At 38.0% G+C, this 72089-nt stretch overlaps 2 protein-coding genes across 2 annotated transcripts; one reads left to right on the plus strand and one right to left on the minus strand.

The window, feature by feature from the left end:
* Positions 1-13235: 13235 nt before the first annotated feature.
* Positions 13236-31535, minus strand: RPAP3 (RNA polymerase II associated protein 3). Its single transcript, XM_062491958.1, has 17 exons — positions 31499-31535; positions 29462-29620; positions 28767-28907; positions 28231-28353; positions 26930-27057; positions 26256-26377; positions 25849-25919; positions 24734-24865; positions 23651-23778; positions 21935-22056; positions 20423-20493; positions 20144-20260; positions 18324-18532; positions 16999-17194; positions 16285-16382; positions 14794-14894; positions 13236-13725 (listed from the first exon to the last, which is right to left on the minus strand). Exons 2-17 carry the CDS (start codon positions 29615-29617, stop codon positions 13634-13636), a joined length of 2007 nt encoding a protein of 668 aa, XP_062347942.1. The 5' UTR covers positions 29618-29620; positions 31499-31535; the 3' UTR covers positions 13236-13633.
* Positions 31536-31563: 28 nt separating this feature from the next.
* Positions 31564-37718, plus strand: ATP23 (ATP23 metallopeptidase and ATP synthase assembly factor homolog). The gene is made up of 6 exons (XM_062491959.1): positions 31564-31867; positions 33086-33131; positions 33239-33320; positions 33616-33753; positions 36078-36161; positions 37166-37718. Exons 1-6 carry the CDS (start codon positions 31684-31686, stop codon positions 37367-37369), a joined length of 738 nt encoding a protein of 245 aa, XP_062347943.1. The 5' UTR covers positions 31564-31683; the 3' UTR covers positions 37370-37718.
* Positions 37719-72089: the final 34371 nt, after the last annotated feature.

Consider the following 72089-nt stretch of genomic DNA (forward strand, 5'->3'; position numbering starts at 1 on the left):
ATCTTCCCCCATTAATTTCCTCTGTTCCTTTTTGTCTTTAGTGTAAATCTCTTACTGTAGTTGAGCGTCGTAGTCTTGTGGTCTGATATAAAAGGGACTGGCAACATAGATTTTTGCTATAATTTTTGAATGAAAGAGACTGTTATTCTCTGCTGTTGCTCTAAATTCAGGGAGGTTTAAGTACACTTATGATAGTAAAGACATCTGCTCACTGCTATATTTGAGCTATATTGAGGCTCTCCCACGCATTGAACATGGCTTTGATGCTGAGGTATTTTTTCTCTCTGATAATTTATGTCTATACATTAATTCCTACTGTGCCTCTAAACACATTGGACAGCCCTCTTTGTCTCCAGCATGTTTGTTTTTCATCAACCCTCTTCCTTCACTTTTGTCAGAGACAGATGGGGGCATCTACCCTGGGAATGTACACTTTGTGTCACAATGCAAGTAGAGGCTTCAGAGATTTCACTAAGAAAATTATTTAACAGGTTTTCCAGCAGAGGACCACCACACCTAGTAATTTGGGATTTGACCATCCAGACTGGAGGTCTGCCTGGAACGTACTGCATGTTCCTTTCCCCCTGAACATGGGTTTTATTTCCATAAGAGGAAGGAGTGAGATGATAGGGAAAGATTGTGATACACACCCAAGTCAAAAGGCCAATATGCACACCAAGACTGACTGCTACAAGTACAGCTAATAATAAGGCAAGGGAATGTTCTGCAGATAACACTGTTCAGTTTTCCTCAGTTTTAGAATGGAACTTTACACAAGATATGCGGCCCACCTGCTGGATATCGCTCCTGTAGCAATCAATCGAGTATTTTTGCAGTTATAAACTAGTTATGAAACATGTTCCCTCAGCTGAAGTGAAGTCAAATTTTGTATCTTTGAATTCTACCACATTCTTCCACATTTTTTCAAAGCAGAATATTATCCAATGATCTGATCAGGTCATTCAAAGTCAAATTTTCAGAGGCATTTAGGACCCACTGCTCAGGATATTCTAGGGCACTGGCTTGTGCTGTAAGGATGATAAAGATATTTGAACCAGGATTTTTCCCTCTGATGTTCATCCTCTGTGATCTTAGGGAGTGTGTAGGGGTACCAAGTTTTCTCTGGAGGTATGGTTAAACTGAAGGATTAAGCCCTGTTGGTAGGGGAGATGTACCCCAAACTAGATTCAGTGTCTCCTAAGGGTTGTGCAGCTTTATCCTCTCTGGGCTTTGGTGGTCAGCATGTACCCACTGTGAGGAACTTAAACTGACTGTGAAAATTCAGTAGTGAAATTAATGTACTGAAGACATTTTACCTCATAGGTTGGAAGAGAAGATCTGCTACAGTAATTTGGGTCCCAAATCCTCTTTGTGTTGTGAACCTCCAAAAAGCTCTCTTCCCATCATTATTTTACATGGAGAAGCCAACAAGACTGAAGATTGTTCATATTTCTTCTATTGCTGAGAATACAGATATATCATACCCTTCAAATCTCCAACATGCTGCTGGACTTGCTGAATGTAAATTGCAATCATTTCAATAATTAAACCACGGAATTATTAAACAACTTGAGAAACTCCAGCTGGAATATTGTAATTTTAATGCCTCAGGATAAAAAGCCCTCTTAAATAAGAATGTGAAATAGCAAGAGTTATGCTCATTTATGCAAGATGTACAAGTCAAGAGTGTAAAACAATTTGAAAAGGAAAAAGCTGGACTTTATTTTTACATTAATTTGCATTCAAATTCTGGGCTTTGGGACACACTGTGCTGTGCTCAGCTTGTTTTATTTGCTTTATTGCTATTTTCATTATTTTTTACTGCTAATGTTTTTTTTCTTTTTTTTTCCAATATTAGTTTTTATTTGAAAATTTTATTTATTCTATTTATTTTTATATATCTTTATATATTTATAAATCTTCTTAAAGAAGATTTAGAAAAAAGTTACAGACTACCAATGCAATTATGAGGTTGGCAGTGAGGTTGCTCTGACTGGACATTTCTCTCTGTGCATTTATTTTCTACACCAGGTTTAATGTTGGGTTTTCCAGCAGAGTGTAACATCCAAATAGAAAGTCACAGTGTACTTGGTGTGATCACACATGCTTAATCTCATCTTCCTCTTTTAATTTCCCTTTTCTGTAAAACTATTCAGTGCTTTGCTATTCTTCCATTAATGTTCACACATAAAAGAGCATTATGAGAAAAAATAATTTTTTCTCTAACCTTGTTTTCCTTTGTGTCATGAACAAGACTGTAGTGTGAAGTCCAAAGAAGCACCAAAGAATCATGAAAGATTCATATTTGTCATGTTTTCACATGGTGTCTTTAACTGAGGAAAAGTGATGCCAATGCCAGAAGGAAAATATGTGTTTTGCATATGCTATTGGAAACTCTCAGCTGGTGAGGGTAATGGGTGTCACAGCTCTATGTGAAACCCTGAAAGCAGAATTTTCATTCAGTGTTTCACAAAGTTGTCTTTGCACAGGAAGAATTGCTATGACTTCAGCAAGTGGTGGGTTGCAGAAAAGGTTGGACACTGGTCTGACAGCCAAAGAGAGGGTCCTGATTCTTTTTCATCCTCCACCATCCCTCACCTTCTGTTCTCTCTGCTTTGTGGCACAAGAGATGTTCTCCATACAGAAGAGCAAGCACAGCCTGAGAAATGTTTATGGCTTTCTTCCAGGCTCTGTTCCATGGACAATGTGCAAGAAGTGCAGAAATTTAGGAAAGGCATTTTTCAGCACCATTCAGCTTCATTCTTGCAGCTTTCCATCAGCCTTTGCCTATTTTATATAACATTAATTCTTGTGGTATGTCTGGTCTAAATTAAGTGCTTAATAGCCTAAGCCAGTTGAAGAAAATTCCTTCATGCAATAGAACTGAATTTACTTCATTTGCCTTGAATGAAAGGCAGGGACTTTTGCAAATCAAACACCCATTGTTTTTGTCTCTGCTACACAATGACTCACAACAACAATTTTATTTGGTATTATATAAAAGATTTTAATTTCTCCAAATGGAGGTCCATTTCTATTCTTTCTTTCCCATTACTTTTATGTTAACACTGTAAAGTGTTCAACATGGGATCTTTCACTGAAAAAAATGCATCAAAAATAAGGAAATAGTGTGAATTAGATTATTTTTTTTCGCAGTGCTCTCTTTTGCCTATTACGTTGCAGAACATAAAAGCACTGAAGAGCTATTTTGTTTCTGTATGGGCCTGAAAAAGAAAGGCTGAAGAGATGTAGATGCATTTCATTTTCTGTTATTATAGAGGCATTAAATCAACCCATTTCTCCCATTTTGCCTTTTCCCACAAAGGACTGATCCTTCCTCTCCATTTACAGTGCCTTCCTGTGAAGCTGCATGACCCTCCCATGCACCTCCAATTACACTAGCTCCACATCTTCCTGCTGAGCTGGCTCTTCCCTGAAACATTTTCCCTTTACTCTGTCCTCAGATGTTTTTCTTTTTTCTTAAATGTGGTGAATTTTCAGGGGAGTTTGGAGGACCATGTCACAAGCCAGAGCAGGCACAGTTTCAGGAGCCCCCCAGGAAGCCCCTCTCCTCCTGGCACAATCTCCCTTGTGTTTCTCCTAGCAAAGTACTCACCGTGTCTGAGCACTGCTGCTCTCGCTTCTTCCAGGCTTGATTTTAATTGCACAGCTCCAGCAACTCTCCAAAGGGCTACTCAGTGGAGTTGCTCTCATCCTGACTGACAGGAGGAGATGTGCTGCGTTTGGCTCAGCTGGAAGTGTTTTTTTCCATGTCTTCTAAGGCACTTTCACAAGGCTCATGGCTTGTTCATTAGGAGAGCGTTATGGCTCATAGGCACAGTTAATTAGTATTTATGAATAAAAGAAAAGTCGGAAGTAAAATTAGAGCAGTTAGAACAACAAAAACAAAATTTAAAAAACCCCAATGAAGGTACATTGGAGCAAGGCACTCAAAAATTAATAAAAATATATTGATGTCATAGGTTTGACAGTGATTTTTCATTCCCAGTCCAACATAAAGCAAATACACATTGGCATGTAGTCCAGCTGAACCAGCACACACATATAAGTGTGTGCATGTCTATCTGTCAGACTGTGATTCTTTGCTGCCAAACAGCCAGGAAACAAAGGAGCATTTCAATAGGGAGAACAGGGTGACTGTGCATGGCTGTCACTGATGCTATCAAGAAACTTACAAAACCCAGCTGAGGAAGGACCACTAATTTCATTTTACTTTTCTCCCTGTGGCTGCAACTCAGCTAGATGTTTTTGAACAACTGTATTATGAAAAGCTTAAAAGCATGAACTGTGCTGCAGACAGGCTGCCCTCTTAATGGTTAAATGCAGGTACCAAAAATATTCCTGGGAAACAAGCTAGAGTTTCAAACATCTATGTTTGGATGATAAATACATTCTGAGCAAGGCTGCTAGAAGGCAAGAAATTTGGTGAAGCATGTAATTAAATGTAATTAAATGATGTATACCATCATATGAAAAATACACCAAAAAATGGACCGAATAAAGCTAAGTATCACTTTGGGCATTACTGCCAATTTGAGCCTGTTGAGTGCTTGACTTTGCCATTATACTTTTATTCTTTTAAGAAGAAGCATTGTTTCCCTGACTGTGTTTAAACATGATCAGTAGGCTCTGTACAGCAAATGTATCCTATTTATCGATAAATCAACACACTTTACATTGAGAAAATGAATCAGTGACCAGAAGAAACCTGCATCAGCTAGTGTGGCATCTTGAGGATTCTGGGATAAATCAGGGCAGAAAGAACAAGGAGTTGTGGCAAACTTAGCTCTTTCTTTCAGAGCAGAAAGCTGTGGCTCTCTGCTGACTTTTTTATTGCCTTTGAATAGTGCCAATGAGTCATTTCAAGGAAGAAAATGTTCCCTTGAGCCAACGGTTGGCCACTCCTGTGTCTTTCTATCTGTTTATCCTGGCATTCACACCATCCCTACATGCCCAACCCTCTTGTCCTGCTCTTTAATATCAATAGCTATGTCCCAAGATATGTTATCCCTGGAAGACCATTTCCAGTTTGTGCCCTAGCTGTCTGGTATCAGTTTGCCCTGATACTGTGTTTTAGGCAATTCTGTGATGTTTCAAAATTTACTGTCACAATATGTCTTGCTCATAGGCTGTTGAGTAAGGAGGGGACTCAAGATTCTCATTTTTATCATTAGATAGAAGAGGAAAAAGAAACCATGATCCTATATGACAAGTCAGATGATCCAGGACTAGGTGATAGGACACAAACGCCAGAATGGGACTGAAATAACTGAAGAGCCAAAGGTTTTCTTTGCTGCCAGAAATAACTCAGTGAAGATAAAGGCCTTGTGGTCTCTTTCCCTCACAGCATTTCCTTTCTCCCAAGCTGGGTCAGATTCAGAGCTTGTCAAATAAACAAATCCAATATAGTTCACAGCTTTCCCTTCACAAAACTGACTTTATAAATAGTCCATGGATTTTCTTGAATCATTAATTCCAGCTGTATAATTAGGAAGGAAAATGAGTATTTAATATAAATTTCATCAAATACAATCTTCAACGAGTAGTCCTCAGCTGTAACACAAGCCCAAAAGTTGCTCTAAGGTTTTTCCTTCTAATTCTCAGTTTCCATCTGGCTCCTGCCAAAATCCTCCCCCACTGAGAAGTTCAGTGTACCTCCCTTTGCCCTGAATGTCCTGTAGACCCAGAGCTGCCTTTCCCATCAGACGAAAACATTTTTACCTTCTCCTGCCAGTGAGGAGAATCTCATCTCTACAGCTGGGCAACAGTCTCATAATTATCTCTGAAAGCCTCAGATGTTCCACCTGAGCTGGTCAGAGCATTATGCTAATAACACCAGGATCTTGGGCTCAATCCTCATGGGCCATCTGCTTAAGAGCTGACTTCATGATCCTTCTGTGTCTCTTCCAACTCAGACTATTCTGTGATTCTATGATAATTTCACAGGTGACAATCTGCTTCTAATGCAGCAGTGATAACACACAAGTACAAGTATGGTGACAAAAAAAATCCAGATCTTGAACTCACAGGAACTGAGCTCCTGGTAGGAACTTGCCTAAGACACGAGGCAATGCACAAAAGTGGGACAATTCTCAATTGCCTCTCATGAGGCAATTCCCTAAAATCATGGAGTATAATGATGGGTGGCTTGGTCTCATCACCCACTACATTGCCCAGTTTCCCTTCTCTTCCCTAGGACTGATTAGTCACGGTGGGCCTGTGGCCTGTAACAAAACTGTAAAACTACTGGATGTAGCACTGCTCCAGTAGGCTCTATAAAGCAGCTGTTTGGTTTTTTTCTGAGTTTTAGAGGCACATGGACATTTAATTGTCACGTGTCTTTGGCAATGTCGCAACAGATACCCATCAGTTTGGAAATAGCTTGTTAAGTTTTGAAATTTGTCAGTGTGTATTACTGTACATAGGGGAATCTTGTACACAAGGATATTGAATACTCTGAGGTGCCTGAACATACTCTTTGGTCTATTATTCTGATTTAATTCCAGCAATTCAAAACATTCTCCTTGTTCTGACAAACACATATTGTATTCAGTCAGGAACTGGTAATGACAGAGAGCACAGGCAGGCTGAAGGATGGCAAATTATCAGCACAGGGAATTAGCAGGGGAAAGTAATGAAGATTAAAACAAACTGTTTTATGCACCAGGCAACTGGGAATGATAAACAAACTTCCTTTATCAACCTCTTTAAACTTGAGATCTGAAAATGAAGAGCCATATATTGTAACCTCAGGTAGCTGAACAGGAACAAACAAGCCCCCTCATCAGCCTCTGAGCACAGCAGCTGAGCCCCATGGTATTTTGCCTTGGCATTACTGCAGTTGGAGGAAGGACCCTTATCAAAGGAGTGGAGACTGGGGCTCTCTGGTTGTGTGGTACCATGGCTTCCCATCTCTACCAGCACAAACCAGGTAGGAATACAGTCAAAGTCTGGCTGTTTCATGTGCAGCATGTGGGCATTCTTACTGAGCCAAATTTCATTGTGTTTGAAGCAGCAGAGCTGTCCTGATAAAGTCCAGTAATGGGAGGACTGACTGCAGGAATCTGTCCTCAGTACAGCTGGCTTCACATAAAGCCAGTATGTGACAGGCACAAGCATGAAAGGACAAAGACTAGGACAAATCATAATTCTGAGAGGAAAGCTAGAGGAAGTTACTAAAAAAGGGTTAGTGGAGCTTGCTTTCCTGTTCATAGCTTCTGCTAATCCTATGTTAAAAACATTAACCAATTATTAGATTCTACTGAAGTAGAGAGAAATGTTGAGACTGAAATTCTGAAAGCTTGAAAAAATACGCTGATCTTGAGCCTTGTAAAAGGGAAATTCACTTCTCCTTCAGCTGCCAGTCACTGAGATCTTGGATTACGTGGGGCAGTCTACATCTGCACCCCAGATGATGTGATGTGTCAGATGATGCACCTGCCTCCATGAGAGTTCAGAGAGATGTCCATCATCTTGTCCCTCTCAGCTCAGGGGGTGCGCTGGATGTTTTCACCCATCTTTTGAAAAAAAAACAAACATGTGCACTTTCACTTAAATACAGCATTTAGTATGATGTAACCCAGTAATAACATGGCTAATTTTTACAACGACCAGAACCCAATCAAAAAACCAAAGAAATCAAAACACTAAGGACAGAATTGAACTCAAGCTCACATGCTACATGGTGTTACACACAGGCTCTGGTGTACAGCTGAAGCTAATTACTTTTTATTTCAAACATCTGAGCTTTGGGTTATTTTAGGAAGAGTTAGTAGCTTTTTCACTTTCCAATGAAGGCTCTGGAGTACATTTTTCTCAAGTCAGCAAGGTGTTACTGATGCTTCCAAAAGTGACAGTAATTCATTATAAACCACTCTCTGTTTCAACACTGTATAGATCATCCTCTGGTAGAAGGCCCCAGAAAAGTGTCTGGGGGCACTTCAAGAGTCTTTGATGGTTTATGACACCTTATAGGACATGACAGCTGCCTCTCACATCTATGTAGTTGAGCCAGGTATGCCCAGTCAGAAAGGATGTGTACCTTCAGGGGATTTTTACACCTGAGCCAGTTGTGTAAAGGATATTGGCAGGACAGAAAGCACCACCCCTTTCACAGGATCTATTTCTCATCAGTCTTCTCACTTAGCTGGCTCAAAATCCAGCATCTTGCTGAACAAATGTTGGTTTGTCCTGGTCATTCTCTGCAATATGGATGGCACCCTCTCAGTCTGTTATAGGTCAGAGGTTTTCCCATCACACACAAAACACTCTCCTCCTCTGCTTAGGTTGGGGGTGCAAAGCACCCTTGTAATTGGCCAACTGAGCCAGTAACATTTCAGTCTCTCACAGGCATTTTTGTGTTTTGTCTCCTCACTTAGACTGATCTGATGCTCAGCTCATTGTGGAAGACCTGCCTAAGTAAGGGGCCACAAAACAGGACTTAAATAGTTTATACTGAGCATTAATCTATCTTATGAGGTATCATGACAAGGAAGACTTTTGTATATTCAGTTGTTGGTTAATGTAACACTATTCATGCTTCATGGTACATTTCTTGCTTTAAAAACCAGGTAGACTCACTTGGGACAAGGAACCAAGTTATCTTTTATGCTGTCATCTTAAACTTCATTAATGCAACAACTGCCAGAAGAGAGTGGAAGATCTGAAGTTTGAAGAAAACATCGCTTTCTGCTATTAGTAAGAAAGCAAAAGACTTTGAAGTATTCAACCACAACTGAACTCAGCAGTCACTTGAATAGAAAGCAAAAGAAAAAAGGAATTTGCTTGGGTTTCATGCAGTATTTGCTTCAGTTTATGAAGTTAGACTTTAGAGGGGAAAATTTCTACAAAAGAGCCTGAAGAAGCAAGGTTATTAGAAGGAGCTTACAGAAACAAAGCTTTGAGCAGAAATATTTAAAAACCAGGAGGTGCCTTCAAACAACACTTTCAGAAGCTGAGCTACTTGCAGCTAACAGGAGAGGGAAGGCAGTGAAGAATACAATGTTTTGAACAGAAAGGGCACAGTGAAAATAAAGACATTCAGAGAGGGAATCAGTACATAATGACAGATGTAACAAGAAAGATCTGACACAAATGGTTTATGTGAAACGATACAAAGTGTAAAACCCATAAAACTTTACTATTTCAATCAGTATGAACTGCATGCTTAACAGAAGACACAACAGTGAACAATACACTTCCACATTTTATCCCAAAAGCTGTACCTTCTCTAAGCCTAACCAGCAAAGAAAATAAAGTCAGATCAATCACTAATGCAATTCTAGGTCAGTTGGCAGACTTGCATGAAGACTAGATTCCAGCTTAGAACATGTTCCTTAGAGGTCAGGCTAGTTTTCTCATCTCTTAAGGATAATCACTAACAAAGGATTTTGCAGGGGAATAGTGTCCTCTGAATAACACAACCTTTAGAAATATACCTTAAGGAAGTTAAAAAAACATAATGCAAAAAGAGTAGATAGAATGCAACTTAAAACACTAATTCTCTCTAAGACATGAGAAAGGGTGGCTTGACAGCTGCTCCAAAAGAAAAGCTACAGGGTGAATCTTACCTGGGGAGAAAAGTAAGAGTCAATAAATGTGCAGTCCTGTACTATTATTAAGGTCCTTTTTGCAATTCCTGGAAAAGTACCAATTTGCTGAAAACAAACAAAACCTAGTGGCAGAGGAGACTGGCACAGGCTCCTCACCTCACAGCTGCTCCTACATGGGACAGAGGTGAAGGAGAGAAAAGAGGATGTATATTTAAATGCTCCATACTCTTGGATTCTAATACTGACAGGAGAGCAATCCCAGGCTGCCTAGACACCACAGCACCTAAGCACAACTTTAAAAGCTTAATTTCCTTCATCTTCTCTCTACTTCCTCTGTTGTAACATCACTTATTAAGGTGTCGTGGGAGGAAAATCAAAGGACACACCAGAGTTACTAGTTACCAAATAATATCAAGATAATAATCTCAAGTTATGGCGATGGAAAGAAAGGATAGCAAGTGTGAAAAGGGACCAACCTGAACAAAAAGAGCTCTTCAATGATATCAATAAAGTAATGGGAATGAAGACAGATTGTTTAATACTTATTAAGTAGCAGCAACAAGAAAACACAGAACCACAAGAGGAAAACAAATATTGGACAGGAGTAAGAAGAGACTGCACTGTTAAGTGCACCAGCATTAAAACAAAAAAAACCGCCCTGAGCAATGGAAATGTTAGTCATGCAAGAAGGAAGAAAACAACTGACAGCTGATGACACTGGTAATGAACTGTTCAGTACCTGTTTTCATTTCAGTATTCCCTAGTGATGGCACCTACAAGCAAATGTATTCATATGACTGACAAAGAAAGATCTCTGCCTAAAGAAGAATGAGCTAGAACCTAAATTTCCTGAAGCTAATGTTTACAGGTACTCTGGATCCCAAAGACTTACACTCTAAATATAAAAATCTGGTATGTTAACCTTACACTAATATTAAAGTTATTAAAATTATATGCAAATTTATATAAATAAAATTATTTTAGAAGTAGCTTCAAAAACAGCAGCAGTTGGCAAGCTGAAATGCCTATTTTTAAATAAAATGACAAGGAAGAAAAGGAGCAAGAACTTCTTGAGCAGTGTCACAACCATTAAATTTCAATCCTAAAACGTCTTTTGGAACAAGTACTCAAACTATATTCAATTTTGCTTTCCACAGTAACTGACACAAGTATTGCCAAGTACAAGTTATGCTAAAACCTTTTCTTTTCGATAGCAGTGTAATGAAAAAGCAGTAAATCAAGTGTCTTTATCTTGATGTGTAATTATAACCAGACATCCTTATAAGCAAGACAAGCACAGCTCAGATTAAACAATTACTTAGTGAATGCAGAACTACCCAGAGTTGCTGGAAAGAGGAAAAAAAAAAAAAACACAAAAAAAAAAAACAACCCAAAAAGGCACAGTCTACTGTCAAAAGGGAAAGCTGTAAGGATGTTCTGCAAAAGTCCTAAGATAAATTCCCTCAATATTCTAACAACTTTGGATATGGAATCAATAGGCAATATGGAATTTGACTGTCTCAGAGATTTACTGGAGGATAATCAAATTTAAAATATCTTGATTAATTAAAAAGCTATCTAGAAAAACACAATTAAATACTGGTAAGTAAAAAAATAATTCAAAACTCAACCTGAATCCATCATTGCAGCAAACATAATCTCATATTTTTGACACTTTGAATACTGTAACATAGCAAAGAGCTATGAAGTATTTCACAGTTTAACTGCTTCACACTATTTATGTAACCCTTTTTTTCTCCAACACACTAGGGTTATAACTACTGCAGAATGTGTTACATTAAAAAAACAAACAAACAAAAACAAAACAAAAACAAAAGAAAAAATCCACTTCTCTCCCCAAAAAGGATTTTTTACTTGCTTCACACGTATTGATCTTCTCCATAATTTATTAAACCCTAAAATTCAGAAATTTGGCAATCTTTTAGCAATTTAAAAGGGAAAAACACTGCCATCTCCTGGAGCAAGTGGAGCTGGGAGTTGTCTCAATAGCTGCATTCTGCTCTCCATTTTGCACTGTTTTCTATGCACTGAAAAGTAACTTTAGTAACTTCAGATGTTGCATGTAAATATAAAAGCAAAAGCCTACAGTAGCATACCACCTACAAGATTAATCTTGGTGGCCGAAGTTCAGTAGCAAGTTAAATCAGGTCTACTCATCCACCTCACCAAGTTCCACATGCTTGAAAAACTTCATCAGCCCTCCTCAACCTGAACAAATCCTGAACAGAAATCTGTGTAAAAGTAGCAGCTGGGAAAAAACCCAACCAAAACAGCACTGTTTTCATTATAAGAGCACAGCACAGTGGAGTTGTAGGTGACTGTTGGGGTACAGTTTCAAATCTCTCTGCCATGATCTTGCTTTTACTTTTGAAGGTCCCTATTCCAATCACCTGTTTTCATACAACAGCTTTCAAAAACCAGCCTTTGAGAATGTACCAAATGGCAACCCCTGCAACAGTCCATAGGAAGGTACACTGTATCTAAAAAATCTGTACCTAAAAAATTTCAGGTAACTACTCCATGCCCTATCATTTATTAGTTACAGCAGTCTCCCCAATACTTTATCTGAAGTGCTTTACAATAAGGGGAATAAACAGCCTGTTACCAGTAACTTGGGACACACCTAGTAGTAACAATTCTTACTGTAGGTAGCCTGCAAGCAGTGCTACATAAAGGCTCTTCCATTCCCCCAGTAGCACTGTCTGCTGTGGTGCTCAGGTCCAGAGCTAATTTGAAGCTACTTTAGAGGTCCAGTGCTGATGCCATTCTTGTCAATTGCTACCAGGCCTAAGGATGAAGCTCACTTAATGTTTTTTAAATCTGGATTAAGTCTGAACTAGGACATAACATAGCTGCAAATGTTTTAGAATTAGTTTTCCAATACTGACTACATAGAAGACAACATTTACACCTTTTCCGACTAATCCACGTTGGGAGTTTGAAGTCTTTTAGAATGCTAATAGCTATTTAATCATTCCTCTGAAAAACAGCACAACTACCAAACCAAAACTTTAAGAGAAGTATCAGTAGAGCAAAAGGGGTGAATCAGGATGAAAGCAACAGGCAGGATATTAGCATGTACAGGATGGAAGAGCCAGCAGATAAGCTTACACCGTAACTTGGATACTAGTTATTCTTGACAAGTGCTGTTATTTCCTCCTGGTCATGTGAGCAGTACAAGTAATTTACTATGCCTCATGCTCACTCCTATCTAAGAATTTCAGTTAATTTCATGCTTTTGCCTTCTACTGTTGAGGTATTTTGCTTAGCCTCCCGAGTCATCTTAAGGAGTTTACCCAGTTAGGAACAACTGATCCACAAGGATTAAGTTTCACCAAATTGTTTTAAAAGTACTCTTGAAAGAAGACAAAGTGTTTTTCTTTAAACTTTTTAGTTTAATTCTACAGTATTTATCTTCCTTCTATTCTGCAATTACAGTTGAGGTTCACAGGAACAGCTTCAGAGATTCTCAGCTACTAATGCTACAACTCCACTTTTAGATAAACTCAAAAACTCTGAAATTTTCTTGCCATAATACTTCAGGTTCACTTTGCACAGTACAAGTCTGATGTGGAGGATCTTTACAGAAGAGTGATTTAGGCACCTTAATAAAGAAAAAAAAACTTTAAAACTGTATTATCTTCAATTCAACATTCAGTTTATTTTCTAAAATAAAAACCACATGCATAGTTATAATATACAGCATTTGATTCTTACCAAAGATATGTTTATAAATATTTTTTTCCTTTTAATAAAGACCTCTATCTACAGTCCAGATCCCAAATGCCAATCTCCCCAGTTGTTTTTCAGGCAAAACAGATTCCACTGAAGAAGATGTAGACCCATATTGTTTCAGGTACTGGAAAACAAGTGTACTGCAGAACTAAATAATGATCTCTTCAGGCATGTGCCATTTGGCTAACCCAAGTATAAGAATTTCATTATTTATAAAAAGCAACAAAATTGCAGTTCTTATAGCCTTCTTGGATAATTTCCACGTGAAAAAGGTGCAAAACCAGACATTTACAGCAGCTTTCTTGCTAAGAGAAAATGCCATATTTCTTCTCCAATTCTTCAACAGAAGCATCTTTTAATCCCATGTGGTTCACATGATTGAATAATACCTGTGTAACTGAAAAGTAAATCCCAACATGAACTGTTATTTTTGTGATTCACACTTTCAAGGTAAATTAGCAAATTCTTTCCTTCAAAAGGGTAAGGGGTATATGGATTATACAGTTGAAATACTAATACATTTTTAAACTACTGGGAGGATAAACAAAAGTAGCAAAGCAAAACTTCCACTTCATTTCAATGCTCAGGAGCTGCCTAACAGCTTCTTAAACAATTGTATAATCCAGGCAACTGACAGCTTTTAGTTTCTTTACTATCTTGACAGTATGCCACAACATGCAGAAGATAAACGTTAATGCCAATGGCAGATAAAGGTTACATCAGGTGAAGGCACGAATGCCATTCGTAAGAGGCATTACACTTTGGAAAGTCAAGTTATTTTATTTTAAGGAGATTCACATTTCAGAATTTTAAGTATAATGGTTTTTAATGAAACTCAGCTGCAGATAGCAAATTTAGATTTACATAGTCCCAGAGAAATGCTTTGCTTGTGTCTCACTATTACATAGTCTGTCTGGTATGCTAAATAAAATTTGAGACAAAACCCACTTTAATAAATGATGAATTCAAGCCAACATCAACACAAATTGCAAACCAATGTGAGTGATGCCTCCAGAACAGGACAGACTACCAGGCTGAGTGCTTTAAAGATGTTTGCATTCTTTTGCCAATCAGAAAAATCAGAGTTGTAAATTGCAGAAACTGTATAATCTGGATACCCTGGATCTCAGATGTAGGATTTTATAAAAATTCATAAATTTGTAACATTAGCAGTTACAAACTGACAAGCTGGCAAAGTTTATTTTATCAGAATAAAATATAGTGGTATTACTGACTAAAATAAGAGGATTTAGCTGTAGTTTTCTAGTCTAAGCAGTAAGTAAGGAGTCAAAGGATTAAGAAAAATTATATGGCATTCATATTAACTTCTAAAACAATAAAAAGCTAGACAAGTAAAGTGATTATTACATGGAATAAACAAGAGTAGCACTGAGATTTACATATTTTTTGCAAGATTCTACAGTATCACAAACTGAGTTTACAAAGATACTACCAAATCACTTACTTTTTTTTTCTGAACCTGACATAAACATTACTGCCATATCAAATCTTTTTAATTCAGAGAGCTTCCGGAGGATTTCAAGGATGAGTGATGGCTCCTCTTTCCTGAAGAAGATTATTACAAATATAAAAGTAACCACTGTTGATTAGAAATATTCAGTTGCTGCAAGCAATATTGAAGAATTCAGGAACAAGAAATTAAAGGACCAATAGAATACCCTATCTTTGTCTTTCCTGTTCCTTTGTCCATTCACAAAGCAAAAAGTCAGCATCCAGAAACCTTTATGTAGGTATTATTGTTCTACTGAGCAAGAGTGAAGAAATACAAAACCTAGACTGATGCAAAACTGACTGCTGGACATGTACAAAATACCTACAACATGATTCAATACTTACATCTGTCTGTAACATTATTTTTGTATGTACCAGGTAGTGTGAAAGGAAGCAGGACCTGTGGCCACAGGAAGCTCAATGAAAAGCTGAACCAATTGCAGCTGCCTTCATTTTCATCCATACAGAAAATTCCTAGACTGTGTTCGTTTTACATTTTTCTGGTCAACAGTAAACAAGCACTGCCTTTGTTGCAAATACTAACAAATAGCATTTTTCCTTCATAACTTCACATTTCTTTTGGAGGGAGACATGACTCTTACCTTACAGCAAACAATTTCAACTTCCTAGCCTCTTTATATTACATCACCAAATGCAGGACTGTATCTCTAAGACATCATCTTTCAACCATGTGATGGATATTTTAGTTTTTAAGGAAACCAAGGGAAAGGCAAATATTGATTTATGCTTGCTTATCTCCACAAAACAACACTGAAAAACATCAAGTGCGTGCTTGTCAGACAGTGTAATTCAGAAAAACAGTACACTGCCTCTGACAGACGAAATGAACTTGAGGACTCAAATGATAGCATGGATAGAAATTTCAAAACTGACTTGTCAGGCCCTGTCTTATCAGAATCTCAGTCTCCAATACAAATTTGCTACAGGCAACTGTAAAATGCTAGCAGATAATTAAGTCTGAATGCATCACAATAATCACGGCATAAAACTGAAACCCTCTGGATTTCTCAGCTTTAGAAAGCTAAAATAGAGGACAATGTGCAATTCTATGTACTCTCAGAATACACACACAGTAATATGAACAAAAGTTATTTCATACACACTAATGCCAGTTTCTGGCGCTCTTTAGCAAAGCACAATTCAACAACATTCAGTAGAAGTATTTTTTCCACTTATTTTCTATCTGATTTTTCATGATGACTTTCACTTCTTAAGAAGCAACTATTGAGTAATTCCAATGATTTCCTTATGCTCATGTAATGATGTGTGCTGGAAACAATTTTGTAAGCGCAAGGTTGGGACTAGAGAGAACATAAAAACCCCTCAAACACAAAACAAAAACACAACCTCCCCCTACCAAAAACCCCCCAAACCTTCCAGAACAGCAATAAGCAATGTAAAACAAAGGAGGAGGTAAACTTACTCAATGTAGAAGTCATGTAAAATTTTCAGGATCTGGTTAAACAAGTCTGGATCTAAGGATTTCTGAAACAGCTTTGCATAAAGTGAGGGCTCTATTTGCTATGGAAAAATTTAAAAAGTTAATTTTAGGCAAAAAAATACAACTGAGTCACGAGAATTACAAATCTGTTTTTAGAAGGTCATGGACAATGCAGAAGTGGATGAAAGCAAAAAAACCCCACATAATTTGATATCAAACAACAATTTCTGTTTGCTTGTTTGCAGTTTTTTTGGTAACGGTAATTTCTAACTTCTCTTAAAAAAATTAAAGTGATTTTTTTTTCCAAATATATGTAAGTAAAAGTACACATTAAGTAGATTGCTGTGTTTCAAGCATTTTCCCAGTTTAAAAATGTTGCTATATCTAATTACCCCAGAAGCACTTATTTGAAAAATTAGAATTTAACAGAGTTACTAATGTATTTAAGTCTTTAAAGAAGGGCCAATATTTGAAAAAAAATGCAGAGACCGTACTTAAAGCAAATAAAAAGGCGCAAATAAGAAAAACTCAAATGCACATCAGAATACTTACTGTTATGTGGAGACAATTAAGAAAGGGGACTATTGCACACTTGAGACACTCTAAACATGGCTATTCCTTCTACCCAAGGATGCTGTTTCTTCAACTGATGATGAAGAAACCACCCAAATACTGTTGACACTCTATGTTTCATACCTTCAGGTATAAGTACATGTTTTCCGGGCAGTCTTTCAACTTCCTGAAGTCAGATTCAAGCTGGAAAGAATTTGCAGGAATGGGAGGAACTGGAGAAGTAGACATGAACGACCTTCTGATTTCTTTTTCTCTCTGTTTGCTTGCAGGAAAAGATGGATGCATTGTTGATGAAATTCCTTTCACATTTACAGGCAGCCTGCAAAGGTATTTTGAAACACATAATCAAATCAACTTTTAAGGAAATTCTATAGTGACCCAATTAGAGATCCTTCTATTCATTAAAAGCTAAAATACTAAAAACTATTTTAAAGATAATGTATTTTAGTTTAAGCAGATATTTTAAAATTCCTTCAAATTATACAAGCATTATATTCAATTCACCTTTTCTAAAAAACCACATCTGCAAATACTTGAGTTTACTCAGCCTCTCTCTACTTTGTTTCTGGAAATAACTGCATTTTATAGTGGGCTTCTCCCATATATACCTGCCAAAGAAAAATAAATCACATCTTTTGCAATTTCATAATGGAAAACAGTATCAATGTCAAACGGATAAACTAGTTTCAACACTGACAACAGTAGATCTCTTTTCTGTCCTATAATTTAAGTGCATTGATTTTTTAGAAATTAAGAAATGGCTAAGAATATACTTTTTTTCTTCAACATTTCACAGTAAATCCATCTAACTGAGCTAGTGGGGGTCAGCTAACTGGGGCCAGCCAGTGTTTCTTACAGAAATTTTGATAAGGATTCTTTGTATTAAAAAAACGAGGCAGTATCAATGCAGTGGACAAGTTCTAAGAGTGAACAAGGAAAAAGCTTCTCTACTTCAGCCTAGTTTCAGCAACACAGACTTGAGTTTGCCTAACTAGTGAAGCATGACTTAGAAACTGAGCACATCTGAAGCTACCACCTGCCTCAGAAGAGGAAAGGGTGGTGACACTCACTGCTCCTCTTCTCTCACACACCAAAGAATGCTTGAACTCTGTTTAAAATCTCTTCTAAAAAACTACAAATAAAAGTTGTAAAAACAACTTGGAAAATGGAGTGCCCAAGCTAGAAAGAGTACAGCATGCAGGAAAATATGAATTCTTTATATTTGTAATGTAAGACTGAGTTTTCCATCTGACACTAAAATGATGCTATTTGTCTCAAGCACTGCGTGGTCAAAGAGGCAGATGTCCAAGAACTGCAGTTTCTTTCAACATTTCCTTTTTAATTCAGATTCTCCAAAGTATCTTCAATACCTCACCACATGCAGATACCTGGAAATGAAGATTACATTTCAACCACATTTAACTTTTTTAAAGAATTCTTAAACTTACTGTAATAGTGACGTATCACTGATTTCTTCTATTTTCAAGTGCTTTGCTTTTGGAATATCAACTGTAGTCAACAGATCATCTTGATCTAGAGTTTCTGTTGCTTCAACACTCACTGAATTCCTCCAGTTATTGACTAAAGTAGTGCTGGGCAAGTCACCATCTGATGTATCATCATCAACTTCTTCAATATCTATTCTTCGCAATGGCTTCTAAACAGAGCACAGACCTCATGTCACATGTGGACTCAGCGTAAGCGTTTAAATGTACTCCAGACACAGTTGTAACTTAAATTAACCATATGATAACCAGTTACCGCTGTAGTGGTACACAGGGAAGACACTTCACACTTTCCTGGCAAAACCATGAAACCACAAAATTCTACATGAAGCTTGGTATGATGATTTTATTGCTTTCACCTCATAAACCAGTATATCCTTACCCTAGAGGATCTCCATATGCAGTCTGTTTTCTTAGTAAGAACTAAAAATGTATAGTTTTTCCCCACTAAGGTTGAATAGGCAAAATCTATCATATACCTTGTCCCATTATGTGGCCAAGTTTCATAATTTAGCAAAACAAAAGAATACCCAACAACACAGACCCTAGTCCACAACTTAAAATTCTGATATAATAAGTATCTGTAACTCAGACCTGCTAATGGATCAAATTACATACATCCTAATTAGGTAATTAATTCCACCACATGCTAAAATGCTTCTAAATTATCTCTGCATGATCTCCATTATTCTTGACCATCACCTAGTGGCCACCATCACAGGTCTTAGAAAAAAAGCTCTCATACTTCTTCAGAGCTTCATTTCCTGAACATGAACATAGTATATATTGCTCTAAAAATACAGAGGCAAACACACACGATGAAACATTTGTGCTTTTAGTACTGCCATTTCCTAGAAGTCTAAATTGTTGAGTATGTTTAATCTATACTTATTTTACCTTAGCAGAATAACAAGAAGAATACAACCAACTGTTGTATTTTAAAGTCATTTTCACTGACTTTAGCAGTCAAACTGAACACTTAATAATTTTAACTGTCTGTAATATTTCAGCTACTTCACAATAAATTAATTTAGGTTTAAGGATCAAAATAATCACACATTTTCTACAGAGTACAAGCACTCTTTGTATCTACACAACTCACTGCTGAATATATAAAGATTAAATGTACTAAAAGAGGAAGCTTAATACAGAAAGAAACGAGGTATTATATTTTTTTCATCTATAACTCACTCATCTGACTATAATCACTGATAATTCATAGTCCAATACATCGCCTATTGAAAACCAATATCCAGCTGTCCTACAGTTTACAGGGATGAAAGTGCATGCTCAAAGCTCTCTCGAAAGCAGCCCTATGTGACAGCAGCATATGACACAAGTAGGCAACATGTCTTATAAACACTATGGTTGCATTAAAAACAGTAAACAGCAGCAGAAATGAAGGAAAGTTTACCAAGAGCTTCTAAACTCTCCTCCATTTACTCTGAACTGCAGTGTTACCTATGGGCACAAGAAAGGCTTTTGGGGCTGCCTTCCTATTCCACATTGTAAATGTATGCATACACCATGTTTGCTGAAGGTGGTACTAAAGGCTGAACACTTACACCACCACTACTGTGAACTTTAGCATCGGCATGTGTGTATATGTTCTTGAAAAATATCAAGAGAGTAAATTTATATATTTTTGGTTTCCACAGGGAAGGCTATATATCAGGGGTTAGTCTACAATTATAGAAAGCAGATTTTCACTCCAAGCACTACTTTTCCCATCATTACAGAAAGCAATTCACATAACAACTTACTGTTGATTTAATCAGCAATGGATTATCAATCACTTTCACTATATTTTTAATTTCTGCTTCTTTTATCAATACTGCAGGATATTCTTGGTGACTCTGCTGGTCTTTCTCAGCTAATTCCTGAAAAAAATAGCAAGATGTCCAAAAGATCAGGTGTTTCATGAATGAATACAAGGTGAGTTAAAAATAATGCAATAATGAATAAAAATATTCCAGTACTACAGCCTTACAAAAAGCTCCCAAACAAACAAAGCCCCATTATACCCAAATACACATACATACATTCCTTATTTTTGTGAGTTCATTTATTGCTTGTTTATTTCCAGGTTCCAGCTTCAGAACAGCTTCGAAATCTGATGGAAAAACAACACGGGAACTGTAGATATTTCAAGTTACAATGTACATGTGGCATATTTTTAAACCTTCTATTTTCCATTCATGGCTCTAAAAAATAATTAAAGGCAGGTAAGTGACAGAATGGGAAAGTTGGAAGGGACCACCAGTGGGTCATCTGCTCAAGCAGGTCATCCTGGAGTGCAATGCACAGGACGGTATCCAGTCAGTTCTTGAATATCTCCAGTGAGGGAGACTCCACAATTTCTCTGGGCAATCTGTTCCACTGCTTGATGACCTGCACAGTAACAAAGTATTCAGGTGGAACTTCTAGTGCATCAGTTTCTGCCCTCTGCCTCTTGTCCTATTGCTGGACACCACCAAGCAGAGCCTGGCTCCATCCTTTCGTCCCCTTCCCTTCAGACACTGACAGACATTGGTGAGGTCACCCCTCCATCATCTCTTCTCAAGACTGAACAGGCACAGCTCTCTCAGCCTTTCCTCCTAAGACAGATGCTCCATTCCCCTGATCATCCTTGTTGCCCTCTGTGGGACCCACTCCAGGAGCTCCATGTCTCTCTGGTGCTGGGGAGTCCAGAACTGGACACAGTGCTCCAGATGTGGCCTCAGCAGGGCTGAGTGGAGGGGCAGGATCACCTCCCTGGACCTGCTGGCAATGCTCTTCCCAATGCAGCCCAGGATTCCATTGGCTTTCCTGGCCACAGGGGCACTGCTGGCTCATGGAGAGCTTGTTGTCCACCAGGTCCTTCTCCCAGCAGGTCTGCCCTGAGCCTGTGCTGGTGCAGGTGTTATTCCTCCCCAGGTGCAGGACCCTGCACTTGTCCTTTTGATTTCTGACAGTACCTCTCTGCCCATCTCTCTAATCTGTCAAGGTCCTTCTGAAAGCCTCACAGCCCTCTGGGGCATCAGCTGCTCCTCCAAGCTTTGTGCCATCACTTAACTTCCAGAGGAGGTACATGGCCCTTCATCAAGTCACCGATTAACAAGTTAAACCATAACAGGCCCAGTATTGAACCTTGAGGGACACCACTGGTGACAGGCCTCCAACTAGACCTTGTGTCACTGATTAAGATCCTCTGGGATCTGCCGTTCAGACAGTTCTCCATCTACCTCACTGTCCCCTTATAAGTCATCCTAATGCCTATATCATAACCTACTTTCTAAACAAACTTCTCAAACTATTTCTTACTACTCATCATAAACAGCAACAGCTGTAATTGCACACAAAACTGTCCTTCCATTATGTGGGCACCAACACAAGAGTTTTTATTCATATAATACATATGCATATTCATATATGCATATTCAGTGAAATCCAACAGAAACCACTTAATTCTTAACTTTTGCACTGATAATGTCAGTAAGTCAGAACAAAAAAAGATCAGGATGTCCTTGTACTGATCTCTTACCTACCATATTTAGGCTAATACAAAATCATACCTTGAATAGCTTCCTTAAGCTTTCCAAGAGCAACTCTGGCAGCTCCTCTTCTGGCAAAAGCTTTAGAATAGGAAGCATCCAAGAGCAGAGCTTGAGTGCAGTCATCTTCTGCCTCTTTGTACCTCAGCAAAAGTGTAGTACAAAATTAATAACCGGTTTCAAGAGGCAGTTTTAACTGAAAAGATAGAGCTACCCAAACCAATTAAAATATAAAGGTAGATCTTCATTACCTACATACATAAACATATCACTGAGCTAAAATGCGAATTAAAAAACTCCAACAGAATATGGTTTCTCAGCACCTTGAAATTTAAGATATATCTTTTGGTATCTCATAACAAAGTGTTGACTCTTTTTAGCATTACAAAAATTCACATTCTCAGTAAAGAAAAAAAAACACTTCAAGCTTGTCAGAGCAGAGTCCACTTGAAAACTTTAACAACAGCCTTAAAATCAAAGTTAGCACCATGGCGTTGTACTTCTGAAAACCAGAAATACCATTACAAACAAAGAAAACATACCAGAGAGGAGAAGCAAGTATGCATGAGAATAATTTTTTCTACATTTGGAATTGTGACTTGTCCTTAACTATTTCAGAATGAGAATTCAGAATATCCTTGCATTAATGTAATTTGCTTCATTTTAAGATTAGATTTCCTCATCCCATCTGTGTTATTACATTAGATCACAATTCCACTATATGCTTATTAAAGTACTTTCATTCCTCTTCTCAATGTTCAAACTACCATTAAATTTATGCAAATTAATTTTTATTTGCTGTTCTCATCAGTACTAGCAGCTTGTAGGAATAGCAATGGGCTTCTGCTGCATTTTTTTTTTTGGTCCTCTTTCAAATGTAAAGACCCATGACCCAAGCTTTATCATAGGGAATCAATTTTCTTGCTTGGTTATTCAATTAAAAGTATCACTTCCTCTGAATCTCACAGAAAATTATTTTCATTCTGATGTCTTTTAAATTATAAGTGTTGTGTCAGAAATACTATCCATGCAACCCATCTTATCCTAATTTGAGATCCATCTACTGTCTCTACAGATATTCAGCCATGTCACGTTAAAACAGATGTCACCAGCTTACAAGTTTTAAATTACCATAACATCACAAGAGTCAAAAGAAGTTCACAGGTAAAAACTGGCCATATGGAACTTATCTAATTTACTGGAAAGCAGGAATTTCCCTAGAGTTTCTGGGTTATTTGGATAAAACTTAATTTAAAATTAACAAGCAATGCATACATGCTTTCATGAGTGAAGTTAAAAAAACATTTTAAAAGGTAACAATTTCCAGAAAAAGCTTTTATTCATTCATTCCCTCCAAAGTCAGAAGTTATAATCCAATTCTTTTTACAGTGCAACATTTTGTACCTGACTGGGTTTCATAGTCAAAGCTTTGGGCAGTTCAATTCAGAAATATGAGTAACTGAAATTTGCACACATAAAATAATGAAAATCCAACTTCAGAGACCAGCCCTTTATAATGGCACTATTTTATTCCCTCAGAACTTGTTTCCTACTAATTGTGTTTCAAGATCACACATAAGGATTTGTTTCCTCTCGTTTACTGCTTTCAATGTGATTTATTCTACACTGAATTCTAGCAAAAATGAGAAAGAGTGACAATAACTCGAGTGAAAATCTGCTGGATCATTATTCCTCCTGATCTACAACAAACAGCACAGCATATGCAGTTCCACTTACTTCTCAATCTTTAGGTAGGCCATGGCTCTGTTAGCTGGCAGTAGTGCATTGGTGCCATCTGCTGCGATACCACGGGTGTAACATTCTATTGCAGCCTCATACTTTCCTTCTTTGAAATAACCATTACCCTGGAACATTAAGGTTAGGAAAAAAAAAAAACAGCACTGAGAAAATCTAGAGCAATGAACTATTACCTTTTGCCTCTCAGTACTAATTTGAAGCTGCACATCTCTACTCCTACTCCACTGACTGACAAAAAAAAATCAGAAAGGCCACAGTTCAGACTTGACAATGATCCATGTTGTCTGGAACAAGCCTGCAGTGAGTCAGCTGTGCTGCCAATGAAATACTGAATTAGACTGAAATTTCTCTTCTGAGACCTATTCAAACTCTTGTTCCTTAGTGCATACTTTCATTCTTATCTGACCAATTACTTATAACCAGTATAGCAAACCCAAATAATAACAAGTCAGAAGTTACATAGCTAGGTATGTAAACAGAAAAATACTGGTTTAGTTGGTAATGTTAATTATTTATTGAAAGACTGGTGAGAGGGAAAAATCAATAGGCCAACTGTGAGTCAAGAGTTTGCATCCAGATATACATTTTTATTGTCATTGTTCCCTACAGCCCCCCCCAAGGTCCTTTTTATAACTACTATTCATCATGTAACCATAATTATCTTGTAATCAGAGAAATAGTCCACAATTCCCCTTGGAAAAGCAAGCAACAGGATGCTCATAATAATGGAGAAAAGGGATCTTTGTAAGGTGCAGTTTAAATTCTACTTGTCTTACTACATATTTTAAATTTTTCATGTCCAATTTGGGCTATAAAAGCTACCTTTTATAATTATTCCTCCAGACAAATCCATACAGAACTCACTGTCCCATTCACCTTCCTAGAGTCCAACATGAGAAACATTTAAAGTAACATCAAGGACATTCCATGTATGAAGTCTAAGGCAGTATCAGTTTGAATTAACACATTTGCATAACTAACAGCAGTATAGCTAACTGTATAGCACAATACAACCCTTTTCTTTGCTAGGTTTCTCCTGTTCCACCAGAACCTGTGACTTACGAGATCTTTTTCTGCAATTGCCTTCTGCTTCAGCTGCTGGTCTTCAATGTGCTGCTTCTCTTCATCTGTTAATCCTGTTCTGACTGCATCTGCAAACTCTTCTTGTTCTGAATTTTCTTTTGACAACAAAGCCTGCAAAAACAATTTTTTTCCCTTCAGTAAGCATTTCCCCACTCAGTAATTTTCAGAACTCAAATTAGAATAGTTTTCAAACTTTAAGAAAATTTGCCAAACTTTTTAACAGAAGTGCCTGTGTTGTAAATTAAATACAAATCGAAGAGACAATTTTAAAACAATTTGAAATTGTTTCTTGAAAATGTATTTCTATGAGGGACTGCAAGTCAGAATAATGCTTGGCAAATAAAAAGTATGTAGCTTCTCAAGCACAGTGTGAAATGACTCATGAAAATTCTGCATATAGTCCAATTCATGTATCATTTATTTCTTCAATTACTGGAGACTGTGCATCTTCATTCTGAAAACAAATTTTTCTAGCACTGTCAAAAATACAGGTGTTGAAGTGCAAGTAAATTCATACAGAAGCGACAGGTAAGCTTATATTTATGAAGATCATCATAACTAACATTCTCCTACCTACCACGAAAGGAATCTAACTAGCACTAAAGTATTTTGTTGTTCTTGCAACAACTTTGTGGTTTGGTTGATCACAGCAATCAGTGGGACTACAAGCAGGCTAGCAATACAGTTTTATGGCCAAGAGAACAGAGTTTCTCTCATGTGCTGTGCTTCCTTATACCAAAGTACTAAGCTGAAAAAAGCATTAACACAGGAGGTAGAAAATGGGGGAAAATTTAAAAAATAAACACACCAACCAAGCCACCAAAACCCAACCAAGCAATGAAAACCAACAACAACAAAATATCCAAAAAACGCCAGATGGTGCACTCATGCAGCCTCAGTCTGTGATCCACTATTACAGTAGTACTTGCACATATGTGAGTTTCTCCAAAAGAAAGTCCATTAAAGATTTTAACTTCAGTGAACTTTAGATGCCAGAAGAAGCACGTGAAAATTTGTTGAATTAGTTCTTGTTATAAAAATTGACAGATATAAACTGAATAGGGTGTATTAATTTATGCTATTAATCTTATTACCTGATCAATTTTCTTCAGTTCATTTTTTGCTTCGAAGTTGTTTGCATCCAGCGCCAAAACTTTTTCATAGTCTATCAGAAGACCAGAAAAATATGTTTCAGGTAGGAAGTACAGACTAGTAAGCAGAGCATTCTTTTGAGATAAACCTTTTTTGTAGTTATCCAAGAAGCCTGAGATATTTCAAGGAACATATCATTCTAAAACAGTTAAAGCTGCATTATTCCAGAACTACTAACATCTACTACTATAATTTGGACTTGCTATTTGAATTTTACCTTACCAGAAGAATATGCAACATGGCATTTCATTTCTTTGTTTACAGGAAATGAAAATTAAATTCCTACATCAAAAAAGCAGAACACACAAGTTTGTTTTTAGTTTAAGGAAATAATTTTAAAAAGACTCACCTTCTTTAGCACCTTTAAGATTTTTCAGAGCAAAGCGAGCAGCTCCTCTTCTCGCATAAGCCTTTATGTAATTTTTATCTAAAGCAAGTGCTAAATTGCAGTCAGATTCTGCAACAGAAAACCTATTAAAAAAAACCAAATCAGTGGTTTGGACACATCTAGGTAACAAACCCCAAAACTTTAGTAATTTATCTTTCTCTGAGCCTCTCCAGGTTCTTAACAACATGGCAATCTTACATGCTTCAGAAGAGGCACCAACCAAGTATTTACATACTTCTTGATTCCAAATACATTAAAACGAGAAAGGAAAACAGCAGTCAAGAATCCTTACTGCTGCAGAAATAACCAGCTCCCCTGTATCTGTTCTTCACCCAGAACTATTCAAAGCCTTAGAAATAAATTGCCTTACAGATTCAGTGACCTCTAACCTTCTCTTCCTCTTTTTTCTTCAAGTCTTACACTGTAACATAGAAGATGGTGAACTGCTAGTGTGCAAGCCAAGGAAAACTGATCAGACTACCAGACTGCTTCTCTGGAAGACAGGTTGCAACAATGGCCTTACACAGACTGCATCACAGCATGATGAATAAATCAAGAATTAAAACTAGACCAAAAAGTCTGAAGGTAGCATTTAAAGTATGAAAATATTATAGATTTAACAATGCAAGTCTTACTTTTTCATTCTATAAAAAGCTGATGCTCTGTTTGTGGGCAACACTGGATTGTATGGATCAAAATGCATCCCTCTAGTATAGCATTTTATAGCTTCATCAAAGTTTCCTTGTTTAAAATAGTTATTACCCTGTGAACAGAAAAAAAAGCATTTTCAGCAGATTACTGTAAACTGGCAGACACATTGCTAATTGAAAACCCTAAAAATCAAAGTATATTAGAAATGTTTAAATATTTTTGTTCAACATTTCTCATGAAGTGCTGCTTTACTATGAAATATATTTTCTAACTAATACATTCTAAGTGCACCATACTAAATAATTTTCATGATAAACTCTACAAAATGGGTCTATAAACTACTCATTTTCAGTATCTCTAGTCGTTTCCTGAAACCTGTAGCAAGCACATACATATCTACTTAAGATTGCTGAACAGGTTTCTTTTAAGCTTTTAGTAACTAGATTTGGCATCTTTGCTTTCCGAGTCAACATTCTCATTTCTGCCTCCTCTGGGACACAACTTTTATCTCATGCACCCTGAACAACCTCACTGTAGCCAAGATAGTAATAGCCAAAGATACCCCAACTTCTCAGTGTAGACTGCAAATTACATGTCAAGGAATTCCCACAGCAGCAGGAATACAATACAAATATCACGCACACAGACAATTTAAAACAAACAACCCACCCCACAAAATCCCAGACCAATGTTAGAACTACTGAAGTCACTACTGACTGACAGATGGGTTAGGCGATTGCCTCCAAACAAAGTTTATCACACAGAAGCTGCTACACAATTTAGCCTCTTTCTCATGGCAACGGAGATGTCTTTCTATATCCTACCTTATAAGGTGAAATTGAACCAGTACGACCTTGCCATAATTAAAGCAAAGAAGCTCACTCATCATGATGTACTGGCCTCATAAAGATAGTATTTTTAAGTTCTTGTGGAGTTAGTTTGGAGCTTTCAGATGCTGTGTTCAGGTGAAAAATCAGTTTGCTCTATATAACAATTCTATACAGCCATTCAACTTCTCAAAGCAAAACATCACCGATACACTTGTCACCACAAGCATGTATTATTTAGAATCTGCCAGGCTACTGCTACTAATGAGAAGGAATAGAACTGCAGTGAGAAGTTTCTGTTTTGGAATAACAGGCAGGGAAACAGACAAAGATTTCTAAATAGACAATTCTTTTACCAGATGTGTGGTCTCAATGGATTATCTTTTAAAAGAAAATTGCAAATACTCCTATACCTAAATAGCTACTTTACCAATAATAAACATCTGTAATTCTATAACCTTTTCCTTCTCTGCAAGAGCCTTTTCAGCATCTACATGAATTCCATCTTCTTCAGAGTCTGATTCTGGAGATACAGAATCATGAGTACTATCTTCTTTATCAAGTTCTTCAAGTATTTTATCCTGGAATTAGAAAAAAATCCCACTGTTGTCTTCATTACAATTTAACAGTGCAAATAATACAAGGAAGATTTTATTAATGTGCTCTCCAATACTGACAGTTATGATTTGTCTTATATTCTACTATAAGTATGACCTTTTAATAGACTTATTGTTAAAACAGGCTTTTACCCCCCTTAAAGTCAATCTGCTGGATGAAAGCAAAGTCAACAGAAAACCAAGTATTTATCAATATTCCAAATATTAAACAAATAGCCATTTTGGGAGAAAGCTACCCTATGTTCATACCGTACTCAGCACACTAAGATACTGACTAGTGGACTGCATTCTCAGCACTCTAACAAAATCTTATTTAACACTTATTTAGCATCAACTGGGGACAAGATTCAGACAACAAAGCAAATCTTAAGACTCACCACATCAAGTTTTCCCCATGCTTCATAATCGTAAGACTTGATCTTGTTTTTCTTGTTTTCCTCAGAGGTTATCTTTGAAGGGACTTTATTCTTGCTTTTCTTCTTTTTCTTAAAAGCCTTGTTTCGAATTGGTGGCAAATTCTAAATAGAATTAAGTCACTTATTATAAAACGTGTGAACATCACTTGCACTGAAGAATCTACAGCACCTGTATCTAAACAGTGTATCTATCTAGTGGCTAGTTTTATTTTAGAAATCTATCCAGCAAGCTCTACAAAACCACTAAGAGCAACAAGCAAAAATCTTTCAACAGGTAACAGTAAATATTACATGCATGATACAAAACTGAGTTTTAGAAGACAACTCTCTTCAGGGTATCACTGAAGAATCACTTCAATATACTAAATGTCAGCAACACTGATGCTGCAAACAGAAACATTCTCACAGATCTACGCATAAGAAATTTACTGGCCTCATCACCTTCAGAGGCTACTGCCCCACAGCTGTCCTGGAGATGCAGTTTACAGAGGAATGTTTGGTTTACTTTAGATGAAGAATGAGTCATTGGTTAGTTCATGTCTTCTATTCAGATGTTTTAAGTCAACAATTTTAATTTTGCTAACACAAAACATAACTATTATGAACACAATCACAGTATGAACGGCTGAGTTGACACTGGTCTTGGGTTTACTTACCTCTTCTGGGACCCCACTCTGTTTCCTAAGTTCAGAATCCACTTCTTTAATATCTTTTTCCCAGCTCTCCAATTCTCTCATAAAATCCTGCAGCTCTTCAGCATTTTGTTTCATTTGCAGCTGCAGCTCTATTGCTTTACTTGGTGCGCTCATCATAATCTGTCAAAATTCAAGGGAAAAAACCTTCTAAAAACAAGTTGGAAGTACGTAGTGAAGGAACCTAGCTACTTCAAAATTAAGAAGTCTGACTTACTTGCCAGACTTTCCCAATAGCACAGTAGGAACATTAAATACTAAGAGACTAAGAAGAAACACAGTTTAAATGTCTTTGAAAAAAATGAAGAGAAGCCATATTATTCTGATAAAACAAAGTATATGATAAAAAAACAGCAATTCAAGTTTTCCTAGCTAAATATAAGGTAAAGCACCCAATGAGTCAACAGTAATCCTGAAACTGCAAGCAAGTGCCTAAAACACTGTTTAATAATTATTAACACTTGATTGTCTTCATAAATTTTGTTGTCTTAAGCAAAAGAAGTTTTACTATCACAAAAATATCAAGTTACAATTAAAAAGTAACCTTAAAAAAAAATCTTGGTTACAATCCGGACAAAAAGGAATCCCATGTTTGTACAGTTTGTAGCACAAAAATCTGAAAGAATGAAGGAAACATGCTTTGAAAACAATCATGATTAAGCAACTTGGGATGAGCTAAATACAAACAAAGAGAATTATGAATGGTTGCTAACTATAACCTCTTGATGGGAAAGCTTCAGGATCTGTTACAAGCCTCATGGAAGTAAACTATTCGTAGAGATACTACACAAAGTTTTTGAGGAAGAAAAAGGTCTAGGCTATTTAACATACTTTACTTAACATTATTTTTCACATCTGTGCAATAACCTAGCAGCACAACAATATAAAAATTTACGAGCCAAACAAAGCTAATGACTTCTACGGTATAATGTGGTATCCATAATTACAGACAAGAGTCTCAAAGAGAGAGAAAAACACACTGCATGATTACCACTGAACTAATGCTACCAAAGCAAAAACGTTTTTACATGCTCAGGAGTAAGCAGCTAAGTAGATACCCTGCTACAAGTAGTTGTGTTTCTCCCTAATTCATACACAGGTGGCAACATGATTATCCTGAGTCACATATTACATCTTTTTAAAACAAAACTGAAAGAAATTTTCAGTGAATCCAAAAACACATAGCTTTCATCACATTTTCAATTAAGGAGCTTACTATGTTTTTTTCCACCTTCAACTGTTAACCCATACCGAACTACTATTGCAATATTCAGTCTGTTAATTTCGTGCAACTTGGGCACGGACACATCAAATGCTCCATATAGGCCAGCATTTCCACGTAGCTAGAACAATATACTTTAAAAGGCACAAAACCCCACAACTTTGTAATCTGCTGAACTTTTCTTTTACCTACCTCTGACTAAAACAGTATTCTCACGCATGCGAAAATCTAACACGAAATCTGGCTGTTCGTTCTCTGCCGCTCTCAAGCATCCTGCTCAATTGTATAAAATCAAACTGCTCCGTAACCCACTAGCTGTATACAACTTAGCAACGACCTTAATTCACGCACTGATTGCAGCCTCTGCGGCACAGTTCTTACACCCTCCAGGGCACTTTTATTCGACTCTCAACGCCGAGTCCTTTCAACACCCGAAGGCTGCTGGTTCCAGCGATTCCCCTGGAGCGGCCGCACCACGCCGGCACCTGGCCGGCAGCACAGGAGCAGGTCCCGAGGCAGAGCAGCCCCTCTGAGCCTCAACACCCTCCCTCTGCACCGCCCGCAAGCTGCAAGGGAGGCCCTGACTCCACCAGGGTGTGCTCCCCTCGCCTCGCCTCATCTCACCACCCCGCAGGGCCAAGCCACCCGTGGACCACAGAGCTGGGGATGCGGCTCGGCTCGGCTCGGCTCGGCTCCATTCCATTCCATTCCATTCCATCCCATCTCATTCCATTCCATCCCATCCCATCCCATCCCGGCCCGGCCCGGCCCGGCCTCACCTGCGCCGTGCCGCGCCTCCTCCCGCCGCCGCCTGCGCTGCCCAGCCCGCTCCCAGGGTGCAGCGCGGCCCCAGGAGGCAGGAGGTGACAGCGCCTGCGCGGATGGCGTCCCCCCCACGTGCCGGGAGCGTAGCCGGTGATTGGCGCGGCCGCGGCCCTGGCCCCGCGGGACGGCCCGGCCGGACATGGGCGAAGGGGAGGCGGATTCGGTACCGGCGGCAGAGAAGAAAGGGGTGGAGGAGGAGGAGGATGATTTCGGCTACCGGCTCTTCCCGGACCGGAATAAGAAGCCGCAGAGCTTCCTGGTCCGCAGCCTCTTCACCTTCCACAATAAATGCCAGCTGATGCTGAGGTTGACCCTGGAAACGAGTAAGCGCTTCCCCCGCGGAGCCCGGGCCGTGACCTTGTGCGGGTCCCGGGGAGAGCCCTGCCCTCCTGCCGCAGCACCCCTGGACTGGGCCCGAGCAGGTGGCGGGTGCTGCTTTAGGAACGCGCTGATTTTGGTTAAGACAAAATACGATTTCGAAAGTGCTGAGAGAGTTTTTTGGTTTGTTTGTTTTTGTTTGTTTTTTTTGTTTGTTTTGTTTTGTTTTTTCTTATACGAAGGTTCTCCTTTACTTCTTTTTGTTTTATCCTGAGAAATTAAGATAATTTTTCAATTTCTGTGCATTCGTGCCCTTTTCGCAGTTTGGTGTGGACTGTGAGTGTTAACAACAAATGATGGTCACTATAGACTGCTTTATTTATGTTTATTAGTAATAAAATGATGTCAGGATTGACTGGATTTCTGAACAGCTTTTACTCTGTATCCCGGGCTACATCTAAAGGACTGTGGCCGACAGGTGAAGGGAGGTCATTCTCCCCCTCTATTCCTCTCTCCTGGCACCCCACCTGTAGCACTGCATCCAGCTCTAGTGCCCCAGCATAAGAAAAACACAGAGTTGTGGGAGTGAGCCTGGAGCTGGGCCATCAAGTTGGTAAAGGGGCTGGAGCACCTCCCCTACAGAGACAGGCTGAGAAAGTTGGGGCTGCTCAGCCTGGAGAAGAGAAGGCTGCATGGAAACCTCAGAGCCACGTTCCCGTGTCTGAGGGGCCTACATGGAAGCCAGGGACTCCTCATCAGGAACTGCAGCGATGGGACAAGGCGTAATGGGGTCAAGCTGCAGAAGGGGGAATTTAGGCTAGATATACAGAAGAAATTTTTTACTGTGAGGGTGGTGAGGCACTGGGACAATTTCCCAAAGAAGTTGTGGTTGCACCATCCCTGGGAGTGTTCCAAGGCCCAGTTAGGTGGGGCTCTGAGGAACCTGGTTGAGTGGAAGGTGTCCCTACCCAAGGCTGGGGGATTGGGACTGGATCATCTCTAAGGTCCCTTCCAGCTCAAACCATTCTGTGATTCTGTATCACGCAGTCTGATTTGTTACAGGTACCAGTTGCATTGCAATTGGATTAAATACTGCAAAGTATAAATTTGTATGTAGAGAGCTTTTCTTGTTTGTTTTTTTCCTTAACTGTCTTTATATTTTGTTTGAAGATGATTTTCAAAACTTTTGTCTGGAGAAATTGATTGCAGCTGTGTTTTTCTAGATCCATATGCTCGACTTCTCCTTGAGGCTCTGAAGCAATCTGGTTGGTATGTAAACTGATTTGTTTTGTGCTATGTAGAAACATCACTGTGGTAAGTAGCGACTGAAATTTTTCAAATTCTTTCCTGTGACTTTGTTTGTTTGGGCCTTTCAGCACTGTCTTCAATGACCGGCACTTCTCTTGTGAGAACTGTGATGGCTGTGTCGGTGGAGGTTTTGATGCTGCCACATCTCAGGTAGGTGCTGGACCTAGTCCCCTTTCAAAAGACTGGAGGTGCTTTTTTTTTTTAGTATTTTGTTGCTACGATTAAATCTACCAATACTGATACCTGAGTTAATAATGAAAACAAGATAAATGAAAGGTGTTCCATGGCATTGGAATTAGTACACTTCAGTACGATAAGGCTGTTAATGCTGAAAAACACCAATTCAAAGACTCTAAATGCTGTCAGTGTTGTGTGCTGTATCTCTGAGAAGTGAGGGAGGTGTTGAAACTTAGTGAAAAGACCACCTGTATCTCTTCTTCTGCAGATTGTTCTGTGTCAGAATAACATTCGCCGGCAATCCCATATGAACCGTGTGGTCACACATGAATTGATTCATGCATTTGATCACTGCCGCGCACATGTTGACTGGTTTAAAAATGTCAAACATTTAGCATGTTCAGAGGTAAGTCAAAATGCTTATAATGTTGTCATTTGAGTAATTATTGCTGGTTATTAGGGTTGCTTTGTGTTATATGTTGTGTTACATTAACGGGATTAAAACAAATTATTTGTATTTTGTCCTTTCCATCAGGTCAACCTAAATAATTTTGTTCAGAAAACAAATACTTAGTTTTCACAAATATTAGTGAGTTAATGTCACACTAATTAGAATGTGATCACTGTGAGTGTAAGAAGTGGTTATTGACAACTGAGAGAGTAGTTAGAAGTGAAAACACATTCGCATGTTAATCAAATGCTTATAGAATTTCTTTTATCCTGTGCAGGTTTTGGTATGTTGGGTAGTTATTACAGTAACCTTGCTTTTGTTTAGGTTTTTTTGATTAACAACCAATTTGTCTTTTCCTGTAATATTAATTTTTTGAGTAATTGCTAGTACACTGTAGCTATGAATCCATCACCATTAGATGGGGTTCTGAGCAACCTGATCTAGTGGAAGGTGTTGCTGCCCACGGCAGAGACATTAGAACTAGATGATCTGTAAAAGGTCCCTTTCAAATCAAGCCATTCTATGATGCTGTGGTTTCAGAGGACATTTGAGTTTTAAAGGCCTTAATAATGCTTTAGGAGGTGAAATTAAGTGGAGCACAGGCTGGGAAGGATTCCTCTTGTGTATGTGACACAGGTGTTGTGTGTATGAATCTGCATGCTTTTATTTGATTTCTGATGTAGTCCATATCATTTGGTCACAGAAAAGCTTATCCCAGGCTCAGCTTCACTCCTTCATTTCTGATTCTTCTAACTCCTTCCTTGCCAAGTGGCACAGGCATCCAGGGAATGTGAGCTGTGGTCAGTTTGTAACAGTCTCTGCTGCTCTTTCATCCTTGCTCTCTTTCCTGGTCCACCTTGAGGTCCTTCCCACAGGATACAGTCCTTTGTGAGCTGCTTCAGCACGAGTCTTTCCCATGGGCTGCTCTTCTTCGAGACCTGCCCCAACTTGAGTTCTTTCCATAGCATACAGTCTTTCAGGAATGGACTGCTCCAGCATTAGTCTCCCAAGACCCACAGTTGCTGACAGAAAACCTGCTCCTACATGGACTCTCTATGGGCTGATGCTTTTCTTCAGGGCATGTTTGTCTCGTCTCATGATGTCTTCCTTGGACTGCAGTGTGGATATCTGCTCTACTGTATCCCTTCACGGATTGCAGGGAGATGACCTCTGTCTCCATGATCTTCTCCACAGGTGGCCAAGGAATCTCTTCTGACGCCTGCAAGCGTCTCCTCCCTGTCCTTCCTCACTGTCTTGGTGTCTGTGGGGCTCACATTTTCATTACTCCTCTGTCTCACAGCTATCCTCTAGTTATTTTTTATCCTTTCTTGAATGTGTCATCACAGAGATTCAACCAGCACTACTAACAGTGCGTCATTTCAAAACAAGTTAAAACAGTCTCTGTCTGACATAGGGACAGCCACTTCTCCAGTCTCACAGATGCCACCCTGGCAGGCCCCTCACTGCCTACCCTTTGCCATGTAAACTCAATACAATAATTCTGGATTGTCATCTACTTTATTTTTTTTTGTCCAAGCATTTACACGGTGCTGAATATAAATAATACTTGATATAAATCAAGATTGTGCATGTTCTTGCTCTTACCAGAATTATTTGTTCACTTCAGGTCTTTTGATTACTTAATTATATGGTATATACATTTTTTGTTGGCAGCTTTCTCATTTTTTTTCCTATTTTTCCACACATTTATTTGCATTCTGATACTTAATTATAGGAAATCGGGATTTATTTGCATTTCCTAACAGACTGTGTAGGGTATAGAGTATTTAGCACACAAAAGAAATTGTAGTGTATAGGACAACGCATGCTAAAACATGCATGCTCGTTTGAATGTGGATTCTAGCAAAACAGATGGGTTACTGCTCTTGTGGTATTGCATCTGTAGTCTGAAAGATATCTGACTTATTTCCTGACTCTGGTAGCAGATTCTCATATAGATTGGGGAGAATATTACTTTCCATGTTCTTTGAGCAGATCATGTATTTACATACACACATATAATGTCTACTGCTCATTTATTTAATCTTTAGGGATATGTGAGATGTATTTCCTGGAGACACTTGAAGGTTGTAGTTCACTGCGGCTGAGATGGCTATAAAGGGTATGTGTAACAGGTACTTAAGTTAAAGTGGCCTCAGGAATATCCTCTACCAGCAGTCACCAGAACTGTACTAAAGAAAAGCATTTGTTACAACTTTTTTTGACTTTATATTTTCATGTGTTTCTCTCATCTTGTGGCTTTTTATTTTTCTCAATAGATTCGAGCTGCTAATCTCAGTGGAGACTGTACTTTGATGAATGAAATAGCCAGATTTAAATTTGGACTGAAAGGGCACCATCAGGTAAAGACTGTGGATGTTAAAATCTAGTAATTTGTTATGAGCCATCTTTACCTACTTAATCTTAGCCTTCTGAATTTTCATAGCTGAAAACTTTAGAAAAAGAAATAGATGCCATGGACTTGCTGTTTCCTCTTAACTAACCCTTAAAGATGGATGTTAGGTTTTTTCCCCCACTTCCCCACCTTGTTATTTTTATTGAAGTGAAATCCCTGAATATTTAGTCATGTTTTAAAGCATTACCACTGGCAGTGGTTGGCTAATAAAACCAAACAAAAAGCAGGGCTTTCAGGAAATGTAGTGGAAATACCTTATCCACTATAAATGGATGACGCTCTTTTAAAAAGCCTTTGAAAACTGGAAGGAGCAAAATTAGAAGATTTCAAAATAATCACGTGTTAAGTCTTGTAGGAATTAATTTTTGTAAATTTTTGTAATTTTTACAAAATTAATTAATTTTGTAAATTTCATTGTAAAAGATGAAGTCTACAGATTGAGACCCAATGGTTGCTCAGGTTATAGTGGCAGTTAGCTTGTAGATGATGTTTACATACTTTTTATCTTTTGGTAAACAAACTGTGTAAGAAGGTTACCATAAAGAGAGATATCAAGATGAGGGCCAATAGAGAAGTCTTTCCTTTGTTTTACAGCATTTCAGTTTTTAAAGAACCTAACTGGTATTCATGCCTGTCTGTTTCTTTCTGACCTTTTTTTTTTTTTTTTATGTCCAGGTCAAGTTTTATAGATAATTAATACCTACAACATCCCAAGTTTTGTTTAATTCCTGTTCTAAGGAATGCCTTTTAATTGTTTCATGGTTTATGTGTACATGGAAAACTAAAGCACATAGTTTACACAGGATGGAACTAAAATGTATTTTAATGCTTACTACAGGCACTGTTTGGCTCTTCTTTCATACAAATTATTGCATGTACAATAAAAGTTAATTTGGAAAAAACTATACTAATAATGATAATTTTTCTTTTTCTATTTTTTTTTCACTTTAGACTTGTGTACGAGACAGAGCAATTCGTTCCATTCTGGCTGTTAGAAAAGTTAGCAAAGAAATGGCAGAAAAAGCTGTGGATGAAGTTTTTGATGCCTGCTTCAATGATCTGGAACCTTTTGGAAGAATCCCACACAACAAAGCAGATGCAAAACGTGCTTACAGAGACTTTCAGAACAGAGATCGCTATAGTGCTAATTTGTAAAGGTGGGGGGCGGAACCACATGAGAAATTACCTTAATACCTGATTGTTCAGTAACGTCTGGAGTTATAGTCTGTGCCCACAGTGCTGATGGAAAGGACAAATCTATCAAATGTCTTAATTAATTTTCTAGACATTTTTCATGAGCCAGCTTCCATGGAAGTAAATGGGGTAAATGAACAAGACTAAAAACAGTGTTTCCTCACCACGTTATTCCAGAAAGATTATGTAGTATGCCAAATGACTTGTCAAATACAATTCAATGTGCTTTTAATGTTTTCACTCTGATTGACTAGGATTTGGTTTCTGAAAATTTTGTTGTCACTGAATAAATCTTTTCATAAAAACTTTACATTTTAAGTATCTTTGATACACAGTCATGAACTTGAATCTTCATCACTCTGTTTTAAAAATGGATACCTGAACTACAGCTCTGTACTCTAGATTTAATAACTATAGCTAAACCCAAAATTTAATAACTGCCACATTTGCTTTTGAGCACCTCCTGAAATTCTTGGGTGGTCTAACATTTCCAGTGGTGGGAAAGCTTTTGTGACTTGAGTCCTTTATGCCCTGAATTGCTGCTCATGTCCTGATTGTCTCTGGTACTGGAGGGCTGGATATGATGATCAGTGTTGCCTTCTCCTGTTCTGTGTCCCTGTAAGTTTTGTGACAGCAGGACTGTCTATGAAGCTTTTTCAGGCAATACATAACTGAAATTTGGTTGTGGTGGGGCAGCAGACTGGTGAGACTTGAACTGGAGTGAGGCACTGAACTACTCAGGTAGGAAAATGTCAGCCCATGCACCAATTGCGAGTGCCTGACATGGTACAGCTGAAAGGGGGAGGTACTCCCAAGTACCTCCAGGTTTTGGCAGCCTTTGACTGGGCCCTTGTTTGCAGACTTGGGCTCCTGTAAACCACCTATTTATTTCACATGCCTACAGTCTTTTCAATCTGACCATCATTCTGTACTTGCCTTCTTGGAAGTATTCAGTCATGTGATAAGTCTCCAGCCCAGTGGTCCTGCTTCTAAGGTGCACTCAAGAACTAGATGCCCAAGGATGACAACTGTGTTGCCTTTTCCTTAGCAGCAAACAGAAGATTCAAACCTACGCACAGTCTTCACAAAAGACAAAGCAGAACACACATGAAGTGCCTGAGAGAGATGATCAAGCCTGAATTGCCCGAGTTCTGTTTGTGTTGGTTGTGTGTGTGTTGTATGTGTGGGTTGCATTTATATCCAGCTGTAGCATAATTCATACCTATAGGAATCATTACTTCTGGGGCTAAGCGTTAATGTAGATCCCTCAGAAAGTCATCCCCACTGTACTGGAGGAAGTTAGGTCTTGACTAAGATTCTTCAAACCTGTACTTTCAGTAGTTTTACTTCCCTGGGGTAATTCATCTGTGACTGACCTGATCGCATGGCTGAATTTCTGAAGAGAAAAAAATGGTTATAATAACCTACATGCCTATGGAGAAAGTTATACATGGAATTCTAGGCTTCCCATATTCCATGTAGTCGGTATAGACCTGCAGTTTCCAAAATCCCCTGAGGATCAAAGGTGTCTTGAAATCAGCGTAACAGTATGTATTAATACTCCCTTAACCTTTACTGTTCTTCAGGTCACCATTTCAGTCAGTATGAGGTATGATACTGGGTTTTTTTATACTTCCGACATACATTCTGGCAAATAATCCCTTCCTTTCATTATACCTTATTAACCAATGTTCTGCTGTAATGAATGTGTGTTTGCATTTATATTTTGACCAATATGTAGTTTGAATATATATATTTGTCTTCTATCTGGGATAAGCTTTATCAAGTCTACTTAGAAATGAAAAATATAGCTATAAAACCTAAAAAAGCAAGCATACAAGCTACTTCTTTTTTTCCTTTGGCATTTTTGATAGGTGAACATGATGAAAATCTTGGAAAGAAAGTATTCCAGAGATATCTACAAGAAATATTGCTAATAAAGAGGACATGAGCTATATATAGACATAATTATTAGCATATAAAAAACTACATAATTATTAACATATATATGCTTATGACTATGAAATAGTTGGAGACAGTTGGAGATGATGGGCATGGTAGTCACAAACTGTTTGATTTTGCAATTCTTGGAGAAGTAAGGAGAGGACTCAGCAGAACTGGTACCTTGGACTTCAGACATGATCTTGTTTTGGAATTTGGTTGGCAGGGTACCTTGGGAGACAGTCCTAAAGGGCAAAGGAGTCCAAGGCTGGACATTCTTCAGGAAGTAAATTGTCAAGGGGCTGAAGCAGGCCAGCCCGACTGATCAAAGGCTGGAACTCAAGGAAAAGAGAAGAGCTGGAAGAAGGAGGAGGAAGCTCAGGAGAGGACTACAAGGATGTCATGAGGTTTTGCAGCGAGCAAATTACAAGGGCCAAAGCCCAGCTAGCACTTAATCTGGCTGTTGCATAAAAGACAAAAAAAGTGTTCAATAAATACCTTTGTGCCACAAGGAGGGCTAAAAAGTTTGGATCCTTTATTGGATGGAAGGGGAAATGGTAAAAAAGAATGAGGAAAAGGCTGATGTAATCAATGCCTTCTTTGCCTCAGTCTTAAGTAGTAAGACCAGTTGTTCTCTGGGTACCCAGACCCCTGAGGTGGGAGACAGGGGCAGGGAGCAGCATGAAGCCCTTATAATCCAAGGGGAAATGGTCCGTGACCTGCTACACCACTTAGACACAGTCCCTGGGACTGTATGGGATCCAGCCATGGATACTGAGGGAGCAGGCACCGAACTATCTCCCACCATTTATCAGCAGTCATGGTCTAATGGGAAGGTCACAGTTGACTGGAGGTTAGCAAATGCGATGCCCAGTTGCAAGTAGGGTTGAAAGGATCCAGGGAACTAGAGCCTGTCAGCCTGGCTTTTGGGATCGGAAAGGTGACGAAGCAGATCATCTTAAGTGCAATCATGTGGCATACACACGATACTCCATTATCAGGCCCAGGCAGCATGATTTATGAAAGGCAGGTCCTCCTTGACCAAACTGATCTCCTGTGAAAAGGTGACCTGGTGGATGCAGTCTACATGGACTCTAGTAAAACCTTTGACACTGTCTCTCGCAACATTCTCCTGGAGAAACTGGCTGTTCTTGGCTTGGATAGGTGCACTGTTCAGTGGGTTAAAACTGGCTGGGTGGCTGAACCCAGTGGTTGTGAATAGTGCTACATCCAGCTGGCTGTGGGTCATTCATGATGTTCCCCAAGGTTCAGTACTGGAGCCAGTCCTGTGTAGTATCTTTATTGATGATCTAGATGAGGGGATGAAGCACACATTCAGCAGGTGACACCAAGCTGAGTGGGAGTGTTGATCTACTGGATGGTCAGAAAGCCCTGCAAAGGGATCTGGTCAGACTGGATTGATGGGTTGAGGTCAACAGTACAAGGTTCATCAAGGTGAAGAGCCAGGTCCTGCTCATGAGTCACAACAACCCTGTGCAGCACTACAGGCTGAGGGGACAGTGTCTGGAAAGGTGCACCTGGGGATGTTGGTTGACAGTTGTCTGAACATGAGCCAGTGTGTGTCCAGGTGGCCAAGAAGGCCAATGGCATCCTGGCCTGTATCAGAAATAGTGAGGCCAGCAGGACCAGGGCAATGATCGTCCCCCTGTGCTCAACACTGGTGAGGCCACATCTCAAATCCTGTGTTCAGTTTTGAGCCCCTCACTTCAAGTGCTGGAGCATGTTTAGGAAAGGGAAATAGGGCTGGTGAAGCATCTAGAGCACAAGTCATATAAAATGCAGTTGAAGAAATTTGGGTTCTTTATCTTGAAGAAAATGGGGCCTGGGGGAGACTTCATCTCTCTCTACAACTACCTGAAAACAAGTTTTAGCCAGGTGGGGCTTTTTTCTCTTTTCCCAAACAAGTCACAGGACAAGAGGAAACAACCTCAAGTTGTGCCAGGCAAGGTTTAGATTGGATAGGAGATACTTCTTCATGGAAAGGGTTGTCAAGCATTGGAACAGGCTACCGAGGGCAATGGTTGAGTCACCATCCCTGAAAGTATTTAGAGGACACATGTAAACTAAGGTGTAGGTTTGGTGGTGGACTTGGTGTTGTTAGGTTAGCAGTTGGACTTAGTGATCTTTCCAACTTAAATATTATTTGATTCTGTGTAATAATGTCTATGAAATAAAATTTCATATACAGAAAAAGTCAGTTTAAGCAACAGATAATTTTTAGTTATATCAAGACAAATTATAATGGCAGAATATATGCACAGCAAGTCACCAGAAAGTGTGACATCAGGACAGTCTGATGGGCTTCTTCTCATTCCCTGAGAAAAGGAGGGACAATAATTACATGGAACTTTGCACACACTGTTTATCAAATTGAGCAATCATTTCATTGCTTCAGGTGCAATTTTAATCTGCTTCCTTTTTTCTTATCAAAACAGAGGTTTACAAACCGAGTAAAAACTCCATGCAAATATGAAAAATTTGTGACTCGATTAAACAGCAGAGGGAGCCGAAGGACTGTGGAACAGCATGTTGCAGTGGAAAATCAGCTGCAGACTATACTCAGCTGCTCTTCAGTGAGCAGTTCACTCTTGGTTTAAATTTCTGTTTTAATCAAACTTGCATATCTTTAATATTAAAAGAGGTTAAAAATTAAACTATATTTCAGTCCCTGTTACTTTTTCATTGTGGGCAGCCTGATTGCTGCAGGGGCAATAGGAAGCCTCTAGTATCCAGGCACTTCGGTCAATTCCCCTTACTCCTTCCAAGTGCAAAGTGGAGCCCTTAGAGGCACCTTTCCCACTCCCAGAGTGTTTCACAGTTGAATGATTTTCTTTCATCTCTGTTTTTTGTCCTGCTGTTTTCTCCTTGTTTGAGGGAATTACTTCTTCATGAACACATTATACCTGTTTCTCTTTCCTACTCAAATTCTTCCTATCATGAAAGAGTGTTTTAAAATTGCTTAAAGAACTGCCAGTGAAGGCATCAGTGAGAACAGGTTTGATATGAAAGTGACAGCACGACAAAATTTGTTGGCAAGGTTTACTCTACTACTTACTATATGGTTAAGGCAGGCTAAGGAAAAGCAACAAAAAAAATCCAGAGCCAATCAATCCAAACCCTAAGGGCCCAGTAACACTTAACAGCATTTAAATTTGTTAGTACTTAAACTTAACATTTCTCTTAATTTACATCATAATTTAAACAATTTGTCAAAGAATTTATATAGGATTTACTATATCACAACAGTAATTTACTTACAGGCCTAACTTACAAATCTAAAGTACTTAAGAATCAAGGAGAGCAGCATTTCGCCCACATTTGATAGATATGCTTGCATGCACAGAGACATAAAAAGTCTGTACAAGGTACCTATGAAAAATTGCCTTCGATAGTAGAGGAACACTCACTTCAGATGCCTTATCATCATGTGAATGCGTGAAGGGTTGAGCCTAGGTGAGTGGGGGTGTCAGATCTATTGTCATTCGTCAATCCTTTGAGTACAGCAAACCTGAGAGTTTGCTGGCTCTGAGATGGGTTCTGCTTGGAGGGAAGCTGCTGGTCACAGCCTGCTGTGGTCCAGGACAGCTCAAAGGGTCTCAATTTAGACCACTGTTTATAGGGCCACAACACAATTGACTTTAGTCATAGCAATGTTTCATCGTAGCCGCACTTCAGATAGGAAACTTCCTTTGAAGGTATGAAAACAAAAATATCATTCCACTTGAGTTGTAATTCAGGCAAAAAAGTTTCCAAGGTTGCTCAAAAACAAGGGGAGGAGCTCATTAGGCAGCACAAGTTCCTGGGAGCAGATGGTATTTCTGATAAGCTCAACAGTTGCTCAGCCCAGGTGCTGTTGGTCAGGGCCAAGGCTTGACAAGTATTTCTCAGAACATATTGAGACCTGGAGATGGGGGAAGTGCTACCACCGTTTGCATGTGCAACTAAAGGATAGCCTTTTCTTCTTTCCCTTTCATTGCTAGTTACCTCCTCCTTCTCCCACTGTGCATCTCCGACAAGCACAAGGGAAAGGATAAATTAAATTTTATCTGGGGAACAAAACTGTTGTTTCACGTGTGAGAACAAGGGGTATTTCTTCCAAGCATACTCTTTTAATTTCTGCCTCCTAATACCACAGCACTGGATTTTACTCTGATAGCTCCAGTCTTGTCTGGTGGAAGCCAGCTGGGAGTTCCCAGGATAAGACTGTGAATGAATAGCTGAATCCCCTTCCCCAGGTCCTATTTTACAGAGCTTCCTTCTCACTTCAGGTGGTATGCCATGAATAAACCTAGATACCTGCAGGCATCTTGACTGTGTCTCTCCCATTCCTCCTGTGCCCCAGCTCCTGCTACTGTCCTTCTCTGCTCCTCAGCTGCCCTCACACTCCCTGCATCCATGCCAAACTGTTGTTGGTGCCAGCTGGTGTCTCACCACATTTTAGTCTCTTGATTTGACACTTTACTGGAATGCACTTGGGAAACCATAGGGGAATATGTTTCTTTACCATAGGAACCATGGCAGGGAATGGGGATTACCTGTCAGACCTCATGCTGATACCGAATTGAATTTCTGTCAGGGCTGAATATTCATTCATGGGAACTGGAGCATTCCTTGGTATCACAGAATATATATTACCCTCAGGTTTCACGCCTTCTGCCTTAGACCTTCTGGTATGAGGAGTAGGAGACTAATTACCTGTAGGACTGGGAATACAAGAAAAGAAGGTCACAGGTACGTATTTCCATCTTGATGTATTTTTCTGACTGCTGAGTAAAAGCAGACTTAAAAGGACAACTTTAACATAACAATCCTTTCCAGATCTTTGGATGCCTCCAATAAGAGTGAATTTTTCTGCAAGCCACTAACTGGACTGGATATTATGGCAACTCTTTCTGGTTTCTGTATACTTCTACTTACTCCATGCAAAGATACCAAGGATGTCCCCTTCCTTCTCTTTACAATATCAGTACTCTGGCATAATATTGCCCAAGAGGTGGAAAATATAGGTTCAGACCTTTAAGACTTTTGCTCAGAAAGAAAGAGATGCTCTGTGTTTCAGACACAGGCTCAGGAAGCCTCCCTGGGTTCAGGCAATGAACCTTGGGTAGCTGAGTTTTTGATGCAGTTCGACTTTTAAAAGTCATACTGCTCACAGGCCTTTTAAATGCCTATCTCACATAGAAAATGCACTTTTCTGAAAATATTTTCTAGAAATCTGCTAACCCTATTCAGAGCAGGCTGAGCATGTAATTTCTACACTGTATATAACATCATGAAGTAAGGTATCTACTGTATGTGCACTGCTACAGTCTTAACGTGGGGGTAAAAGGTAAATTTTAACACTTTCTTTAACATTTCCTTTGGATTTCACCTTAGGAAGTATTATGTTTAGGAAGTATTATTAATATTTGTTTAGCTGCTTTTGTCTTGGCACATTGGCCTTTGTAGATGTTTTTTGAGACGCATAACTGTCACGATTCATGACATGCTTAATGTAAGCAATCTAACTCCAATCCAAATGCTGACATAAAAGGCAACAGATCTGTACCCAGAGGTCTGAGAATAGATGGTTCTATGTTGTCTGAGGGTGACTGAAGAACCTGTCAATGAACTTCAGGAAAATAGTAGGATAACAGATTTTCCTATTCAAAATCAACCTTCGCTGTGGTGACCCTCCTTTTTGCTCCTTTAAGACTCTTGGACTTGGATGCTCCTTATCTCCTGAGAGTCTCATCAAACTGCTGTCCACTCTCTCCATTCTCTTCAGCAGCAGTGGCTGTGGCAGCTATCCATCTTCAGGCACATTTACTTCCACCTGAGAAATTATTGAAGTAGTGCTTAGAGTAAACTTCCCTCTTGTGCAATCTTTGTTGCAGCACTGGAGAGGTCTATGGAAACCAGCATCTCTAGAGTTATGTTAACAGCTGTGTAAAAGTCTTACAGATATAGGTTTTTGTCTATATTTTTCTTTGCTTTTCTTGTTTGTTCGGTTTTGTATTTTTTTTTTTTTGTTTGTTTGGTTGGTTGGTTTTGGTTGTTTTGTTTTGTATTGTTTTAAACAGAACCCTTGTCCTCTTCAGTTCAGTCTCATAAAGAAAACTCTAAAGGAATGGGTGAGAGAAGGGATTTGGGGACAAATTATTTTTTCTGGCTTTATAAACGGTGCCAGTGAAAAAAACCCTTCACTGCCTCTATTTCTCTTCTTTCAAGAATCCTACTTTAAAGATGTGAATGTTAGACTATCTGGGGCACAGACTCTTTTATACAGCTCTGGGAGTTCTGATCAGTAAAGCACTTAAGAACTTACTTACATTTAATCATGTCATTTTTACAGACTTACCATTTGTTGTCTTGTGAACCACAGTACTCAGCATCTTGGAGAACAGTCTCTAAGTGCATCAAGTGCACTTGAACTTGCTAGGTGAGCTACTGTATGTATGGTCCTCTCAAAACACAAAAGGAAGGTCATTAAATCAATGTGACACACTTCCTAAGTAGTATGTTAACTTCAGTGGTCTCTTTGCATTTCCATTTAAATTGTTATTGTCTGCCTGCTGAGACTCCTCCTGCTTTATAGCAGTCATATCTTGTACTAAAGTGAACTTTACGGTGTATTGGTAAAAACATTTCACAACAGAGGCTGCTGGTATTCAGTGGTGAACAGTAAGATTCATGTGTGTAATTAGTCAAGTTTTGAAGCATTTGTGCATTCTTTGGCATGAAAACCACTCTACAAATGTAAGATCATTATGACTGTGACTTGTATCCTTGGAGAGAGAAAAATGTGACTAGTCTAAAAAATCCTAGCAACATCCTATTAAGGCCTTAGGTTTTGTTCATTCAAGTCACAAATTTCTCAACAGAAGTGGAAATAACAGGATACTGATAGCAAATTGTTTTTTTCCACATCATGGCTATAAATAAGTTACCTAAGCCAACTTTCCTAATCCAATTTCTGTATGAAAGTTGGAACTTAAGTTCAATGGAAGAATGATGCAGCATAAAAGTGACTATTGTTCCTTATTACTGTTCTTTGATAAATACTTAGATCCCATAACATAAAGTAACAAACACTTCCACAGATTCAGAGCTAAAAAGAAGGCAGATACAAAATTTTAAATTGTAAAACCTACATCAAGGGCAGAAGGGATATCACTAGTAGGGGAAGAGCCATGCCTATAGTAAGGTAATATATTTGCAGAAATGTTTTTGTCTTCTAATTAAGGTTTTGCTTCTGATATATTCATACTCCTCCTTGTATCCTCTTTTCTTGTTTTCTTTTTCCCCATAAATTAATTATTTACAATGCTGTATTTGTGAAGATAGAATTTCATGAAGCAAGAGATTTTGGATGAGGCAGTTGTGTAAAATTAGATGAACTACTCAGAGAACTGAAGTAATAAAAAGTGCTTTAGGTGACTAGACACTTTGCATCCCAGAAGTCAAACCTCATTTGCACAAAGCATTTATTGAAGAATTTCAAGTAGAAAACTACTTTCTGCTTGCCGAAGTACATATTTAATCACTGGTGAGTATAGGACACTTACATGCAAATATCAGTGGAGTGCTGTATTGTCTGCTCTTGCAATTAAATACTCAGAGTGAGACCCCACTTACTGCCATAGACCTAGGACAGGGTGGAACTTCAGGAGGTAATCATCACATTTGTTGTCAGTGTAGTCCTCTCCCTGTTATTTCACATTCCTTCCATAAAGGGAAGAATGGGCCACAGAGATTTGATTCTTCACATGAATATTTTCCTATTTTTAACTGTTTTGTGAGATTGAGGTAAATAGGTTAGCTGGGGATTTGGCCTACAATACGATAAAGCATGTGAAGCTACTGTCAGAATTCCCTCCTGAAAAGCATATTACAGATTTGTTGTTATGTAGCAGAGTTTATAACAGAGATAAACATTGCCTTGAAATTTATTTTCCTTCTCTTTAAGACAATTCCATGTTTGTAAGGCATATTTTTTTCTTTTTCTTTACTAATCCTGCATCTGAATGGTTAAAAATTCACAGCTTTTAAATTTCTCCCAACTCCTACACATTAGTAAGATCAAAGCCATAGCATATGAAAAAAAATTGAGAACCAAAAAACCTTCATGTACTAATGAAAAATTTAACTTATGTTTGTCTATTATCTAAAATCAAAATTATATATCAGTGATATGTCTAATTGAATGTCACAATATCAGTAATTGTGCTGTCTATGAAAGAAATTTGTTCCAAAGTCAAAGTGTCACCTTGCTGTCAAATAATCCCATAGATTACCATAAACAGAGCTAGCAAAATTGTACTGTGACTGAGAAGATATGTGATGTGAATCCCAGTCATTACCAAAGACATGACTTCCATTGTAATTATCTGCCTACCACAACAGCTTCCTTCTGCCAGCTCTTGCTCACCTGCTGCCACACAAACTCATTAACATTTCCATTGATGCAATACCATTTGTACAGTTAACCTTTCTGCAAAGTGGGGGCACTTCTTCATTATGATGGATTCCGTAATATCACAACAACTTGCTTTGAGGATTATATTTTTCTTTTCTTCATTTATGGGTAAATTAGAAATTAGTCTAACAGCTGGGTTCCATTATATTGAGCTGCCTTGTCATCTGTGGAAAATGCAATTTGGTTTACAGGTAGCTTCAGTGTTCTCCATCTAAGAAGGGATTACTGCTGTTGCTCAAAGTGACTTTTAAAGGCAGATAAATTCTTGCACATTTCAACCAGCTTTTGATGGAAAATAAAAAGTATTTTTCAAAGTAAATTAAGTAATTATTCTTTCATTTTTGATATCTTTAGACTTTAGAAATCACAAACCTCTTCTTATATCTAGGTTTTTAACAAAAATGTTACAATCACTCTCCTAGGTGATTTTAGGTCAAAGATCAACTATACTTCAATATTTTAAATTCATAGTAGTAACTATCTTTAGTTTTTTGCTTCTTTTTCCTTGTCTGCAGGGATAGTCTCTTTTTGCATCTGTTGGACCATAAATGTTTTTTTTTGCAACACCTATAGAACATTTTCCATAAGATGTTAACTTGATCTGTGTAAATTTAGATCCAAATTTCAATTGCTTGACTGTTTTAAGATTGAAGTAAATGCATTTTTTAAATTAACCAGTGCTGAGAAATATAAAGAGAAGAAATGTATCACATTTCAGGTCTTAGGCGGATCTGAAGAGCTCTTTGCATTTAGTTTAGGTGATATATCTTACATTTCATCTAGCAATTGCATGAAGATTATTACTCATCTGGTATTTGAATTATCTCTGTACTTCTCACAGTGATGCGGTTCATGAAGCTGAAGGTGCTGCTGATTTTACATTTGTGAGTTCTCTGCTTCACATGTAGTAGAGACTGAGCTTCCTTGCTGATCATGTCTCTTTCCCGAGGGCTCAGACTCTTTGACACCTTCTGCTCTTCCCACTATCCCATTCCTAAAACCTGCTTAATCCCATTTTCTGTCCTATGTCTGCCTCACATCAGTTCCTTTTTAATTCTTTCCCAAGGTTGCCTGGATTATCTGTCTTCCCTTTACTGTGCAAATTTCTAGTCCCAGTTGGTGCAGCAGCAGGGAGGCAGGTCTCTCCCAGACTGCATTGGAGACAGAAGAGGACTCCAGGCAGCAACTGGGTGTGTTTAGGTCAGGATGTGTCCTGCACGCTGATCAGAAGAGCTCTGTAAAAGTCCAGACTCTGAAAATTTGCCAGGCAATAATCCAGTAGAGGAATTTGATACAATGCAGGATGATTTGAAGCAACCACCACCTCACAAAATGAAAATAAATTCTGGGGGCTTCTCATGAGATACGGTGCAGTTACAAAACATACACTTAACTCTGTGACTCTGTAGACCTGCAATACAGTATTGGCATTGTTTGTATCTGGCTACAGACTTTGAAATGAGTTTGCAAGGCTCATAGCAGAGGTGCATCAGGCTTGCCCTCTCTGAACTGTTGTTGTTTTACTTGGGTTGGCATTAAGACCTTCTATTTTTTCCATCGACTAGATGGTTGTCATTAATTCCTTCTAGTTTCCTTTAACCATGTATTAATTAATAGTTTTATTGTGATAGCAATAATAATCAATTGTTCTATGTAGAATGATATATTTTATGGCTACCACAAATATGTAGTATTCAGAAATACCAGCCTGGTAAGATAGCAAAGCCATCAAGAAATGGAAACACAGAGTGCAGAACAGAAGAGGGTAGATGTGATGACAAATGGACACAAGCTGACACTGGAGCTTTTATAAGATGAGGCTGTAAACAACTCACCAGTGGTCAAGTAAAGGAAGCAACATCTGGAAATGCTTTAAGGGGTATCCCCATTTCTTTGGGATAACAAAGAGAGCAGATAAATTGCCCATTGTACTACTAGGTAAAAGCACTGTATATAGTTACTTTGGTTGTAATGTGGAGCTTCAGACCATTGGAGAAAAAACAAAGGGTAAAAACATGTTAGCAAACATAAAAAACAGTTTTCAGGTGTATCACTTACTGAGGAAGAAGACACCACTGATATGAACATCAAATACCTACTGGTGAAATACTCCAGATAATGACACTGATCATGTTACCCATCACTGCTGCCAGGCTGAAAACACTGACTACAGGATCTGCACAGGTGAGGAGAGGGTGTGTGTAACACTAGGAAAAGGGGTAGAAACCAACCATATGACAAGATTATTATTATTTATTAATCCTGTTAGTGTTATTACAACAGAGGCTTTTCCCCATAAAGAGTAATAGTAAGATCTAAACTGAAATATTTTTCTTGGATTGCACTGTTGTAGTTTTGAGCAAATTCCTGACTCATACAAGATGTATATTCCCTTTGCTTGCTGACAAAATCTGGAACACAGCAACAGTAATTGCTGGAAATGAAAAAAGACCACAGGCAGAATCCAAGGAAGTAAAGAGGTTTTGTCCCTTATTCCTGTAGCTTGCTAAACTGCCAGAAGCCAGTCCACAGACCAGATTCAAGTGGAGGGACAGGGGGTTTTGTCCATGGGCTGGTCACTGGAAGAGATTGCCTGAAGATGTCCTGTCCCATCCCTGGAAGCATTGAATGACAGGCTGGAGAGGACTTTATGCAACCTGGTCTAATGCAAGGTATCCCTGCTTATGCCAGAGGGCTGGAACTAGGTGATCTCTAACGTCTCTTCCAACCCAAACCATTCCACAATTCTTTGATTTGCTGTTGAACATTGCATTATCATTAACCTATACTCTATCAATCAATCATAACTTTACGGGGGCCATATATCTTCCTTCAAAACCATATTCATGTGAACACCTGAAATCAAATGGAATTTGATGAAATAGTGTTATCTCAGGTTATTCATACTCCTAGGAAGGGAGCATTTTGTCTTTTGTGTAACAAGGTAAATGTCTCCAGTGTGTGGTTGCTCTCTGCTAGAAAATGACTACAGTCTAACACAGCTGCAGGTAATTCTTCAGTATGGGCCTTAGGACATCTTTGAAACACTGTAAAGGGCATACATTCACTTTAGAACTTTCAAATAAATAATACAGAAACAGAAGAAGGAATATTTGATCTGCTATATTTATATGAAAACAAGAAATGCATCTCATTTCTTGTGTAATAAGATTCCTAATGTGGAAAGCTTTCAAAATCTTCCTGAGCATTTGCTACTAGAGAGGGAATTAGATATTCAGTGCCTGAAAAACTCACCTTTAGGAGTACAGTACTGTAATTTCCCAGTGAAAAGAAACAAAAAAGGCTCATAGGTGAAAAGGAATCTTAATTGATTCTGTTTATGCAAAAAGTAAAGTAGATTGATCAAGAGAAAGACATAGAAACATTTTATTGCACAGAGAGTTTGAAACACTTTATGATTATGGGTGCAAGGGTTAAACTGGATGGCATACATTTTAAATAGGCACTACAGCAACACATCAAATATGTTCATATTTGCATATACTTTATGTTAAAAACATGCCAACACTGTCTTATATATTCAGAGCCTAGCAAGTGGAAGTCAAAGAGGTCACCTGTGCAGCTGGTGCAGGTAATGGAATTCCCATCAGGCAGAGTTAGAAACTCTAAAGAAATGTGCTAAACACAACACTCCATCTGTTTCTAAACTATTGAGACAAGCATCCCATTTGCATGCTTTAAAAATAGATATTATAATTTTAGTATGTTATTTTGTGTGTGTTCTAATACACTTCAATATGTGTCACTTGTTTGGAGAACATACTAACATGCACATAAAAACCTAAACCATGTATACCATTTTTATACTTGTGAAAAACCTAATAGGCCAGACTCCTCTCTTAGACAGGCATGCAGACCTTTAGCTGGATGCTGTAAAGTAATTTGCCACAGAACAGAACTGATGATTCTAGTATCTACTTTTTCTCTAAAGCAAGAGCCCTGGTAGCTTGAGAGAATGACTGGACACATGGCTTTATACTGTACAGTAATTACTGCATTGTAATTTTATAGTGTCCTGCCTGTAACTTTACAGTGATCCTGTCCAGGTTGCCTCAGAAACAGATGAGGGAATACACACCTGCTAATGTTGCTGCTTTTGGCAGTAGCTGACTGCCTTTATGTCTCACCTCCTAGTCTCCTATCAGCATTAGCCCTTTTCTTGGGGATTTCTGAGTGCCTTCAAACAGAAACAGGACAAATGACAGCTGTCTGTGTCCAGGTCATCTATATTTTGCATGCTTGATTAGTGCAATCGGCTGCCCTTGGGTAGGCACTTGCTTTCTGAACGTGTTGACCGCTGTGTAGGTATTGCAGAGACCGTCTGCTCACACACTGTGGAGATGCCAAAACTGTCCTTAACTAGATTTGTTAGACATACACTGACTAGCTGCACAGAGCACCCACACGGCTCTCAGGATGTCCCTGCTTATTCAAACTTTAAGTTGTGTAACAAATTGAAGAGAAAATGAAAAAATTTATGCCATAATGATATGATGCAGTTTCATCCCTTTCTCTACTTCAGTCTTTTCCCAGTTAATGTGTTGAATAACATGGTATTGCAGTTGACACCAGACTTCATTGTGACATGCTTATTTGAAAGATATTTGTGGGTCTAGATAGACAAGGAAAGGGTTGCACCATCAGGTCTGCAAGATGCACACACCAAACTTTGAACGCTCAGTTTTCAGGAGTGGCTCAACTGGGAGCCTGGGGATGTTAAGGATGCTGGTACAGAAACTGGATCGGAGTGAACTCTGAGGAACAGCTGTTAACCTCTGTTCTGTGGTAGTGGATTCTGTAAAATATTGAGTGGGAAGCCCCATCCAAGCTGGTTCACTAAGGAAATATGGCTTATGGGTCCATCATGCCAATGTGACTGTCCATGGACCATCCTATCCATTTCCCATGCTCCCCAAATATGTGGAGGGAGAGAACTAGAAGAAAACTAGTAGAAAACACCAGAAGTGGCTAAGTTTCAATGGGTGACTGGTACTGGACTGAAGTTCTGAGGTACTGTAGTGATGCTGATGGTAGAAGATGAAGAAACTGAGCATTGTGATGAAGAGAGAAGACAGGTTCAAGGAAAATGTGGAGAGATCTGTTTTTGTATATTCTAAATGACATGACAAAATCTGAGAAAACAAGTCTGCAACCACTGCATGCATTACATTAATTACCTTCTTTACAGACCTTTAAGCTTCATTGTTTATGCATACAGTGTTTTAATTAAATAAAAGCTTAATAAGCTGACAAGGACTTAGTCCCTGTCAGTGGTTTCTTCTGATCATATTTTCTTTAATAACTGGATGAGTGAGTTTCCTGTCCCAAACTGTTATATGCTCACACCAATTTTTATTTCTTCAAGGCATCAGGAAAGTTATAAATAGAAACAATTACTCTTAGAGCCAAATATGTATTTGTTCAGGCATATTAAAATATTTGCTTTCAAGAGTATATTTTCAAGACAATCTGAAAGATTTGCCAGTAATTTACAATTGAGATGACTAGCATAAATGAAGAATATTTTTAGTAATGTACTATTATCTGCCTTGTACAGGGGTTTAGACATGTTAAGGCAGAGTATGAATAATTTAGTTTGAGCCATGTTACTTGATCTCAAACCCTGTAGCACAACACACATAACAACACAGTTTGTGTTGTGTTTAATCTGTGCTTAGCCCACTTCTGACACAATATTTACATCTGTTTTAATGCTCTCAATAAAAGTGCATTGTAAGTGTTACTTCATTGAGTTTACTGGATAAATTCAGTACTGTTTCTGAGATCTTCCTTACCTTAGGGTGCCTGGGCATTCACTCATTATAATTGCTTCTTCTTTCTTTGTTTCTTAAAGCAAAATTATGTAATAAAAAAATCAATAAAAACAATCTTCTTATATACCACTATATATTTCATCCTCTAAAAGTTGGTTCTTGGGAGGCAGAATGCTTTAGTGGTGAAGGGGTAAGGATGTGAGCCTGAGCTGCTTGCACAGCCCTGCCTTGTGGATGGGCTGTAGAAGAAACTGTAGATGAAACAGTTGTGGAAATGTTCATTATTAGTAAAAGAAAGTCATACCTCTAAAAGTGGGTCTTCTTTTCCAAACCTGAAATTTAATTAATTAAATTAGTAAACACAATTTTTTTTTTTAAAATACAACTTTTTCAATGATTTTTGGAGAGTGGCTATAGCAATGTTACTTTATTTGGAAAAAAAATAATTAATGAACTAAGGTTCTATATAGTTGGTGTAATAGGACAAAATATTCCTAATATTCAAATAAAGAACCTGTTGGTTCCAGTTTATATAACTGTAGGTTCCAGTTTATATAAACAGGATATGAAGAAAGGGTACTATTTGTAATAGCTCTGTATTTCAGATGTATCTTAGGCAGAAAAGTAAAAGATAAAGAGATGACCTTATTCAAATTAGAAATAAAAATTCTCAAGGTCTTTATCAAAATCCAGTCATTAACTTTAAATAACAATAACAGTATACCAATTTCACATCAGAAAATAATCACAGCTCTCATATATTAGAGTAATACATAAGATAGCAAAAGAAAATGTAATTTAAGACACATATTCAACAGCCATACTTACTGATTTTTATATCCTCTATAAATCCATGTCTCATTCTGAGGATAATTAATGTCTTTAATGTCTTTCACCCTCACTGTGCAAAACTCTTCTGAAAGAAGCACTTGCAAACTATTCCTAGCACTACCTTTGAATATTTTCCTTTGTTAAACAAAACAAAACAAAACAAAAAGCCAAAACATAACAAAATAAAAAATAACTTTCTTGGAGGAGAGAAGGAATATAATTAATATTGAAATTAAACATCTTGCTATTGATATTGTCCTGTGTGTATTTTTGGTTCATAATAAAATGTAGGCCCTCCTCTGGTATCAAAGATATTTATACACCAGACTTTATTCCAGGCTGTCAAATAAGTAGCACAATGTCACGAGTTTTTAAACTATCCTGTACTATATCATATGTACCTGTTATTTTATATGCAGGTATATATGCATGCACATGTACATTCTGTCATCCCCAGGTACATGAATATACATGTCCACAGAAGATCTTTAAAACACTGAATTGGGAGTTGGGTTGAAGTTATAAGTTCATATAACTTATGAAGTTATATATGAAAGTTATGCTATGAAGTTATGACTTCTATCACTAATGATGCAAAATTTTGAGCAAGTGCTTCTAAATTTTCAGATTTTGTGTTGAAGCAGAAGTTTTTGATTGTAGTTTTAATAGCATGGAAAAAAAAGATACTGTGTCTGCTGCACAGGACTCTGGGCTGAGTAAATTGTTCATAAGCATCTGACTAAATACTCAGTGAAACTGCCACCACCTCCTTGAAACCTGAATGTATGCAGGCAGTATGCCTAGAGCATTTGCCTTGGCTCCATTCCAGCTGTTTTCATACACTATATTTAACTTCTAAATTTTGCTTTTAGAGGGGAGTAATACAGGGAAATCTGCCAAATGGTCCTCAAAACTCTGCTACTCCTCTTTTGGGTTTGACCTCCTTGTTCCTGGAGGGAAAAAGAAATCATTGGCCATCAGCACATATCATCTACATAAGTAAAATGAATTGATACTTGCAAAATACTTCCATATTTTTATTCCATTTATTCCTTATTATCAGAGTAGTTAACATTGTTGACTTAATTCTTAGGCGCCCAATTTAATTATGCTGGAATAGATAGCTGAATAGTTGTGTTAGGGGGTTTGGGGGGGTTTAACTTTTGGGGTTTTTTGTTTCATTTGTTGGATTTTGCTTTTTGTGTGTGCATATGTGCGTTTGTTTTTGGGGTATTTTTAGAACCAGACAGGTTTTATATGCATACTAGTCTGATCTGCCACTGATACAAGAAAGAAAACAAAGTTTACTTCCAGTTAGTGGTGACTTTTCTTTCGCTTTTTGATCTTAAAACCTCCATTATATGCAGAGGTGACATATAACTTGCACAACCTAATTTATAATCCTTTAATCCTCAAATATTTTTCCCATTCTAGGAAATTGAATGTTAGATCAATGTCTAGTCTATATTTGCTCAAATATTGTTTAGTTGACCTTTATTTCACACTTTACTTATCTGAATATTATGCTTGATGTATGCTCTTGACAAGGAGTAGCAACAGATACACTTATAATGGCCAGATACCCCAGACATCTTGTCATTTTCTATATAAAATGAAGGAAAAAAAAAGCATTGAGGCAGAACTACTCTTTTGTCTTCAGTGTGATATTTCAAGGTCAAAAAAGATGTGTTAATGGGTCAATTTAGCATGTAATAAATAATGCATTTGCCATTGCATGGGTTATATTTCTTCTACTATCTAGGTTTCTGTTTGCTGTATTTTCAATCCACCTTTCTATGAATAGCAATGTTCAAGTCTTTAAAGTGGAGATGACTGCATAACTGTATTTTCATTTCAAAACTACCAATCATGTAAAGTATAACATTATACTTCTCATATTGCTTTTTTTTTTTTTTTGCTATAACATCTGAAAACAGAATACATCAAGGCAGCTTTTCACACATTGAAAAGAAACATACATATTTGTAGATGTACAAATTTTGTGAAGCATCTTTCCAGCTGGGTGGCCCACACCATACACTACTGCTTGGTGTTGTTCTTCCCCAGGTGAAGGACTTTGCACTTCACTGTGTTGAACTTCAAGAGGTTCCTGTCCATCCACTTTTCCAACCTGCTGAGGCCCCTCTGGATGTCAGGATGATCTGGCATATCAGCTTCTTTTCCTAGTTTGATGTTGTCTGTACACTCTGCCCCAACATGTTAATAGAACTGGACCCAATATAGATCCATGGAATATATGACTATCGACTGCCCTCCAACTAGATTTTGTTCTGCTGATAACCACCCTCTGGACCAGGCCAGTCAGACAGTTTTCAGTCTATCTCACTATCTGCTCATGCAGAATGTGCATCCATAGCTTCTCTGAGGACCATAAAGTGTCTGGAAATGGTTTCCAGGATTAGATGGTTCATCAGGCTCTAGAATTATTTCCTAATAACAAAACCTACTGGGTCCAAACCAAAGATCCCCTTCATTCTGCCTCTTGAAACTAAACTACTGAGTAGACACAAGTGAAAAAAAAATCACAGTCCTTGAAATATGCGAAAGAGAGCATATTTCTATATAAGTCATCTCCAGAATTGTGAAACAGAGCTGTGGTTCTGTTCCCTCTGTCTAGAACTGGGTTTAATTTTTCCTATGATCTATTGTAAAAATCACTTATTTTAGGTGCTGAATTGCTCCATAGAGTGATTAGCTCTAGATATTTATCATAAGAAAAAACTGGGATGTTAATTTCCTGACCTGGTTCCTTTAAGTTATGTACCTGAGATAAGTGGGATGACTCTGGGCACAGGAAGTTTGTTTGCAGCTTGTTGCAGAAGCCAACTGCTTCTGATGTGACAACATACCCTGTTTTGAGCAGGTAATTATAAACAACATATTTAAAGTTCTTTTTGATATATCACATCAGCTATTTGCAAAGTTGCATTTGTTGTTCCTTGTTCAGTTTTAGGATTCTGCCTGTTCCTGCTGACTTCAGAAAACCTGGGAACAAGCCTTCCAAATGCCAGCACTGCTGATCTGAGTCAAGGTAACAGCAGCTGGAAGGGTGTGACGCACTTTCCATAGCAGATGCACTGAAGATGGGCAGAGCTCAATGTGCTCCTGGAAGCCCAGATGCCTTGGGGATTCTGAGACTTTAACAGATCTTAGACCACTCTTACCTGCACTGGGCTGCACCAAATAATCCCCACTTCTTCTCAGTTACCTTTCACTCTGTGTTTAGTAGCTCTTGTCTCAGGACAAGACTGTCTTTTGCATCAATCTATGGAGTGCCTCGTAATTCCCAGAGGGTCTCCCAGTCAATATAAGGATGCACACACTTCTTTTTCCTTCCACAAATACAGTGTGAGTAGTTTATAATGTTTGGGTATTTTATTTTCTGACACATCTTACAATTTTGTACTTAGTTGTCACTCTATCACGTTCCAGAATAATACTGAAGCTTATCTATGTAAGGAAATGTCTGGTCCAAAATTTGAACTGCAAAATGAAAAGTTACTCTTAACTACACTTACACATTACTGCTTGTCTTGCCCTGAGATTTGTTGCATTTACTGTTGCAAAGACTTTTCAAAACACATTAGTTAAATGGAGCTGAAAATCATTCATGCATATTTTATGGAATAAATTACAGATATATCTCCAGTTCTAAGTTATAAAACATGTCTTTGCTTGGGCTATTAAAATATTCTGCCCCATTTAAAATAAGCCAAGTAATGAAACTGATGTGCAGTAATAATTTTACAATTTTATTAACATAAAGTATTTTAGCACAAAATGCATTTTGAAAAATTTTATGCATAAATTCTAGCACTTCTGTTCAATTATTCTCAGCAAACACAGAAATAAAGTTATATACAGTTATCTAAAACTGGGGGGAAAAAAGAGAGAATTTTTTTCTTTTAACAACCATGGAGACATGTTTGCAAAAATTAAAGATGATAAGCTAAACACAGCTGGGCTGCCTGGAGTAGAAAAAGCAAGACAAAATCATACAATGAAAAATACCATATTCAAAGTCTATGCAACAGAGATTTTTCAAGTTTACACTATAGACAGAAGGAAGATTTTAAAGTGTTTAATGTCTTAAACTGTCAGCTTATGTGATGCAGAAAACAGGTTTCTGACAGTGAAGAGGAGCTTTTGTTCATCAGGAAGAACTTGTATCAGTTCTGTTCTTTAATTTGCAGAATGACAGGGAGATTTGTTTTCCTTATCACCATCATTTGTAAGGCCCAAAAAACTTCCTCAATGAGACTTTTAAAAGGGCTTACAGTTGTTCATATACTCTGAATCAGATGTACAGGAGAAACACTGACAAAGCGTTCACAAGAGGTCAAAACAAAAAAATACTTTACTGGCAACTTTAGAAAATCAAAGCACTTTGGCAAAAGGCTTAGAACAGCATTCACTCAACATAAAACACTTCCCAAAGCATTGGCTTAGTCCATTCAACTTATCAAACACTAAGCCTGGTCAATTTAAGTTACTAAAATATTCCAAGGGAATTAAAAGAAGAAAACCAGAAAAGGCATACAAAAGAACAAACATAACTACCATTCCTGGTTTCAGCAGCATCCAGCTGATAGCATTTCCAAACGAGGATCAAGTCACGTGCTTGCTTTGCGTCTCGCTTTAAATACTCCTTGGTCTTCCTGAGCCTTTCCCCCAGGTGGGAGTTCTGGCCATTTGCCACTCAGGAGCTGGGTTGGGGTTCCAGAGGTGGCTGTGGAACATTGCCTCCGGTGCGCCAGGAATCAGTGGCCACTGCAGGGCTGGGACAGAGGCCCAGGGAGGTGGGGTTTGCAGGGCAGGGCATCACCTCGCCAGGGCAAGGCCCGACCTGATCCTTCCCCAACACATGCACCCAAAATGTTTCAAGCCAGAAATCTTATTAAATACATATCATAAAGTGTGCTTTTTCCCTCTACAGAGAATTTAAATTATTTGAGTACTGAAAACCACACAGACTAAGTTGACTTGTTCCGCTCCAAATCTAGAATAGTTGCTTCCTTTGGGTTATTTAAAATGAATATTTTTCGCTGATGAAAAATTCCTCCTCTCAATTCAACAGGTTTCTCTTGTACTGGAGAAATAACCTCTCTGAATATTGTCCTTGAATGGGTTGAGGGAAAGATTTTTTATCTGTACATTGTGAAGGAACACTGGAAGGACTGCCACCTAGAAACAGAAGTTCAGTCCTGTTTTTTTAAGGTTTTCCTAAAAAGAAGTGCTCTTCATGTAAATAATAGTATTAAAAAAAAAAAAAGTTGGTCTTTTGGATTTTGGTCTTTTTTTTTTATTTAACTGGGGGGAGCCAAAGCTGAGGTGCAATAAGAAGATTGAGAGCAATAAGCAGTGATGAAATAGATGTGAGCAATAAATCTAAGGGAGCTATCTAGCTGAGACAGGTTCTCTGACATACCCTTCAAGGCCTGCATGAAATGCAACAAATCTTGGGTTTGTTGATATCTGCTGAATCCCATCAACTCAGAGTAGCCTTCCCTCATCCACTGGTTCTGGTGCCTTGCTTTGCTGAATCCCTCATGTTGCTGCATTGAAGATGGAGCCTTTTAAATCTGCTCATACTGTGTCCATAGAGCAGATGGCCTGTGAAAGAACTAGTCTAGACACTAATTTCTGTTTCACTTTAATCTTGTGCTGACCAGACTTCACAGTTTTAATACTGAAATATCTGCAGTGTAAATTTTCTACTAAAACGGGAGTTGAACAGAGTTTGGAAAATAAGATTTTTTTAAATTGTTAGAAGTTAAACTACGTCTTTGGATTCTTTCCCAGGCTTGCTGGTCAATATGGCATGGGATTTTACAGCCTGAATTAAAAATAATTACTGGAATCCTGGAAATCATCTGACCTCATGTCACATGTCTTGTAAATCAAAGCCTAATTAATTATGCTATTAAACAATTCTTATTGTCTAGTGACCAGTAAATTTATGTTTTGAAAACCAAAACAAAATGTGCTGTAAAACGAGCTTAAATTCTATTAGTTGGATTAAACAAAGCCTTATAAACCAAAAACTAATGTTTTGGCTGGTTGCTATGAATAGTACTCCAAAACACGATTTATAAGACAGCCAGTGTTCTGGGGATGGTTGCCAGCAATAATTTTGAAACAAGAATTTGAAATAGATGTAAATAAGGTCTAAATACTGCAGACTACCCATTAAGTTGTGATAGAAAAAGCTTCAACGTGAAGCATAATATCCTTATCTACTGGTTTATTATTTATTTTGTATAAACACACACAAATTGTGCACACACTTGAGGAGATTTTTGGCAACATTACATGTTTCTCAGTGCTCACTATTCTAAAAACGGATTGTAGCCGTCCATCCTGACCACATCAAGAGACCATTAAGAGGCCATACCTAAACCTGAATCTCTTTTAGCAGGGAGTAGTTTGCATGACTAGTTTTCTAAAAATGATAAAAGATTTCCTAAGCCTGTGATTTGTGAAACCGAACCTTCATTTTCAAAGGACTCATCCACAGATACACTTGTAGACAAAGGTAGCATGGCATAATATGACTAAATGCTTCTGTACAAAAATGTTACACTTGGAAAATCCCTGGCTCAGACTCACCCATCTGAAGAGACTATTGAGAAAGACAGATCACTAACACAGCAATTTAATACAATTCTAGGGGTTTTTTTTAAATAAGATTTTGTCTGACCTTCTATGTGACTTTCTTCCTCTGACCAGTTGTCTGAGCAGTAAAAAAAACCCTGTGATAATTGGATAAGAAACACTTGTTAACCCCTTTCACTGCTGTCTTCAGAAATTCAATCTTCTATTCTTCTATATTTTTCCTTATTTTATTTAAAGTAGTTGGTAAAAAAGCCAGGGCTGTAACTTAAGTTCTGATTGGAAATTCCCTTTCTTCTGCTCCAGGTGTTAAGAAATTTTTAAATATTTACTTTGGATAGAGAAAATGAGGGTGGAGGAGCTCTGATGTAGCCTGGAAATGAAACAGTTTGCTGAGCAGTGTCCTGTGTTGGTCTGCAACCAGAAGGGAGGAAATTAGTAAGGAGAATGGTCTTTAGGAACAGGAGTACTACACAAAAGTTGTGGTACCCCATAGAAAAGAGACCTATTTTCTGTGGGAAGGTATATTTTACCTGTGGATAAACTGCCCTTTACTGATCTCACCTTAAGTTTCTCCTGCTTATATAAATTTTAGTGTTCTCCAGGATTCCTTCTGAAACAGAGCAGCACAGCATCATTCCTGGTTATAGCCCCTGCTGTAAAACCACAGTCCATGAATACTTAACAATACAATAGACATCTACTGTGGGATGTTGAAGCTTGAGAAGCAGAAAGATCGAAAGGTGTTACTTTCTTGATTGAAATTCCATTGGTGTCATCCATAATGCAATGTCCTCAGGGAGTAACCTATCAGTCTGCAGAGTAATGCCCTTGTCACGTATCAACCAGAAGTGCAGAAATTTAGTGTGAAATGAGACATAGAAGTAGTTTTTGAGGCTATGGTCATCATGTGGGATAGCTTTCTTGGCATTTCAGAGGCAAATTGATTTCCATGAGTGTCCTCAATGTGACTTGTCAGGTCACACTCCTTCCCATTTCTGTGTATCATTTACTCATTAGGCCAGAACTTGCTCTTTAAATGCAGAGTTGCTGTCTGCTCAGAGTGTTCTCTTCTCTAGGATGATGAGGGTATCTCACTTCCTGTCCTAGCAGCTGCAGGAGCCTTTGTCCTAGAATAATTCCCTTTTGTTAACCCAATAGGTGCCAGATTACTTGAAATGAGAGATTAAAAATACCTCAAACTGTTTGCTGGTCTTAGCCAGGTGGAAGATGGCATCTAGGTATTAATATGGTAAAATGTTTCCTTCACAATGTTGTCTGCAGCCCCAGTCGGTCCAGAGTAGTTCCATGCATGGAACAAGAAAAGAAATATAGGCAGGTACAACTGCAGCCCTTCCTTCTCCATCTGCCAGAGGTTTCTCTTGAACAGTTAAGACAAAGCTTAATGCTCGTTTTTCACATTTTTCAAACCAACCATGTTAAAGAACCGCTCTACAGCTGCATTAGGCCAGTTATTTCTTCACTGGGGATTAACCTGGTTGCTGTGGTGAAACATTTACTGGGAGACTCCACAGAGAGGTCACTGTTCAGCTATTCCTTTAGCAGTGTCCCCTGATTTCCTTCTTTGCCTCTGGCAAGATAATATCTCGCAGGCAGAAAATATTTTATTCTTCACATCAGGATAATATGCACATAAATATGTATAAATATGCCATCCTGGGTGCTCAAACCATCTGTACAAGTGTCACCACAAGAGTTATTGGTAGCTTTTTTGCATGTCTCTTTACTTATTCACAGTCTGAATAAAGCATCAAATTCCAATATGACTTCTAATTAGCAGAGCAGCAGTTACTCACTATTGCTTTGCTCTGGCCTGTTATCAGCTTAGTCCTGAGACAGCAAAGCCAGCTGTGGATGCACCAACTTTCCAGGTGCTGCAACTTGCCAAGGTGTTGCAAGGTATTGAAACTCATCTTTAAGGAATCTGCTCAAACTTAGCCCATCTTTGCTGGTTGTCAGTTTACAAGCAGTATTGATAGTGGGCAGTTTATAAAGGGACGCCTTAATGAGAAGCAGAAGGATATCACACACAGTTCCCAGAGGCATTTATAAGCCTTGATCTGGAATGATTTTTGTTAAGTGTTCATTGTATTAAGTCTGTCTCATTTGGTTTTAGGTCATCTTCTGAAACTATCCCTCACATATAAAATGTACTTCTGTCACAGACTGGGCTTTTCTTAATCACATTTTTTAAATTACAGCTTTATTGTCTCCTTTTTGTCATCTGATGCTTTTACAGAGTTGGGGCTTTTCTTGTTTTGTTTTGTTGGGTTTTTTTGAGTTTATTTTTTCCCCCTGAAAATGCTTATTTGAAGAGCAGAATATCAACAATGATGGAATAACAGGCTGATTGACAAAGATCTCCACACTGATTCATCAATAAGCGTGTGGCTAAATAAAATAAAGAATTGCAAAAGAAACAGGGAATATATAGCAGTTTAATTGACAGGAGAAAACCACATCTATTTGAAGCTCTGTGATGTGGGATGTCTGTAGGCTTCCAAATGACTTTTGCAATTTGTTATCTTTATAAATTACTTGAATGGACTATAAACAAGTCAGATGGACTAGGAAGACGATAATGAGAAGAGGAATGACTGCACTTCATGTGTCGAGAAAATTTCTGCAGTCTTTGTATTATGGCTGATACCTAGGAAATATAAATTATTCTACATAAACATTTGGCTTTATTAAAAAATAACAGGAAGAAGGAAAAAATACCAGAATAAAACTAACTAAGGAAATAAGGCTTTCAAAAGAGGATCTGGGAGAAGGGAATGGTGACTTTCTTTTAAGTAGCACTTCAATTATTTGGAAAGAAAATTCCTTGATGGGTCAACATTCTGTATCTTCTATTATGTAAGCATCATGCTTTCACATCAGTCTTATTTCACTTAAAATAAAAATTTAAGCTTTCTTTCCCCACAGCTGTGTATTTTAATACCTCTGAAAATTAAAATAAGAAAACACGCATAAACACCTGTCTTGTTTTGAAATCAGTGCCTTTTTTGTTATTCAGCAGAACCATTCCCCAGAATTCCTGCCAGTAAAACCAATGTTTGCACATAAACCTTTGTAGCTATTTCCAACATACAGAACTTAATTCCTCTTAGCTCCCTGTCTGGAAAAAAATAGGGCAGCTCAAGCAAATGATAAAAAGTTACCTGGCCAAATACACACTACCTAGAATCTAAACTTTATCTATATTGTAGTATATATGTAGTATGTTTTTAAATTAAATGTTTTAAATTATAGACTTTCCTGCATACATTTCAAATAGGATATAAAAAAATTACTCTGATATATAAAAGGAGACAAGAAAAAAAAAGCTTGGAGTCAACTGTGACTGACCCTTTGTCAAAAAAAGGTGAAATTTCCCCTATTCCCCTTTGTCCATAGCAGAACTCCTAGTAGCACATAAAAGACCAGGATTTCATCCCTGGACTCTGTGTTTATGGAAGGAAGTAACAGAAGTATAAGTGAAAACTAAATAAATATATTTTCATGCTAAAAATAATCTAACTTTCTACTAAGAAAAAGCTATTATTATGTCAATGAACACAGATATTTCATCTTTCTTTGTCACATCATATTTTACAAGTTCAGTCATGAACACCAGCTTAGAGATGTACTTGTTTGTTTTCCCTTATTTCTGATATTTTACCGGAAAAACATAATAGCTGTTAGATTTATGAAAAGCATATATTTCATGCTGATGGAGTTAAAAAAAAAGCTTTTCTATTGGCAAGTTGATGACAAACATCTTGTAGGAGAGCTACTGAACACAAGGACACATGAAAACCAGAAGAGAATTCTGGGAGCAATGTAGAGTTTTCCAAAAACTAGGAGTACGTTTTTGAGAAAACAGAAGCAATCTCTTCATATGGAAGAAGGATGAGAAATAGGGGTCATAAATTGAAACGGGACATTCTGACTTGACATAGTGGGGTGGGTGGCCAAGAGAATCACCATAAGGGGAGAGCCAGGGTAGGGGCAGGCTGCCCAGAGCAGAGGTGGGCAACCTCTTTCCCTGTAAGTTTTCAAGATCCAGCTGGAAAAGCCCTGAGCAACTTGGCCTGAGCTCAAATGTGACTCTGAGCAGGAGTTTGCACTAGAGATCACCAGAAGTAGTGTTCATTTTAGGAGGTGGACTATTTAGGGTTTACAATGAAAAAAAAAGAAATATTGGAAGATATAGGAGATTCAACATAATATGACTGTTGAATATCAAGGTGATATAAGGAACATAAAATTTCCTTAATCTTTTGGTAATTGAAAGTATAATGTAATGCTGAAATCCTCTAAAAGCTGTTCTAATGTGCTCAGCAACTAGAACTTACAGTCACATTTATTCCTGAAACTGTGTTAGATCTCAGCAAATATTCTAGTGGCTATATATTTTAAATTTGGATTGGAAATTTTAAGATACATCTTTTTAGAGCAGGGCATATCTACCTTGACTGCAGAGAGAAAAATATTTTTAAACTCTCACAGGCTATATAAAAGAAAGAATAAGGATTAGTTTATCCAATGAGAACTGTCTTGTTAGGAAAGGAGCACTGTCATCATCTTAAATCCTCAAAGAAGGAGCTGAAACTAAGCTTTTGAAATAAATCATGAACAGAAATCATGATCAAAACTGAATTGTTACTGGAAATTTCATTTTCTGCCCATTGAAATAAATAAATCAAAATATTTCTCTTTTTTCACCCCAGAAGGTGCAATTCAGTCAGATTGCTTTTCTCAAATCCCTAACTTCTGTTCTCCCTGAAGAATGACTCTTGGGCTTAATAAATTCCAGAGTGTTCTGCAGTAAAGTGCACAGACCCAGAGTCCACAAAACCTCCTTTTCCTTCTAATTGTAGAAAAATCCCATACTACTAAACTCCTATTTTCTTTTAAAGTAACTAAAGATGAAAACTTGAATAAAGTTTTTTTTTGTTGTTGTTGTTTTAATTATTTTTTTTTCTTTTCTTAAAGACAAATGAAAATACTCCTATCATAGAGGAAAGGGAAAGAAAATATTTTTTGTTTTCTTTTCATTTTAGGACAAATTTAAAACAAAAGTAGTCAGAATTTCCAGTCAAGCAGAATTTCTAGTTTCTAGCCAGTTCACAGTAGGAGCTGGCTATTAAATGCCATTAGGCAAGTGTGCCTTTATATCCTTGAAAGCACTTTTTCCTCTGGAACCTCCAGCTGTCAGAAAAGTTATTATTTAGCCCTGGGCCATGGTATATTTTGCTCCACAGTGGTAATCTGCTTCACTTGTGTGAACTTTAAAGAGTTCTGCTACCATTTTGACAAGGATTTGTCACATTTATAATGCCTCTATGGAATTTTCTGTCTGTTTTCATGCAATATGCTGTTATGACTATTATGTCAAGCCTTTACCTCTTGTCATAGCTGGTGTTTGTTTGGATTTTGTGTCCTCTCCTCATCTGCTCTGTGTTGTTTGAAATGCTAGATCCTACAAGTTAAACGATTAATGGCTTTTGGATCTTTTTGCATTTGCTCATCTACAATTTATAGAAGAAATTAAGTTATAGTCTTGGATTGTGTCATTTGGGAGCCTCACAACAAGTGTAAAATGCACATAAATCTCTACAGGAGAAGTGCTCAGACATTGATTTCATTTTCCTTGTAAAGTACTTTGATGATTAAAAATAGGATTCTCCATCTGCTGAAATTCATTATGGCTATGGCTCTAATATAAAATCTGTCCATTATTTTAAGGATATATTTGGTTGTGTAACCACAGGGCATTATTGTTAATAGCATATAAACTATTCAATTAATTTGAAACTCATTCACTAAATGAAAGATTTTGCAAACTGGGAAGTAAAAAACACAGGTTTCTGTTAAAGTTTCGATTTAGCCAGATAATATTTTTTTCCCTTCTTATTACAGATAGATAAAGTTTTGTTTCCTTTTTCTTTGTTTTAAACTTGTTTAAAGTTTCATTTTCATGAAATGTATAAAATAATTCTTTTCACTTTCTGTTTTTCAGTCCCACACAGATTCTTATTATCATGCTTTTATATCCTTTATCCTTTTATATACCTTTATTTTATTGCAGTCACTTTTTCCTTTTCCTTACACAAAGCAAATGTCATATCTTAGGAAAACTGAAACCTTTCTGCTAGAGTGGAAATAAACTTAATGTGATCTTCTCTCTTGAGCAGCAGTAGGACACAAGAAACTACAGAATTATTTTTTAAAGTCATTATCATCCCAGCCCAAACATTAGGATATTAAATTAACATGGTATAGAAGAGTCATTATCACAGTAACTTTGCCTGAATGTTATGAGGCTTTCTGAAACCTTTGGTTCTGTTTTTGGGGGGCTTTAGATGATGCAAGTGTTTGATTATAAGTGTACATTGTTGTTTTGTGTATGTTTCTGCAGTCTGACCCACTGGAGACAAATCACAATTTCAGTCTCAGACAAGAATTAAAACAAACATGTGATAAAACAAGTGCTGGGAAGTTTAGAGTGCTACTGATTCTCAGTAGGAGCTGCTAACACTATTCAGTGATACAAGTCTGAAACATTTTCGTGTGTTACATTATTTTGAATTTACCAAAAAACTAGCTTTTCAGCCCAGTTTGCCCATAAATACTGAATGTCAGATGGAGCTGAAAGCTATATTTATTATATCTAAAGGTACCTGAGCTGAAGTGTGAATGGTTTTCCTCTTGGTAGGTTTACAAAGGTAAATTTTTATATTTTATTTTCTTCAATATGAACCCTCTAAAGATTCAGGTATTGTAAATCAGAGATTTAGTGGAAAAGTTCAGCATCGAGGATGTGATGAGATGATAGAGAAATGAAATAATTATATAAATGAAGCCATATACATTCAGTTTCCAGTTTTTTCCCCATTGTGTTTTACCAACTTAACATCAGTGAAAAGAGATACTCTGTCAGAGCAGCCATAAAGGTGACCTATTTATAATGGGGAAAATTACTGACAGAAGACATTTACTAAAATGCTGACAAGACCAAATCTCTGCCAGTGTAGGAACTGCTAGCCTGAGAATCTGGAACATCCTTGACAAGCACAAGTGGGAGCTTGGGTTGGCCTTGATAGGTACAGCTGAGGCTCTGCAGGATGCTTGATAAGCACAGAAAAAGAAACTGCCATAACCTGCTGAACAAAGAAACTCCTATAACCTACAAACTGAACTCCTAAGAAAGCAGAACTCAGCAACAAAGACTATTACCCTATGCCCACTTATGTATTTATATTCAAGATATAAAAGTAAGTCATTGTCTTCCCAAAATGAGTTTTTCTCTCTAAGTACCCCTGTGTGAACTTAACTACACACTTGTTTTGTCTCCATTCCTGAGAGCAGCTAAATGGATTGTATTGGTAATAATTTGAAGGAAAAATATCTATATAGGCATGCATATAAATAATTAAACAACTTGTCCTTGATTAATGACAATTCACAGTGGCTTACAAAAAAATACATATATATATAAATGTGCATGTGCTTATATATACATATGTGCTTGCTTTATTAATCACAAGTGTATACCTTAAAAGTAGTTTGTAATAAAAACTCTGTGGGCTTGGCATTACTGAATGCTGTGAACACATTATCATGACCAACTTGTGGGATGGGAAACCCCTGCAAATCAAGGCTCTCACAGTTACATACTCACAAAGCAAACAGCCTTAGTGGTTAGCTTTTAATGTTAAGAATTAGGAAATTAACTCTTGCAATTTCTAATCTTCATGGTTTCTAATGTTATTCTTTGCCTTTTTAAATTATTAACATAACAGCAGCATCTTCCCAAACACATTAAGAGGAATAGAAGTATCTTTTGTTTTATTAAAACATCTTAGTCCTAATTTGTCATAAATTTGCTTTGTCATGATTTTGGACAAAATTTATACCCAATTTAATGGACTTTACTTTGAGATATCACTCCAGAGCAGAATTTAATGCTCTGACTATAATTAGCAATATTTGAATTTCTCAGTTCTCATCTGTCTATGTACATAAACATGCCAGTAAACAATATTTTGCTACCATATATTTGTATTGCTTTTCTTATGGGGACAAGTGTATAGATGTATAGTGTATAAATGTACAGAATCATAGAATTGTTTAGGATGAAAAAGACCTTTAAGATCATGGAGTTCAACCATTAAGCCAGCACTGTTAAGTCCATCACTAAACCATGTCCTTAAGTGCCACATCTACATGTATTTCAAATACTTCCAGGGATGGTGATTCAGCCACTTCCCTGGACAGCCTGTTCCACTGCTTGACCACACTTTCTATAAAGAAATGATCCCTAATATCCAATCTAATCCTGGCACAAGTTAAGGCCATTGCCTCTTGTCCTGTTTCTTTCTACTTGGGAGAAGAGATTGACCCACTCTTTATAACACCCTCCTGTCAGGCAGTAGTAGAGAGTGATGAGGTCCCCGCTGAGCCTCCTTCTCCCCAGGCTAAACACCCCAAGCTCCCTCAGCTGCTCATTAGAGGACTTTGCTGGCTCCCTTGCCCTTCTCTGGATATGCTCTAGCACCTCAATGTCTTTCTTGCAATGAGGGGCCCAGATTTGGACACAGCACTCGAGGTGCAGCCTCAGCAGTGCTGAGTACAGGGGGACAGTGCCTGTCCTGGTCCTGCAGGTTGAACTATTGCTGATACCGACTACGATGACAAAACGAGACTTACTAAAAGAAATCCAACCCCATAAAATGATGTCATGAACTCTCTTGTTTATCTATGTAACTTTGAAACACTGTACATGAGTTTATTTTATTGAAAATGTAAATAGAAAAAACAAAAACAGCAACCCCCCCCCCAAATATGAAAACAGTCTAAAAAGTCTATTTGCTCTAGAACTCCTAACAGCAGAAAATAAGAATTTCCTATATAAGTGTAACTTCAGCCACAACTGTAATTAAGAACTAATTAGAATTGTGTTCTGGCAGAAATTAAACAAAATTGTATTTTCTAACAGTCAAAGAAGCATAGAGAAGAGTATTTAAACAAAAAAGCATTAAAATAAAACTTATTTTATACATATCTACTGCATTATGACTAGAAAATTAACAAAAGACCTTTGTATCAAAAAGCTAATCTGAGAGACCTGTGCTTTTTTTCATAATCTGGCCCATGCAAGATACAAAAATTGTATTTTTTTTTAATTCTGTGTCCTGTCCTTGTTAAATGTTTTTTTTTTTTTTTTTTGCTGTCACACTCACAAATGACAGCCAGGAGACCTGCCATGAAAAGGAATTTTCCACATTGTCCCAGTACACCTCCATCAGCATAGGCTACCTTGCACCCATCAACTTCCTCACTTTCACCATTTCCTGTCTTCATCCCTAGCATCATTCATTATTTCTGTCTCACATGTACCTCAGTATGTCTCAATCCCAATTCAGAAATAATTCACCTTTTCCATTTGAAACTATCCTGAGTCCTGTGTAGTAGTTTGTTTTGACCTCATTCATCCTGGTGTGAGTTGCCCCAAGTGGAATCTTCCTTTAGGATCCAGAAAATATGAGAATATGGTGGCAATAGCAGTGGTCTGGAGTGATGGGAACAAGGAGGCCAGAGTTTGTGGGAGACACATCTGCACAGATTGAAAAAGAGAAAATGAAGTTAAAAGCATTTTTAGACCAAAAGGTCTGAAACACAAATCTTAAAATTATGGGATCTATAGACTAGACTAGACTAGGCCAGTGTGGACTAAAATAGAACAGAACAAACTAGAACAGTTCCAGCTGGAAGAGACCTACTGTGATCATCTTAGTCCAATTTCCTGTCCACTACAGGGCTGATCAAAATTTAAAGCATCTTATTAAGGGAATTGTCAAAATGCATCTTGAGCACTCACAGACTGGGGACATTGAGCACCACTCCAGTGAGGCTCTTCTATGTATCTGACCATCTCAGTAAAGAAATGTTTCCCAATATCTAAGCTAAAACTCCCATGTTGAAGCTTTTCATTAAGCATTTCCATACTTATTGTCAGACTATAATGTGCAAGACCAGTTTGTAAACCTTGGCTCCAAAAGCAAATACCTCATTGGTGGATTGGTGGGTTTTTATGTGCTGTTAGGCTTGCCTTAAATGTTCTGGAATCCATCTCTTTGTGGCAGATCACCTCTATCATGTCAGAACTGTTGTCACTGGAGGTGCTCAAGTGTACAGGCCCATCTTAAGATAAATTAAGGAGAGTATCAGAGGAGTCTAACCTAATCTACCACTCCTCACTCTGAGTTCAGAACAGACCAAGTTCACAACCTTCACAGCATTCTACGTGTGTTGTCCTTCTGTAAGGAGACATTGTCATGTCTGCTTGCCCTGTTCTGTGGACAAGGTAAAGATCTGAGTTTCCAATGCTTCCTGTAGCCTTCCAGAAATACCAGAGAGGAATAAAGATCATCTGTAACTGCTCTGTAACAGGGCTTCATTACTCACATACTCAATTTGCTTTTACTTTAGTGAGAGTTCTTCATGAATTTGGGAGCAAGATTTCACCTCTGATGCCATTTGTGTAAGTTGTAGCTCATTAATTCTTTGACTGAGAGCTAAATATGTTTAGGTAACAATAAAAGGCAAGAGTACTAACAAGTTCTCCCGTAACTACCACAGTCACAGCCCTTTAGAAGGTAGCACATGTAAGCCTTAAAAAAGGTTGAGTGGAAAAAAACTCTGAGGCAGATTAATAAAGTTATAATAAATCATGCTTGTTGGAAATTTTTGTCAAGAAGGAAGAGTCTTTGTCACAATGATCCATGATTTGAACAAGAATTCTGCAGAATTGATCTGACACAGATGACATTAAATGTGTCTAAATGATGGTGAAGAACATCAGGGAGATACGTGTTTTCCCCACACAAATCAGGGAATGTAAATCTAAGTGACGTGCTAAGCGAACCTTGTGCCCTTTCAGCTGGAAATATTGAAGGTCAAATTTTATTGCAGCAGTCCCAATGATTTATGG

Source organism: Cinclus cinclus, chromosome 4 (genome assembly GCF_963662255.1).
Source record: "Cinclus cinclus chromosome 4, bCinCin1.1, whole genome shotgun sequence".
Lineage (NCBI taxonomy): Eukaryota > Metazoa > Chordata > Aves > Passeriformes > Cinclidae > Cinclus > Cinclus cinclus.

Coding starts and splice junctions, on each gene's coding strand:
- RPAP3 (XM_062491958.1), bottom strand. CDS start 29,617: ATGATGAGCGCACCAAGTAAAGCAATAGAGCTGCAGCTGCAAATGAAA. Junction 28,354..28,766: donor CATGGGGAAAACTTGATGTG/GTGAGTCTTAAG, acceptor TTCTAATTCCAG/GATAAAATACTTGAAGAACT. Junction 23,779..24,733: donor CAATTGCAGAAAAAGATCTC/GTAAGTCACAGG, acceptor TTAATGTTCCAG/GGTAATGGTTATTTCAAAGA.
- ATP23 (XM_062491959.1), top strand. CDS start 31,684: ATGGGCGAAGGGGAGGCGGATTCGGTACCGGCGGCAGAGAAGAAAGGG. Junction 33,321..33,615: donor TTGATGCTGCCACATCTCAG/GTAGGTGCTGGA, acceptor CTTCTTCTGCAG/ATTGTTCTGTGTCAGAATAA. Junction 33,754..36,077: donor AACATTTAGCATGTTCAGAG/GTAAGTCAAAAT, acceptor TTTTCTCAATAG/ATTCGAGCTGCTAATCTCAG.